Below are 72,089 nucleotides of genomic sequence, written 5' to 3'. Positions count from 1 at the left end.
ATGTGCATCATGGAAGGGAACCAGGCTATGAAATGTATGGAGCCAGAAGTCAAACTATGGAAGATGCTTTCAAATCTTACAGCTCACATGTGAAAGAAACTTAATAGAGGTTTCCCTGACATTGACAACAATCCTAAAATTTTACATTTCCAATAACATTTTGGAAGCTGAAAGAAACTTTTCTAAACTATACCTTAAGAACAATAACGGCTTTTGACTATGCCAGAAGACTAAATTATCTTTCAATTCTTCATATAAAAAATGATGTTACAAAATTGTCACATAAAAGACAATCAACAGGGAGGCTGAGGCAGGAGGATTGCTTGAGCCCAGGAGTTTGAGGTTGCTGTGAGCTAGGCTGATGCCACGGCACTCTAGCCCGGGCAACAGAGTGAGACTCTGTCTCAAAAAAATAAATAAATAAAATAAAAGACAATCAACAAATTTTACAGCCAAAAAATGTAGGAAATTTAGAAATATGTTACTCAGTTGAGTAACAAAAATATTATGTCATTTTATGGACTTTGTGGTTTTGGTATTTGTTTTTTAAAATGTCTAATTTGTTTTGAATTTTTTTCTCAGTTTAAATAATTATTTACTTTCTTTACAATTGATTCTTAAATTTGTGTTATTTTATTAAAAGGTGATCCCTCAGATTTTATCATTCTCAGGGGCCCAAAACTTGCCTCTGCCCCGCCTAGTACACAGTCACCTGCGTGCGAAGTTGCTGTAGATCTCTCTGTAGGTATTGAGGGAGGGATTAGGGGAAGGGTCACAGTTCACCTGTGGCTGCATTTCCTAAAGGGGCCTGGCCTGTCTGTTAGGCCAGAGGCCCTGGCGTCCATACTGGCTTAGGTCTGGGACCTGGGTAAGAGATTGTATATTCCTACTTGTCAGAGGAAAACAACACATTCAAAAGCGTTTTTTCCGTTTCTCTCACTCAACAACAACCACCAGCAGGGAAGGCTTATGTGACCAAATGTGTGAGGGTTTCTCCCCACGAGTAGCAAGCAAGCAACCCTGCAGGGGACATCAGCTGAGTATCCTTCCATTCAATTCTGACATGAATTCCCTCACCCCCTGCCTCTGGAACATCTGATCTACTGGCTGTAAATCTGGGATCCCATGACCTCCTCTTTGGGCTCGATGAATTAGCCGGAGTGGCTCACAGCACTCAGGGAAACACATTTGCCATTATAAAGGGTATTACAAAGGACACAGATGAAGAGATGCATAGAGCGAGGCATGTGGCAAGGGGCACGGAGCTTCCATGCCCTCCCTGGGGGGAACCTCCCTGGGTGCAGCCATCAGGAAGCCCTCCAAGCCCTGTCCCTCGGGGCTTTTATGGAGGCTTCATGACGTAGGCATGATTGACTAAACCACTGGCCACTGGCGATCAACTTAACCTTCAGCCCCTCTCCCCTCCCCAACCCTCTACTCCTGCCTTGGTCTCTCCTATGACCAGCTCACATTCTGAAGCTACCTAAGGGCTGCCAGCCTCAGTCAACCCGTTAGCATACAAGAAGACATCACTTTGGAGTTTCTTAGGATTTTAGGAATTATATGCCAGGAAACAAGGTCAAAGACCAAATATATGTTTCACAGTATCACACCACTGCAGTGGCTTGATTTAGGCTTTGTTCCACCAGACCCAGAGTGTTTCATCCTACCTATACCTGTGTCAAGCAGCACTTCAGAAGGTTACGGTATCTTAGCAGAGACCCAGTGATCAACGAGCCATGACCACAGATCCACATGGTTCAAAACACTCCTCATGATCATTGCGCTTTCCTTGTTTCTGATGGTCACGCACCTGGCCTTTGTCACTCAGTGTCTCCATTGTTCCCACTGAAATTAGGGAACCTAATTCCAACATCTCTATTGTCATCTCCAACCGCTATCAGGAAGCTCTTCTAGGATGCTGGCACAGTTTCTTATTGCCCCAGGGAAGGGGGATCTTACAGCCCTCCAGAGAAGAGGGTTAAGGGGAGGCTAGGCAGGTTGCAAGTAATGGGGCCATTCTAGCATCCCACTTCCTGGAGCCTTAGCAGTGAGAAATAAAAATAAAATGCTAAGCCTCTCGACCAACTGAATGTACCTCTCTCTGCCAAGGGGACCTCAAAGAAACCTTAAAACTGAGTTCTGGGCAGGCTGCGGTGTCTCACGCCTGTAATCCTAGCACTCTGGGAGGCCGACGCAGGCGGATCGTTTGAGCTCAGGAGTTTGAGACCAGCCTGAGCAAGAGCGAGACCCTGTCTCTACTATAAATAGAAAGAAATTAGCCAAACAACTAAAAATAAAAAAAATTAACTGGGCACAGTGGCGCATACCTGTAGTCTCAGCTACCTGGGAGGCGGAGGCAGAAGGATCACTTGAGCCCAGGAGTTTGAGGTTGCTGTGAGCTAGGCTGACGCCACGGCACTCTAGCCCGGGTAACAGAGTGAGACTCTGCCTCAAAAAAAAAAAAAAAAAAACCAAACAAAAAACGAACAGAGTTCTGGCCATGATGGGACAGGAGGTCAGGCATCCCCCTATACCCCCTCCCTCACTATCATGAGACTTTCTTTCCTAAGGCTTAAACAGAAACCAGACCTTCGGAAAGACTTGCTGGACTCCTCCCTTTTGCCATTTTGGTACAGCAACCCACCAGCATTCCTTCCTGATAAGACACCACCAACCATGGACTGACCGGTTCTGGCTGGTTCATAGAGGCTGTGCATAGGATGCCTCTGTGTCCTGTTTCACCTCTTGCTGCATAGAGCCTCATTTTAATGCATTTAAGTGTTAGCTCTCTACCCCAAAGTGAACATGGGGCATCTGTGACATGCATGTTTGCTTACTCTGCATGCATGCACCCCACCTTCATGAATATTCATAGCTCCCCCATAACTTGTTAAATACGTATATATAGATGTATACTCAGCCAACCTGTTTGGCATAAATTCCTGTTCTTTCTCTCCCTCCAAGCGCTTGCTTTTGGTTTCTGCCAAAGGCTATGCTTCCCAGTTTGCCAGACGGCCAGCCCACGGCTGCAACACTTTATAAGAAATAAAGCTCTCCTCTCCAAATTTATGAACCTTGTGACTCTTCAGTTGACAGGCGTCTTTCCTGACAACCTTATGCCAGAGAAGATCCAGCATTTCAGCCTCATCAGTCATAAGCCAGCGGTTCCCAAACTTCACTGGCTTATCACCTGGAGGGCTTGTTAAAACACACATTTCTAGGCTCCTCCCCTGTAGTTTCTGGTACAGCAGATCTTGGCTGGGTCTGATAATTTGCATTTCTGACTACGTCAAGGGTGCCCCTGATACTGCTAGTCCAGGGACACACTTCAAAGTTCCTAAGAACCACCCCTACAGGCTACCAATAAATCCGGGATTTAATTAGCCAATTTAGCATATTACAAATGCTATTTTCGAGTGCTTCAGCCAAAATATTAAATTCTGAATTCTAAGTGATGGCACCCATGTCATTGCTTGTGGCCTGATCAAGTCTTATCCCATCGCCTTTAGTCTAACAACTGAGGATTCACTCCTGTGTGTGTCCTCCCCCCTGATAACTCTTTGGTGTGTAAACCGTCTTCTACTAAAGCAGGCCTTGTGCCCCTCTGGATGAGTTATGTTGGGGTCTGACCCTCACCGTGGGCCTAGGGCCAGTGAGTGGGACCCCGAGAGGTGGAGCCTGAGGAGGAGCGGAGTCAGCTTATGAGCTTATTTATCTCCCACACGGTCATTTAAAAGCTTTTGCATAGAGAAACATTTATTCCTTGGCTAGTGGGATTGGGGGTGCATTTAGGGGGATTTAGAGGCTCCAAGGTTGTCTATTTATTTATGACAGACGTTAAGAGATTTTATTGGTCCTATAACATTAGAATCTGACAATGTCTCCACCCCAACGTAATTCCAAGAAAAAGGCATTTATGAGCTTTTTCCATTTTTTAAAAATAAAGTTTGGTTTGGGGCAGGCGAGGAGGGGAAAAAAGAAAGAAAAAATAGAAAAAAAAAAAAAATAAACTTTTTGTTTTAGAATAGTTTCAGGTTTACAAAAAAGTTGCAAAGACAGTACAGAGAGTTTCCATATACCCCAAATTCAGTGTACCCTATTCTTAATATATTAGTGTGGTACATTTTTCAAAATTAAGGAACCAATATTGATACATAATTAGTAACTAGGCCGGGCGCGGTGGCTCACGCCTGTAATCCTAGCACTCTGGGAGGCCGAGGTGGGCGGATCGTTTGAGCTCAGGAGTTCGAGACCAGCCTGAGCAAGCGCGAGACCCCATCTCTACTAAAAATAGAAAGAAATTATATGGACAGCTAAAAATATATATAGAAAAAATTAGCCGGGCATGGTGGTGCATGCCTGTAGTCCCAACTACTCGGGAGGCTGAGACAGGAGGATCCCTTGAGCTCAGGAGTTTGAGGTTGCTGTGAGCTAGGCTGACGCCACGGCACTCACTCTAGCCTGGGCAACAAAGTGAGACTCTGTCTCAAAAAAAAAAAAAAAAAAAAAAAAATTAGTAACTAAAATCCATACTTCACTCAGATTTCCACTAATGCGTTTTTCTGTTCCAGGGTCCCACTGGGCTACCACACTACATTTAGTCGCCATGTCTCCTTCGGCTCCTCTTGGCTGTGACAGTTTCTCAGACTTTCCTCGTCTTTGATGGCCTTGACAGTTTTGAGGACTACTGGTCAGGAATTTTGTAGACCGTCCCTCAGTTTGAGTTGTCTGGTGTTTTTCTCGTGGTTATAGTGGGGTTATGGATTTGGGGAAGGAAGACCCCAGAGGACAGGTGTCGTTCTCATCACATCACATCAAGGCTAGACACCATCAGTGTGACTTGTCACTGCTGACGTTAACTCTGACCACCTGGCTGAAGTAGCGTTTATCAGTTTTCTCTCTGTACTCTTTGGAAGGAAGTCACTACGTGGAGCCCACTCTTAGGGAGTGGAGAAAGCTCAAAGTTTTTAGCCTGGTTTTGTGTGTGTCCACATGCCCCATGCCATATCTCAGAGTCAGACTCCTTCCCCACCAGCGTCCTGTGACGGGAGAGCAGCGACAGGGTTGAGCATTGAGCATTGAGATCAGTGTTGGACTCTACAGCCCTTACAATCAGACCCAGGTCTTGGTCCTCAGCGATAGGTACCCTATGACTACCAAACACTCCTTCAAACCTTCCCCTAAGCCCTCTGGTTCTCCTTGCATGCTATTTTTTTTTAAAGACTGTTTTTCTAAGGCCAGTTTTAGGTTTGCAGCAAAACTTAGAGGAAGATAAACAAATTTCCCATTACCCTCTGCCTCTAAACATGCACGGCCTCCCTCCTTGCCAACGTCTCCCACTAGGATGGGACATTTCTTACAACTGATGAACCTACATTGACGCATCATCACCCGGAGTCCATAGTTTACATTAGGGTTTACTCCTGGTATGTATATTCTATGGTTTTGACTCACGTATAATGACATGGCTCCACCATTGTAGTATCATATGTAGTAGTTTCTCTGTCCTAAAAATCCCGTGCTCTGCCTGTTCATCTCTCCTCCACCTCTAATCCCTGGCACCACTGATCTTTTTACTGTCTCCATAGTTTTTGCCTCTTCCAGAATGTCATCTAGTTGGAATCATACAGTACATAGCTTTTTCACTTTGGCTCCTTGCACTTAGTAATATGCACTTAAGATTACTCCATGTTTGTTCATGGCATGATAGCTCATTTCTTTTTAGCATTGAATAATATTCCATTGCATGAATATACCACACTTTAGTTGTCCATTCACCTACTGAAGGATATGTTGGTTGCTTCTCTGTCTTGGCAATTATGAATAAAGCTGCTATAAACATCTGTGTACAGGTTTTTGTGTGGACATAAGTTTTCAGCTCCTTTGAGTAAATACCAAGGAGCACAATTGCTGGATCATGGTAAAAGTGTGTTCAATTTTGTAAGAAACTGCCAAACTGTCTTTCAAAGTGGCTGCACCACACTAGGATGACTATAGTTCACCATAATTTATTGTATATTTCAAAAAAGCTGGAAGAGAAGATTTGAAATGTTCCCAACACAAAGAAATGATGAATGTTTGAGGTGATGGGTATGCTAATTGCCCTGATTTGATCATTATCCATTGTAGGCATGTATCAAAATATCACATGCACCCCATAAATATGTACAGTTATTATGGATCAATAAAAATACAATAAAAATTTAAAAATGAAATGTCTATTCCCCTCTTTTTTTTCATTTTTTAAAATTTTCATCTTTACTACTATCAGGGCCAGAGTCTAAAAAATAAAATGTTTAAAAAAATAAAAACATACAAACAAAAAAATCCACAAAGTGGCTGTGCCATTTTTAACTCCCACCAGCAATGGATGAGAGTTCCTGTTGTGGCACATCGTCACAGCATTTGATATTGTCAGTATTCTGGATTTTGGTCATTCAAATAGGTGTGCAGTGATATTCGCTGCTGTTTTAATTTGCATTTTCCTGATGACATATGATGTGAAGCATGTTTCATATGCTTCTTTGTCATCTTCAGTGAGATGTCTATTAAGGTCTTTGGCTCATTTTAAATTGGGTTGTTTATTTTCTCATTGTTGAATTTTAAGGGTTCTTTTTATATTTTTGGATACCAGTCCTTTATCAGATGTGTCTTTTTTTTTTTTTTTGAGACAGAGTCTCACTCTGTTGCCCAGGCTAGAGTGAGTGCCGTGGCGTCAGCCTAGCTCACAGCAACCTCAGACTCCTGAGCTCAAGCGATCCTCCTGTCTCAGCCTCCCGAGTAGCTGGGACTACAGGCATGCACCACCATGCCCGGCTAATTTTTTCTGTATATATTTTTAGCTGTCCATATAATTTCTTTCTATTTTTTTTTTAGTAGAGATGGGGTCTCGCTCTTGCTCAGGCTGGTCTCGAACTCCTGAGCTCAAACGATCCGCCCACCTCGGCCTCCCAGAGAGCTAGGATTACAGGCGTGAGCCACCGCGCCCGGCCCATATAAACTTTAGATTCAGCTTCTAAATATCCACAAAACTTGTGGGGATTTTGATTGAGATTGCATTGAATTTATAGATCAAGTTGGGAAGAACTGAAATCTTGACAATATTGAGTCTTTCTATCCATGAACATTGAATATCTCTCCAATTATTTAGTTCTTCTTCAATTTCTTTCATTAGAGTTTTGTACTTTTCCTCATATAGATCTTTTTTTTTTTTTGTAGAGATGGGGTCTCACTCTTGCTCAGGCTGGTCTCGAACTCCTGAGCTCAAGTGATCCTCCCGCCTTGGCCTCCCAGAGTGCTAGGATTACAGGTGTGAGCCACCACACCCAGCCCTCATATAAATCTTATACATATTTCATTAGATGTATACCTAAGTATTTTATCTGGGGGGTGTAATGTAAATGGTATTGATTTTTAATTTCAAATGCCACTGAGTCATTGCTTATATATAGGAAATGATTGACTTTTATATATTAACCTTATAACCTGCAATCTTGTTATAGTTGCTTATTAGTTTCAGGAGGCTTTTTGTCAATTCTTTAGGATTTTCTACATAGATGATCATGTCATCTGTGAACAATGACAGCTTTATTTCTTCCTTTTCTTATCTTATTGCATTATTTAGGACTTCCAGAATGATGTTGAAAAGGAGTGGTAAGAGGGGACATTCTGGCCTTGTTCCTGATCTCAACAAGAAAGCTTCTATTTTCTCACCATTAAGTCTGATGTTAGCTGTAGGGTTTTTGTAGATGTTCTTTACCAAGTTGAGGAAGTTCCCATCTATTCCTGATTTGTTGAGAGTTTTTTTTAATTTTTTTTAATTTCAGCATATTACAGGGGTACAAATGTTTAGGTTATGTATATTGCCCTTGCCCCACCTGAGTCAGAGCTTCAAGCATGTCCATCCCTCAGATGGTGTGCACTGTATGTTGAGAGTTTTAATTTAAATGGGTGTTGAGTTTTGTCAAATGCTTTTTCTACATCTATTGACATAGTCATGTGATTTTTCTTTAGCTTATTATTAATAATATGATGAATTACATTAATTGTTTTTCATATGTTGAGCCAGCATTGCATACCTGGGATAAATCCCATTTGTCACAGTATATAATTATTTTTACGTGTTGTTGGATTCAGTTGCTAACATTTTGTTGAGGACTTCTTGCATCTAGATTGATGAGAGAATTAATTTTCTTTTCTTGAAGTATCTTTCTTCTGTTTTGGTATTAGTGTAACGCTGGCTTCAGATGAGTTATGAAGTAGTTCCTCTGCTTCTATCCTCTGAAAGAGTTTGTAGAAAATTAGTGTAATTTTTTCCTTAAATATTTGGTTGAATTTACCAGTGAACCCACTTGTAAGGCTTGGTGCTTTCTGTTTTGGAAGGTTTATAAATTATTAATTCAATTTCTTTGATAGGTATAGACCTATTCAGATTGTCTATTTCTTCTGATATAGATTGTCTGTTTCTTCTTTTTCTCTTTCTTCCTTTAGGTATTCCCATTAATGAATATAGTACACCTTTTGTAGTTGTTTCACAGTTCTTGTATATTCTGTCCTGGTTTATTCAGTATTTATTCTCTTTGCTTTTCAATTTTAGAGGTTGCTATTGATGTATCCTGAAGTTTAGCAATACTGTCCTCAGCTGTGGCTACTCTACTGCGACCATCAAAGGCATTCTTTATTTCTGTTACAGTGTTTTTGATCTCTAGAATTTCTTTTATGTTCTTTCTTAGGATTTTCATCTCTCTGCTTACATTGTCCATCTGTTCTTGCATGCTGTTTACTTTGTCCATTAGAACCCTTGGTATATTAATTATAATTGTTCTGAATTCCTGGTCTGATCATTTTAACATCCTTACTATGTCTGGTTCTGATGCTGCTCTGTCTCTTCAAATTGTGTTTTTTGCCTTTTAGTATGACTTGTAATTTTTTATTGATAGCCAGACATGATATAGCAGGTAAAAAGATTGCTGCTGTAAATAGGCCATTAGTAACGTGGTGGTAAAGTATGGGGGAGGCATAGAGCTCTCTATTTCTATGATTGGGTCTCAATATTTTAGGGAGCCTAAGCTTTTGGACTATGAACCTAACAAATGCGTCTCAGTTTTGTTCTCCTCCCTTAGATGGGACGGGATGACTAGAGTGGGCTAGAGTTGGGTACAGTATGTTTCCCTTCTCCCACGTGGAATGCTAGAGTGGGCTGCAGCTGGGGATTTCCCTCCTGTTGATCTGTCTAATATTTTCCATCTCTTTACTTATTTTTTGACCATCTGGGGTACAGTTAAAACTATTTTTATGCCTTTGCTAATTCTAGTATCTCGATCGGCCTTGACCAATTGCTTATTTTCCTTATTATGGGTCATGTTTTCCTGTGTCTTTGTAAGCCTGCTAGTTTTTAGTTGGCTGCCGGACATTATGTAAATTGGACCTTGTTGGGTGCTGGATTTTTTTTTTTTTTTTTTTTTGAAACAGAGTCTTGCTCTGTTGCCCGGGCTAGAGTGAGTACCGTGGCTTCAGCCTAGCTCACAGCAATCTCAAACTCCTGGGCTTAAACGATCCTACTGCCTCAGCCTCCCGAGTAGCTGGGACTACAGGCATGCGCCACCATGCCCGGCTAATTTTTTTTTCTATATATATTTTAGTTGGCCAGATAATTTCTTTCTATTTTTAGTAGAGATGGGGGTCTCGCTCTTGCTCAGGCTGGTCTTGAACTCCTGACGTCGAGCTATCCACCCGCCTCGGCCTCCCAGAGTGCTAGGATTACAAGTGTGAGCCACCGCGCCCGGCCCTGGATTTTTTATATTGCTATAAATATTCTTGAATTTTGTTCTGGGATGCAGTTAGGTAACTTGGAAAGAGTTTGATCCTTGTAAGTATTTCTTTTTATGATTTATTAGGCTGGACCCTATCAGTGTCCATTCGAGGTCCAATTATTCCTCACTACTGAGGCAAGACCCTTCCGAGTAATCTGCTCTATTCCCTATAGATCGTGTGGTTTTCTAGTCTGGCTGGTGTAAGTAGGTACTCTCCCAGATGTGTGGTAGTGCTGGGCGTTGTTCCCCATAATCCTTTTGGGTGTTTTTTTCCCTGGCCTCAAATAGTTTCCACACATGCGTGGGCTGATCAATGCTTAGCCAAATACTCAAGGGCCCTCTTCACATCTCTGGAGCTCTTTTGCTGTGCAGCTGTCTTCTCTCGGGCACACTGCCCTGTAAACTCTCACCATTTGAATCTCCTCCTTAGAATCTCAACTCTGTTTCCTCAATTCAGGTAGTTTAGGCTGCACCTGTGTTCTCCCTCCCTGCATCATGGCTTAAGAACTCTCAAAGCGGTAAGCTGAGTAATCATAATCAGACAGTTTATCTCGTTTGTTTCCCATCCTCAGGGTTTACTGCCTTTCATTGCCTGGCGTCCAGTGTCCTGAAAACAGGACATATGTTTGGTTGTTTCAGGAAAGTGTTATGATGGGGGAGCTTCCTAGAAGTGCAAATATCCAGGCCCCAGCACAGTCTCTGGGGATGAGACTCAGCAAACTGGTTTTAATAAGCCCTCGGATGATTCAGATGCATGCTGAAGTTCGGGAACCACTGTGAAGCATTTCTAGCAAGCTTGATGGTATTGGTCCAGAGGTCATGCTTTGCGAACCATTCTTTCTAGACTAAACTTCTTATTCCATAGTATCCATCATGGTTCTGCTTCTTTGATTTAACTCTGCCTTAGAGCACATAGAGGAATAAAAGAAATTAAAAACTAAATATGCAATTAAGAACATGCCACTGGGGGTGGGGAGGTGAGGAGGAAGACTTCTCTGCCTTCCATTTCCTGCCAAGATAGAATAACACATGGCGGACATACCGGGGAACTAGTGGTCCGGTGGGGTGCTGGAAGCCAGGGAAATAGCACTGTGGCTCTTGGGAAACGGTAGCTTGGGTAAACAATGTAGTGCTTTCAGGGAAATCTGCAAGGGAGACACACCCAGAGACCGTCATGGGATGGGGTGGGAGGAGGAGACAACTGGGAAAGGCTGTTTTCTCTGCATATCTTCAGTCTCTGAATTCGTAGCCAAGTGGCCTGGCAGGAGGTCTAGGGTTGCTGCTGGTCACCAGAGCTAGCAATCAAAAAGAAGAGCTGAACGTGGGGCAAGAATGAGGACATGGAAGAGTGCAAAAGAGCAAGGAGGAACTGGAAACTTCTGCCACTTCTGTGTCTGTTGCTCGCTTGTCACCGCCAGCCATGATGGTCTTCAAACTGCAGTGCCTGCTGCTTCAATTTGTAGGGGAGGAAAAAAGTTTTCTTGCTCCCATCTTAGGTTCATTGGTTGAAGCCCTGTAAACTAGATTGACAAAAGACAGACGAACAAGAGAAAAACAGTTTGTCGATACATGCAGCCTCCAACACATACATCATGAGGCTGAGAACTCAGTGATGAGCAACTCAGGGATGGTTAGAACTTGGACTTATATGGCACCTTGGCAAAGAACAGTAAACTTGCAGACAAGGGACAAGACAAAAGAAAGGTTTTAGGCTTCCATGGGTGGTGCACTATGGGAAGATAAATACATGGGGGTAACTAACAGAGGATGAGGATAATTTACGCAGCTCCGTCTCCACACCAACTTCCTCCTGGCCATGAAACTTCCCTAGAACAGGGAATTTATGAAAGTTCTCATTTCTCAGAAGTTTTTGCTTTTAGTCAGTTAGGGAAGCTCTGGGAAGGCCTCTTTCTGCATCTCTTGATCCCATTTGCCTCCAGCTCAAAATAATCTTTATACCAAAGTGGCATATTTTGATTTCCTATAAGTTTTACCTCCTATCTTGTGCACATTTTCTTTTGGCCAACTCTGATCCAGAACCAAACCAGGAAGAGAATTCTAGGAAATGTATTTCCAGATTAGCTAAGTGGACAAATTACAAAACCACCACATCCCACACGTTTTTTTGTTTGTTTGTTTGTTTGTTTGTTTTGTTTTTGAGACAGAGTCTCGTTCTGTTGCCTGGGCTAGAGTGCCGTGGCATCAGCCTAGCTCACAGCAACCTCAAACTGCTGGGCTCAAGCAATCCTTCTGCCTCAGCCTCCCGAATAGCTTAGACTACAGGCATGTGCCACCATGGCTGGCTAATTATGTGTGTGTGTGTGTGTGTGTGTGTGTGTGTGTGTATTTAGTTGTCCATATAATTTCTTTCTATTTTTAGTAGAGACGGGGTCTTGGTCTTGCTCAGGCTGGTCTTGAACTCCTGAGCTCAAACAATCCAGAGTGCTAGGATTACAGGCATGAGCCACCGCGCCCCGGCTGGACTCATTGTTAACCAGCATTCCATCACACCTTTTTTTCCCCTTCTTGAGACAATGTCTTGCTCTGACTTCCCGGCTAGAGTGCAGCGGAGTCATCATAGCTCACTGCAACCTCACACTCCTGCTCAAATGATCTTCCAGCCTCAGCCACTCCAGTAGCTGGGACTACAATTACACACAACCATGCTTGGCTAATTTTTTTATTTTTTGTAAAGATGGGGTCTCATTATGTTGCCCAGGTTGGTCTTGTACTCCTATCTTGGCCTCCCAAAGTGCTGGAATTACAGGCATGAGCCACCAGGTCCAGCCTCTTTTAAACCATATTAAAATTTAATCTAATTTAAATTAAACCATATTTAATTTCTAAATAAAGTCAGTAGCAAAATCTTGTTTCTGATTAACATACTCCACTGTTCATCAAAAAATCAAAAACATGCTAACCCTCTCCCCAGAAAAGGATACATATTCCATATGTCACTTTACCTTCAGGTGATGTTCAAGCCTATTTGAGCTGGGTCAAAACCCCCTTTGACTAAGAAATGAAGTTAATCTCTGTTAGTACATCTTATCTTAGATGGCAGGAGAATGGGAGGGGAGAAAAAGAGAAGAATTGGTTAACGTATACTTAATAGAGGCCTGGCATGGTGGCTCACGCCTATAATCCTAGCACTCTGGGAGCCTGAGGCAGGAGTATCGCTTGAGCTCAGGAGTTCGAGACCAGCCTCAGCAATAGCGAGACCCTATCTCTACTAAAAAATAGAAAGGAATTAGCTGGGCAACTAAAAATAGAAAAAGTTAACTGGGCATGGTGGCTCGTGCTTGTAGTCCCAGGTACTCAGGAGGCTGAGGCAGGAGGATCACTTAAGCTCAGAAGTTTGAGGTTGCTGTGAGCTAGGCTGATGCCATGGCACTCTAGCCCGGGCAACAGAGTGGGACTCTGTTTCAAAAAAAAAAAAAAATATATATATATATACACACACACATATATACATAACACACTCTTAATAGATTTATAATTAAATAAGGAAAAATGCTCATCACTGTAATAGTCCTCATTTCTGCAACTGGTCATGTAGTCATAAATAGTATCTATAACTTCCTCCATCCACTACCCATTCCACATTTCCTTTGCTTTTTGCAAATACCTTGACTAGTTCTGATTCCTTGCCTCGGGGAATGACCCTAAACTTCATTTCTGAAGGGTCTAGGCTGTTAGTAGTCCAGCTTATCCTAAATTGTTGACATTTTCCACTAACTTTTATCATATTTATGGTAGCCCCAGGAAATCTACTGCATTTCAGATATATTCTTCCTTATTCTGTGTCATCACAATCCAATTTAACCTTTCAAATCAGGATCAATCACCACAACAGTGTTTTGCCTGTTGGTTTATTAGCACGAGCAGCTCAAAATAGACACATGGCAATCTCAATTTCCAGTTTATTGAGGGCACTGCTGAGTTCCCTGATGAAGGCATTCCTCCCTTGGAAACTAATGACCTCTGGATGAGCAGAACCCAAAGTTACCTTATGGCTTGATGAGCCAGGCAACTCCCAGGTCATGATGGGCAGCTCAAGTCATATGGTAACTTGGTAACTCTTGCTGGTCAAGCGTTCAGGCTCTACTAAGGCCAGATAACAAGCCAGAAGTTGCTTCTCAAAAGGGAAATAGTTACCTGCAGAAGATGGCATTGCTTTTCTTCAAAATCCTAAAGGTTTGTGCTGCCGTTCACCTAAAGGAGCCTTTCAAAGGCATTCCTATCTGCCACAGACACTTCAAGATCATTTCATCTGCTGGATCAATAAAGACCCAAGCGGCAGAGAAACCTGTAATGCAGCCTGGACCTGTTGCAGAGCCTTCTCTTGTTTTGGGCCATGCTAAAAAATGGCGGTGATTCAGATTTCTCAGCAAATGGGTTGAAGTACCACACCCAAATAAAGTATATATTATTCACTAGGCATTGTGCCTCTTTCTTAGTGGCAAGAGGGGCCAGATGCAGCAATTTGTCCTTCACCTTGAAGGGGATATTGCAACATGCCCCAGTCCATTTGATCCCTGGAAATTTCACTGAGGAGGCAGGTCCATGATTTTTTGTGGGATTTCCTACCCTTTGGCATGCTTCAGTTTTACTAAAGTATCCAGAGTAACTACTACATCCTGCTCACCACATCCGTGATATATTGGACAGCATGATATATATCCATGGGATTCAGAGGTAATTGAAGTCTCTGCAGACTAGAGGGGTTACAGAGCCCAGAGACAGGACAATGAAGTTGTATTTCTGGTCCTGCTAGCTAAAAAAAAAAAAAAAAAAAACCTGCTTTGGGCAGTCTTTACTATCAGATCTGAAGATAAAATCCTTCACTACATCAACAGCTACATACCAGGAGGCAGGAGATGTTGATTTGCTTTGTAAAAAGACAAACACAACATACTATCTGCAATTGCAACTGCAACTGGAGTCACCACTTGATTAAGTTTATGATAATCCACTGTCCTTCTCCCCATTCCCTTTATATTCTAGACAAACCAAATGTGTGTGCTGAATGGAGATACAGTAGGAGCCACCAATCCTGCATCTTTCACATCTTTGTTGATGGCACTAATCTCTTCAATCTTTTTGGGAATGTGATATTGTTTTGGGTTTACTATTTTGATAGTTAGAGGCAGTTCCAGTGGCCTTTTCTATCATAATAGTCCTTATTCCATGGGCCAGGGAGGTAATGTGGGGATTCCAGCAGTTGCCAAGGCTGTCAATTCCTACTATGTTGTCTGGACCTGGGTTCAGGGACCCACTAGGCCAACTGTGAGATGGACTCAAGCCAAAACTCCATGGATCATCACTTGACCTGCACAGTCTTTACTCTGACCTATAGTTTGGGTCTACCCTACTCCTCAAACATCTGGATATTTCCTCTTCCCTGGTCACCCTGGTAAATGGTAACAAGCCCCTTTTAGGAAGGATAGAAGGAGAACCCAGATTCCCTTTTACTCCAGGGACTCTGTGTTGGTGAATTGGCTCAAGCCTTGTTGAGGGGAGTTCAACTGGCTCAAGTCAGAATTCTGTTCATCAGATCTGAAGCTTTTCTGTTTATACAATTCAAGTTAAACTTTCAAAGGCTGCCATCTGTTATATTTCAGTCCGAGGGACACTAATCAATTAGCTAACGCCAAAGACATCTACAGATGACTGCCCTTCTTCGAACATCCCAAGGCCTTCTTGTTCCCTTTGAATGTTAATTGTGTGTTTATAATTTTTCTCTTATTCTTCTGTATGCACTTGAGGGCCTATTGATGCTATAGTAATTGTCACAGCCTAGTTTCCCCATGCCTTGCCCTATACCTGCACTTCATCCCATGGTGTGACCAAAATTTGAATTGTGACACCACTGTATGCCGTGGATTACTCATGTCTCATCCCCTGCCTGCCCTCTGCCACCCTCCATAGAGATTATCACTGAGTTCATTGAATACGACTAACCCAATCCCAGAATCTCATTTTGAGAGTCTGTTTCCCGGGGCCACTTCTGGTACCAATTACTCTATCAGTCTGGATCCCAACAAGAAACAGACGGCACACTTGTAATAGGGTGATGTGAAGAGGGCTTATTATATAGGGCCTATTTACATCTATGTACAAAGGTATGGTACAGGGGAACCTTACATAGGGAGGAGACAGTTACCAGAAAATGAGGGAGAGTCACGTAGACTCAGCTTTGGTAAGAACAGAGACCTTCAGTTGAAGGACAAAGCAGCTAGAGGCAATCTTGAAGGGAGGAATTAGAGGAATACAAACTCTAATAGGGCATTAGAGGACCTTACTCTCTTCTCTCTCTCTGATTTCCTGTGGGGAAATCCCTGCTGAGCAAACCCAAATGGAAGCCTGAGAATAGAGGAAATATTAGTGTGGTTCATACAGGTCAATCTCTGGAGACCGTGAGCTTAGAAAGCAGACCTGAGGAGGCAAACAGTTACCTGGTATACTCTGTATTCCACAATTAGATTAATGGAATAATAGAAATGCAACTGAAGATCTAGGAACCAGTACATGTCCACACAGCATCTACAAGGAAATTTGACCTTAGATCAGACTATTCTGAAGTATTGAGTGATTTTCTCATTTGTTCTTTGCACCTTAGACAGGATGGCATGGCCCCCCTAAATGTCTTCAGAGTGTAGTTCAGTCAAAGAACTAAATTTGGAGACAGGTTACTTTAGATTTGATTTTGCCATGTACAATCTTTAAAGAGACAGGATCTTACTATGTTGCCAACCTAGATTTGAATTTCTGGGCTCAAGCAATCCTCCATCTTAAGTTTGTGTTCCTCCTAAGTAAGCAATCCTCCAGCCTCAGCCTCTGAGTAGCTGGGACTACAGGAGTGCCATCATGCCCAGCTTTCTCCTTAACTTCTGAATTTGCTTGAACTAAATTCTAATTTCTATTATTCTAAGACACTACTTATGTTATATCCTCCACGTCTCACTCAGTTAATAAGAATGCTTAACAACTGGTCATCAATCTTCTCCATAACATGTTCAGTTTTCTGCCAAACCCAATCAAGGTTATGTATTACAGATTCCTTCCTGTTTTCTTCTAGAAATTTCAGTATCATGTTTCACATTTATGTCTATGACCCATTTTGAGTTAATTTTTGTATAAGGCACAGGGAATGATTTCTGGTTTTGAAATACGGAAATTCAATTGTTCAACATCATTTGTTGAAAACACTATCCTCCATTGAATTGCTTTTGCATTGTCAGAAATCAATTGTAACTGTATCTGTGTGTCTATTTTGGGGCTATTCTGTTCCATCAATGTATGTGTCTCTTTTTGCCAATAACATCACATTCTTGATTACTGTAGCTTTATAGTTTTCAAATCAGGTAGTGAGTCTTCCAACTTTGCTCTATTACAAAATTGTCAAGTCATAATTTGCCTTCCCACATAAAATTTTTAGAGACCGGGGTCTCCCTATGTTGCCCAGGGTGCCCTTGAACTTCTGGGCTCAAGCAATCCTCCTACCTCACCCTTCCAAGTAGTTAGGATTACAGGTGAGCACCCCCATGCCTGATATTCCACATAAATTTTACAGAATCAGCTTGTGGATATCTACAAAAAAGCCTGAGATTGATTAGGAAGTGCATTGAACTTCTACATCAAATTGGCGAAACTCACAGAGCAAGTCTTCCAATCCATCTCATTTAGGTCAGACTTCTTTCATTTTGTACCTTTCAGCATATAGGCATCACACAGTCATCCCTAGGTATCTGTAGGGGATTGGTTCCAATCGCCACCACCCTGCAACTACCAAAATCCTTGGATGCTCAAGTCCCTTACATACAAGGGACTTGAGTAGTATTTGCACGTAACCTATGCACATCCTCTCATATGCTTTAAATCATCTCTAGATTACACATCTAAAGCAATGTAAATATTACGTAGTTATACTGTATTGTTTAGGGAATGACAAAAAGTCTGTACATGTTCAGTATAGATGCAACCATTGTAGGCCCAAATACATTTTCCATCCAAGGTTGGTTTAATCTGTGGATATGGAACTTATGGACAGAGGGCCGACTGTATCTTATTATGTGGAAGTATTCCTTTGGGGGCAGAGGCAATGAGGGTGCTGTATTCAGCTTAAGTGTCTGAATTTTTCCATTTAAATCTTTTGATTTCTTTCATCAGTGTTCTGTAGTTCTCAGCATAGGAATTCCGTATGTTGTAGTATAGTTTTTGTGGGTGTGTTCCGCTTTACATGTGAGATCAATTCTTATGGGAGGTGATCTCTTATGGGAGGTGATCATTACTGAGAATAGATCATGGATCAACATCTCTCCTTCCCAACTGATTATCTTCAGTTCTCTAGACTTTGAAAACTGACAGTGTATGGTGGGACATCTAGGGTAGATGGACTCATATTTTTATGTAACCTCGCTCACAGGAATTATGTTGAGAATGCTACACCATTGAACTACTTTAATAAAATGCTTTCAAACTCAGATTCCTATACACATAGGCTGCTGCTAAAGACATACCACACATACACATTTGGAGTTCCAGTGGGCTTTTATTGAGATAAATTAACAAAAACCAAGATTTTACCAACCATCTTTTCTGAACCTTATAAACTCAGCAAAAGACTCTGGTCCATATACGTGTACATACAACATAACACATCCCAACAAAAACAGAGCCCTACTGGAACATTTGCCAATTGACAGAAAGCCAATTTTCCCTTTCCCCAAATGTTTTCAAAATTTTGAGTTCCCACTGTTCACTTCTCAGTGGAACTAGTCCCTTGTGGCTAGGGACATCGGAATTCTCTCCCATTTTTACTGAACAAAAAATAAATTTTTTCCATTGTTTTGTTTCAAAAAAGGGAACAGTGACTTTGTTTTCTCCAGGCACCCCTCCCCCGAAACCAATGGTTAAAATACAGCAGCCTGTATCTTAATAACCCAGCCCTACCCCCTCCCTTTCCCTGCCCAGCATTGTCTACTGGAGAATTTAAATACACTTCTGCTGGAATCTGTCAGTTGTGGAGGGGCAGAGTCCACGTGCCAGGCTAGCTCCCTCTGACCTCATGAACTATGACAACCTTTGGACACTTAACTCTTTACCCCAAAGATGAGTTTTTAGATCAGAAAACTGAGATTTTCTTTGGGAGTTTTTAAAAAACTACCTTTAAGGATATAAAGTAGAACTGCAAAGCTCACCAAAGTCCACTAAAGTTCACCAAAAAGCTGACTTATTTTAGCTCCCATGTGGCCAATAATTTTGCTTGACAAAGGTATTTGGCAAAAAAATGATTCCACAACAAATTTAAAGATACAAAGAACGCTGAAAAAAGTAGCAAATTAAAACAACATGGCTTAATTCCCAAGAACTTATTTCATCTTTTTGTTACTCATCTAGAAGGTCAGAAGTGTGGCTAAAGGCAGTTTCTTATGAGGTTATGAGCTTCCAAAGTGTTTCTAAATCCTTAGTGCAGACACCCTCCCTTTTGGGGCAAAGTACCCTCCCTCCCACCCCTATTAAAAAAAAAAAAAAAATTAAACCAAATGATCAGAATGAGATGCTTTGATTCCAACAGTTTACACTCAAGCTTTGTGTTGTCTTGTTCTAACCAAACATGATGGTATCAAACACAAAGCACATGACATAGGAAAGATGCTCTCATCTCATTCTGAAAACAAATACTGATAACCACCCCACCCCCCTTTGGGCCAACCCATGTTATGATGCTGGGACCAACTTGAAAATAATTTAGAGGTATATTCAGGTTTCCCTCTACTTCTTTCCATGAAAGGTTATTCTGGAATTAATTTATTCCACTCCTCAGAGAAAAAGGCAAAAAAGCTTCTATCCCCATCAGAACATATGGGAAGAGAAAAAATATAGGTCTAGAGTGGCAAGGTGTGTAACAGTCCATAACCCATTACACAACTAGACAACCACAGCTAAACCACGAGTTGGATGCCGTTATAAAATAGGGACTAGTTCTCATCCAAATGAACCACTGGAAAGACATTATCATTACTTTAAAAAAACCAAAAATACCACTTGATACTGGAAAGAATCTGAAAATGATTTCCAATAGTAACAATGCTCCTTATAATGGTATTAGGAGGGATAAAAAAAAAAAAAAAAAAAAGACCAGGCTTTGACCTAGTCCTTAGAGCATCTTTCCATTTTAACAATTCCTATTCAAGAGTCAAGCACCAACACTGGACAGCTGCCTCTACAAGACTGTGTCCAACAGTGGTGTCCCAGATAGTTTAAGTGCCACTCCTCATCAGAGGCTGTACTTCAGTAATACTTTCAATTTTAAGTCTGTGCTTTAAGAGGGACCCACAGGCATGTGGCACTAGGCAGAGCAGTCTAAGGTTGGCAAAGACTGCGCTTCTTCTTTAGTCACCCACACGCTCTCTAGCGAGATACAAAATTGCATTTATGCTCCTTTTCTGCTATATGAATGATCCCTCTTATCTCACAAAGGGTGGGGGAGAAAGAGAGCTGCATCAGTACAAGGGCAAGATTTCTTTTTTGGTCAAAAGTTGATGCCTTTTAAATTCCCTCCCACCCTCCCTGGAAAAAGTTACTTCCTTAATTAGGGTTTGATTTAGTAACCAATATGGACTGGTCAGAACATATGTGACTTGAATTCCAAATAAATGAGCTTGTTTTTTGGGGAGGGGTTGTACTGTGCAGCCCTTGCTACAGTTGTTAAAGGAGTTAGGGCTATGTCTAATCAGGAGGCATCTGCAGGATTTTGATTCCCATGGAATTATGCATGAGTCACAAATAGTTTTGCTTAGAACTAGGCAGAGTCAAAAAAGCAACTTCAAGTAACTGATTTTTGTCCAGATGAGTTAAAGCATGAAAGCATATGTAGGACTTATTGTGTAGTATCTTAGGGTTTTGAAAAACAATGGAATATGGAAATCAATTTTTTAAAAATTTTGCTTTTTGCTCCCCCCATGCCTCCTGATTGACCTAGTATACTGGGTTAAAAGGGAATTAAAAACATTTAAAAAAAAAAAAGTTCACTGGTTTTGATTCGTCTCACTTCCTTTTGCCTGGAGATCAGGCCAAACATCAAGCATGTTGGGAGGGGCACAATTTAAAGCAACACTATCAACTGTAAAGCATTTGCCAGCAATTTACAGTGCAAAATGACAGATAATTCTTTTCACAACGCAAGAGGATGGCAAGCAGCTTTCTGTAGCATGAAAGTTAACAGCTCTCAGGGGTTGCCCATTTCTGCATAAGTTTACGTATCCAGGTAGGCAGAGGGCAACACATTTACACACTGAAGGAGATGATCCACAGAAAATCGAGTTCCAGAACTGCTAACATTACCAAAGCTGGTACTGGCTAAATATTCTGAAATGCAAATCCATGCTTTATACATATACTGTTCAAAGACACTGCCACTCAATAGAATCCCATACTGTAAGGTAGATTAATCTTTGCCCCCTTTTGCAGAGCTTGAAAAATTCCTCAAACTTTTAGTTAAGGGGGAAGAAGCAAAATCAGAGAGCTTCTCAAAAAAACATCTTGAATTATAGATTTTTTTTGAAGTTTCCTTGTTTTCTCTGGTAAGCCTCTTCCAAAGGTACTAAATAAGACAGTGTGGCAGCAAACAGTACATCCCAGACTTCTGAGTCCCTTTTCTAACACAGGGTCCCATAGAATCTGCTCTCTACAGCAAGAGGCCAAAGTACTTTTTAGAATTTAGTGTTGCGGAAAACTGAGCCCCTCTCATCTTTAGCTGCTCCCATAATCACTCTAATCCCCTTAATCCCAGCAACCTTCATCCAAAAAAAAATATATATATGTATATATATATATATGAACCCAGAAAAAAACTTATTTACAAAGTTTATACAAGTATACACACCCAATTTTCTATGGGACACACTTTGCCACAGAGGAAAGAGGGTCAAGGCTCTGACATGTCTACACATCAAGTGCCATACTGCTAAAGGAGGCGTATGTAAACCAGTCTTTAGTGTTCTGCTATAGAGCACAAAGGCTTGTCATATGGCTCCTGCAATGATAGACTGCTCTTTCCTTTGGGAGTGATGGTGTTTTATCTACTCAGCCCAGAAGAAATTTTACTTGGGATTTTTTTTTTTTAAATACATGTATTTACAGTGCGGATGAACTGCAATTGCATATCAACTCCTCCACATAAAGAAAAAGAAAATGGTGTTTAACATTAATAAGTTTCATCTTCCAGCCCTGGGCTTGAGTACTGGGTAGAAAGGGAATAGAGAGACTTCAACTTGAAACCAAAATGAAAAGACAAAATTTCTAAAAGAAAAAAAAAGTAAAAAGGAAAGAATTACTATTGTTGATTCCTTGGGCTGTGTCTAAAAGATGATATTCTGAATGGTCTCATAGCATAAGGCACTTCGCACAAATAAGTAATAAGCTCTTCAGGCTTAAAAAACGGATGAGTAATCAGGGAGAAGTTGAAATGCACTCGAGAGTCAGCTGTTGGAGATTTTGAAATCGCAGACAAGCTTGTGTGTTCATCAAGATTCTTCTCTTTTTAGGGTTTCTCCCCTTCTCTTCTTTTTCCTCCTTCCTTGTCCCCTTTCCCCAGAAAACATTTTTTAAAAAACCAGCAGTTAGTGCAACTAATGTTCAGTCAGCACACAGTGCAAACAAGTGGAACAAAAAAGGTATATTCCTTCTTTTCAGCTTTTTTTCTCTTCACCAGTTAAAAAAAGAAAAAAATGTCTGAGCTCTTTTAAGTTTTCATAGTTCCAAAATAAAAGAAGATGAAAAACCCACAAAGAGAAGAGCATCCCCCCCCCAAACGATGTGTCACAGATCCAACGATCCTCCTGTAGTTTGTCAAAGCCTAAAGAAAGAGGGAAGAAATCTAAGATTAACATGTGTGAAAGCAATACAAACTAGGATAAATGGATTTTTCACAATCCTTATCTCAAATGCTTTTTCTACTAATAGTAGTGTCTACTGAACCTTTTTGCCTACTGTAGAATCCAATGGTTAGGATTAAGCAATTTCTGCTAGGCATCCCTGAGATAGAATAAGAGCCTGAATGTTCTGGTAGTAGGCAGCCCTCATTCGTAAGAACTAAATCAAGGGGAAAAAAAATTACCTTACACAAACCGAACACTCTGCCAAAATACTAGTAAACACTGGCTAGGTTTTGTGTTTGTTCATGGGTTTTGTGTATGACACTTCACTTAGGAAAAAAAAGTTAAAGTGAAATGAATAATTTAAAAATTCTTTAAGCAACAATAATAGGTAAGATGTTCACTGTAATTTGGAAACTATCATTTGTCAGATCAGATTTTCCTTAGGAAAAACTTTGAAATAGCCTACCTTACTTAATGTTGAGGCTTGTTTTGCACATTTCTAACCAGAGCCCAACAGTCATCAAAAGATCAAAGGCAAGGGTGTGCAGAAAATCAGAGTATGCATTTTAAAAATGCAGCCACCCTCATAACCTGATTACACATTTGGTAATAGGATATTATAGGTAATCTTACCTGATTTAACCTACCCATTAGAAATTAAAAGGAAATGTTAAATATAGAGGGATGACTGAGTGAAAAAGGAAAAGGCAAGAGCAGAAAATATTTTTATATTCAAAACTGCTTAAGATTCTTTTTCGCTTTCATTATTTTAGGGGCTGAATTTATCTTAAGTATCACTCGCTTATCACATTACTCAGGAAGCTGCATTCAAGAACAGCATTTAGATTCTTTAATGAGACTATAACCTCACCCAAGAGATATCTGCTATTTACACCAATGGGTGTTTTTACCCTATACTACCATCATATATGGTCAACACTGTATTTCCCCCCAGGGAACAGGACCTTGATTTCCTTCCTATATTTACAGGTTACACTTAGCTATTCTGTCAGGTACGCACATGCTTGTTAAGGTTTCTCATCTTCTACAGGCTCGCTGTGGTATTCTGCCACATATAGGCTCTTGTCAATGTTGCTTGGGATAGGTTTAATTTCTGTTCCCAGCTGCTCCTCAATACTTTTCAGGTTGAAGCGATCATCGTATGTGATCAAGTTGATGGCTAAGCCAAGATGACCAAAGCGACCTAACAAAAAAATTTTTTAGAAATTAATTTAAAAAATGAGTTAAATATGAAAATCAATGTGCATGTGCAAGTCTATTAGTGGCAAAACCACACAGGATTGATATTTCTGTTCAGTACCATTCTGAGTATACAAAACCACTTCTTAGGGTCTCTCTTCATGCACAAATTACCCTACAACTTCCAGTTTCACAGCCCAAAGTAGTGCTTTATTTTACCTTTTCAAATGACAAAATGGATGCTCATCTGCATCAACAGCTGCCTAGATACATAAGATACATACACTAAATAATATAGTCACAGACTGTACTACCTAATGAGTAGACGGACGTTCTCCTGTGTTAATTTCATCTCAAATTAAGCACAAAGTTATTTTTAACTTTTCTTAATAAATGTTCTAGAAGAATTAGAAATTAGTCTTAAACACCAAACTGAAGTAGTGTTAAATCACTTTTCTCATAGCTATCAAACTGTATTTCACAAAGGAACAAAATTTAGTGATTACACATCTCAAAAAACAACTTCTACCAAGAACATCTCCCTCCTTTTTCCTCACCTGATCTTCCAATACGATGGAGATAGGTCTCTGCCAGCTTTGGGAAGTCAAAGTTTATTACCACATTCACAGCTTGAATATCAATACCTCGGGTAAACAGATCTTTAAAAAAAAGAAAAGAAAATTTTCACTGTACTTTTGAATGTGGACATGCTTCTTGATACCACAATACTCTAATGTGTATTTCTAGTGTAGCCTAAATTTACTAATTTCATTCAGTTATTCAAATGCATATATATACTTTTAAAAACTATGGTATGATATACATAAATTGGAGAGTATAGATATTTTTGTAGCATCTAAGTATCTAGCAAAGAGTAAATATTTGTTGCATATTAACAAATATCTCCTGAATGAATTGACTGTAACAGACATTTAAAATTTAATTTATAAAGCACGCCACTTTACAGACTACAGAAACAGCATAAAATAGAAAATATGACTTGCCAAAAGTCACATGATTAGAGGTTAAAAAAAAAAAAAAAAAATGAGGACTTGGATGCTAACCTTAAAACCCTAAGAGTCTAGTATCCTTTCCACTAAATCAGACATTTTGAGTACCTCAACATATTTAAAGGTCAGGTCTGCTGATAAAGTAAATGTAAATATATAAATTCATATCTATATTAATTATCCCTTCAGATATAAGACAGAAAGGCAAGATAAACTAGAATTATGTAAGATTTTTGTAGCTCTTGATTCTTATAAATTAGCCAATTTAATATTCTGCTAGAAAATTTTGGAGTATATTCCTAGAACAGATTTTTTTTTTTTTTTTTTGAGAAAGAGTCTCACTCTGTTGCCCAGGCTAGAGTGCCATGGCGTCAGGCTAGCTCACAGGAACCTCAAATTCCTGGGCTCAAGCGATTCTCCTGCCTCAGCCTCCCGAGTAGCTGGGTCTACAGGCATGCACCACCATGCCCAGCTAATTTTTTCTGTATGTTTTTAGTGTCCAGCTAATTTCTTTCTATTTTTAGTAGAGATAGGTTCTCGCTCTTGCTCAGGCTGATCTTAAACTCCTGAGCTCAAACAATCCGCCCGCCTCAGCCTCCCAGAGTGCTAGAATTACAGGCATGAGCCATCGTGCCCTGGCTAGAACAGCATGTTTATAAAAATCTGTTTTATAAAAATAGATTCTGAAATAGAATTCTAAATCTTGATCTGGGTGGTACTCGATGGGTACATACGTGCAAAAATTCATCAAATAATACACAAAAGGTTAGTATATTTATCTACATTGTACCTCCATTAAGCCACAATTCTTCTCTTTACTCAGAAGCCTAATTAATGAGATTAATAAGATTATTGATCTCATACTATTAACAAGATTATAAGTGCAGTGAGACTCTGTCTCACCAAAAAAAAAAAAAAAAAAGATTATAAGTGCAGCAATGGGAAGGTACTGAATCCATTTGGTTTGTCTGATCTGTCTATTCGACCCATTTGTTGTTCTTTATGTGATAAAATAAACCAAAATATAGATTAGTCATCTTCTAAGAAAAAAATTAAAAGGCCACCATAAACAACTTCCAAAACATAGGCAGAGTCTTACTACAATTCATTTTGTGTTAGCTCATTCCTGTATACTAAAACTGTTCAGAAAACAAATCCCAAAACTACTTTAATTTTTTTTTTTTTTTTAAAGGCCAAGTGAAGCAGTGGGAGCAGAGAAGAAACAAAGGAATCTGTAACTGGTTGTGATCAATTACTTGTAAATATCACTGCACTGAGACCAGCCCCAAAACTACTTTAAAGGACAGAGTTGAGGCATGAGTGTGAGAAAAAGTCTTCTGCAGTTTCAGATATGGAACCCAATTTCAGGAGTTTAACTAGAGTTCATTCTCAACTTCAGGAATTCTAATAGTGGTGGTAGGGTATGCTGGACTGTGTCATAGGCTGCACTATGTGATAGGGACAGAGAAAGCAAAGCAGAACTAGGGAGAAAATCAATGGGTAAAGGAAATACAAAAATACTTACCAGTGCAAACAAGATTGCGGCATAAGCCATTTCGGAAATCATGAAATACACGATTTCGATGTTCCTAGGAAAAAAAGCAATGCATTCCATTTGGTTAATACTTACACATAGCCCCAAATTTTCCCCATTAGTTTCTCCTATCCAATCAGTTCTCTATGCCCCAAATCTGTTTATATAAATGATCCATGACATAAGATTCTTTCAAAACCAAGTATGAATTGGTTAAATTCTTAATCTATTAGTCTAGAAACTGTTTTCTTATAAAATTTCACAATGTTGTAGTTGGAAAAAAAAAGTTGTCATGTTATAGTTTTGAATTATTTTCTATTAAATAAAATTCTGAAATTTAGAGATTGCATCCTTTTCTAAAGGCGAATAGTAAAAAAGATTGTCAGCTGAGGGGCCATGTAGGTGAGTTAAAAATCCAGCAGTGCTGTCCAACACAAACTTCTGTAATAAAGGAAATGTTCAGTATCTGTACTTTCAACACAGTAGCAAGTCACTACAGGTGGCTAATGGAGCACTTGAAATGTGGCTGTGACTGAGGAACTAAATTTTTCACTTTATTTCACTTTAACTAATTTAAATTACTACAATGTGGTAATTGTATTAAATAGTACACAAACTGAGAGGTTACCTGAAGAAGGAAGGGAAGAATAAAATTTCACTTCTATACCATGTTTGACAGCTTACAAAGTACTCATTCATACATTATCTCAATCTTCCTAACAACCTTATGAGGTATGAATATGTATGATTATCTCTATTTTATTGTTAGAAAATTAAACCTCAGAGGAGTCTAAACTGAAGGGTCCTTTGGCTACTAAGGAATAGTTTATTCTTAAACATAGGACATTTAGAGGATCATTAAAACAAAACAAAATCCAAGAAATACTTGGAAAAAGATTTTTTGTTACATCTGTGCAAGTTTTAGTTTTACACTTACCTGCCTCATTTTAGCATGAATATAGAAGCAAGAATAACCCAGTTGAGAGATCTTCTTGGCTAGCAATTCAACTCGCTGAGAGGAGTTACAGAAAATGATTGACTGGTTTATCTGAAGCTGAGCACAGAAAAAATAGGAATGGGAAGGAAAAACAAAAACCTTCATTTAGTTTGCCTAATCTTAAAAATACTGACTAGCGAACAAAAAATGTTAATGTGGCCTAAAACTCAGAATCTCATAATACAAGAGAGACAGAAAGTTGTAGATGTTGTAAATATTTTTCTTAATAGTTGCAGATAATAATTTATAAGTTTTACTGTAGAAAAGTACATTTCATAAGGGCCACATAACTCCGATGAGCAAAATACAGTTGATTCTAATTATTCAAAGTAGTTATGGTCTACAAAGTCACTGTAAATACCAAACTAGCAAATACAGAACAATTGCTGCTAGGGGAAATACAGGGATAGGCTCCTATTGGCCTCTGATCACAACTTTTTTTGTCAACGGATCAATACACAACTCTGTTTTACATGTTTCAGCACAAGAACATCTTATTTAATATACTCAGAGCCAATACCACTATAACACATGCCTGCATGAAGCCTATGTAACACATATTCTCTCTGCAAGGCACATCAGCATTCCTGAGCATAGGAACACCAAGCAGCATGTCAATCAGCACCATGTGTAGGGGCCAATTTACAGCGAGATCATCAACAAAAAGCACACAAACTTGAAAAACATGGCACACACTGTGAAAAGGACATTTGTTCACAGTATGAGAGCTAAAACAATAAGGCACAGTGCTGTGTTCTTTGACCTCAACTGGGAAATGTGCATGTCCGGTGACTCAAATTCTTTAACACAAGTCAAATGTCCACATATGGCTGTGAAACTACTTAGAGTATTCATTTCTGGATTATAAATAAATTCTAGTGACTAGGCAAATTCACAAATACAGAATCTGTGAATAATGAGGATCAACTGTAATTAAGGTCAAAGTATTTCAGAAAAAAGTTAAAAGTGCCTGTTACTTGTCAACTATATGATATTAACTCCAGATCAACAACTAAAACTGCCTTTTAGGAAACACTAAGAATTGCTTTCTTTCTTTCTTTTTTTTTGAGACAGAGTCTCGCTCTGTTGCCTGGGTTAGAGTACCGTGGCATCAGCCTAGCTCACAGCAACCTCAAACTCCTGGGCTTAAGTAATCCTTCTGCCTCAGCCTCCCAAGTAGCTGGGACTACAGGCATGTGCCACCATGCCTGGCTAATTTTTTTCTATATATATTTTTAGCTGTCCAGATCATTTCTTTTTATTTTTAGTAGAGACGGGGTCTCGCTCTTGCTCAGGCTGGTCACGAACTCCTGACCTTGAGCGATCCTCCTGCCTCGGCCTCCCAGAGTGCTAGGATTACAGGAGTGAGCCATCATGCCTGGCCAAGAACTTTCTTTCTTTTTTTTTTTTTTTTTACAGTGAAAATGGTATGGAAACTGATGAAAATTGTCTGTTTTACTGGGATTAAGTAATGGACGATACTTAGCAGTGGAAGCCTCCTACTACTTACCCTGGAGAAAAGCGTGTTGAGGCAGTGTACTTTTTGGCGCTCAGTTACATATGCGTAGTACTGGGTTACTCCCTTCAGAGTTAGTTCCTCCATCAGGTTAATCTCATAGGGTTTCTGCAAATGGGAATTCTGAGAAAAAAGAACAGAATCGCATACTTGTATGAAAGCAGTATTTTATCTCTTGAACTCAAAATATATCCTATACATTTCTGTCTGACAAAACACTTGCTTATAAGAGAAGTATCTCTCTTCAAAACAAAACATATGATCTGTCATGGTAGAAATCAATTACCCTAATGTTTCACATTCAGAAAAGCAGCTATTAATAATTTACTATTATAGGCTGAGTATCCCTTATCCGAAATCCTTGGGACCAGAAGAAGTCTTCCAGGTTTTGGAATATTTGCATTCATTATATTTGCTCCCATGAACATTTCTTTTGAGCATCACATTGGTTCACTAAAGTTTTGAATGTTGGAGAATGTCTGATTTCACATTAGGGATATTCAACCTGCATTCTGCATACAGAATGATGCTATAATTTACCTAAGCATCAATGGCTATGTCATCCTGACACCAAAAACTAAGTGAAAAATGAGGAACTTAATCATATTACTATTACAGTTAAAAAAAAAAAAAACCAGTTAATTTACTGACAACAAATCTTGGTCAGCTGAAGAAAAAGCCAAAAACTTTAAATAATTAGAATAAAACAGATTCACTAAGATGTAATTGCAGATAAAAGCATACTCATAGGCAAATGGATACTATTGATTCCAAGTACAGATTTATACTCACCATGAACTTCTGTACACTAAGAGGGAAAGTAGCAGAATATAGTAAAATCTGCCTGTTTTTAGGTAGCGTGAGAATAATATCCTCCATTATCTGCACAAAATCCTGTGATAGCAACTTATCTGCCTGTAGTACAAAGAGAAGACAACTTTAAAAACGATGCTTAAGGTCTTTGGGTTAACATATGGTCAAAGAATAGGTATAATCTAACAAGAGCATCCATGGAATTCTCCTGGCTGTAAACAGTAAATTCTCTCCAACACTGCATAGAGTCCAATGGTACCAAGATAAATTCCCAGTGATTCAGAAGAGGAAAAAAAATCTATAATCTTCTAGGGAAAAAAAATTCTAGACAGATAAAACCCCTGCTCCCATAACAGAATTTTAATGTGATTCCCATTAAACAGGTAAGTATGGTATAGAAGTTAAAAGTTCTGGAGTTAAACTAAATGGGTTGAAATCTTGTCTCCTTCATTTATCAGCTGTATTCAGCTATTACTTACATACTGTAGCAACTACTTTATTAGATAACTACCTTAAAGGGTTACTGTAAAACTTAATGAAAAAACACATAAGCCACTTAGTGCTGGCACACAGCGATTGACTGATTGATTCATTCATTTTTAGAGACAGGGTCTCACTCTGCCACCCAGGCTGGAATGCAGTGACCTAATCATAGCTCACTGCAATCTCGAACTCCTGGGCTCAAGCGATCCTGTCCACTTAATCTCCCAATGAGCTAGCACTACAGGCATGTACTAGCATGTCCAACTCTTTTTAAAAATTTTTTGTACAGCTGGAATCTCATTTTGTTGCCCAGGCTGGTCTCTTTACCATCAAGCAATCCTCCCACCTTGGCTTCCTAAAATGCTGGGATTACAGGCGTGAGCGACCACGCCCGGCCTCACATCATGATTAATAAATGTTATCTCTCATTACTCAAAGATAAAAACTTGATTTGAATTAGACCAGGATCAACAAACTAGTTATCTAAAAACACAAACCAAATAGGAAAGGAACTTTTATATGTCAAAATATTAATAATACTGATGTTCCTTAACTTATGAGATTCTGTCCTGATAAAATACATCAAGAGTTAATATAAAAAAGTGCATTTAGGCCGGGCGCGGTGGCTCACGCCTGTAATCCTAGCACTCTGGGAGGCCGAGGTGGGCGGATCGTTTGAGCTCAGCAGTTCGAGACCAGCCTGAGCAAGAGCGAGACCCCATCTCTACTAAAAATAGAAAGAAATTATATGGACAGCTAAAAAAATATATATATATATAGAAAAAATTAGCCGGGCATGGTGGTGCATGCCTGTAGTCCCAGCTACTCGGGAGGCTGAGACAGGAGGATCGCTTGAGCCCAGGAGTTTGAGGTTGCTGTGAGCTAGGCTGACGCCACGGCACTCACTCTAGCCTGGGCAACAGAGTGAGACTCTGTCTCAAAAAAAAAAAAAAAAAAAAGTGCATTTAATACAACTAACCTACCAAACATCGTAGCTTAGCTTAGCCTACCTTGAACATGCTCACAAACTTATACTAGCTTATGGTTTGGCAAAATCATCTAACATAGTACACTGTAAGGTATCAGTTTTTTACTCTCATGATCCTGTGGCTGACTGAGAGCTGTGGTTTGCTGCCACTGCCTAGCATCATGAGAGAGCCTACTGCTAGCCAGGGAAAATATCAAAATTAAAAATCTGAAGTAGTTTCTGCTGAATGCATATTACTTTCACATGATCGATTTTGTCAAAAAATCATTAATTGAACTATCTGAAGTCAGGAACCATCTGTACAAAACATTGATAGATCCCATACAGAGTTAGTAAGTTCTTAAAAGGCATCTATAACCAAACTGGTAAGATAACACATGTAAGGGAGACCAAAAAACAAACAATACAAAGCAGTATACACAAAATGATATCCTCCATTATCTGCACAAAATCCTGTGATAGCAACTTATCTGCCTGCAGTACAAAGAGAAGACAACTTTAAAAACAATGCTTAAGGCCTTTGGGTTAATACGTGGTTAAAGAATAGGTATAATCTAACAAGAGCATCCATGGAATCTATCCATATATCCATGTATCTATCCACATAGAGACATTATATGTTTTGTAAAATGTATCACTGAAAAGAGACTTAGAATGAACTTAGCTTTGAATTTATTCAGCAACTCTTCTCCTTGAAAAAATAAAAATAAAACCTAAACTATCTAGCATCCCCAAGAAAAAAACACAAGGCTGAACTCTTACGAGTATCTATCATCTACTGCCTCTGAGGGGTAAAACATGTTTTACAAGCAAATTAATTTAAACTGACTCGTTATATGTTTATTACAAGGTCATAAATACAAACAGCTTTTGTTTTGTTCACTGGCAATTATAAGCAAAGCACGGTAGAGTACAGAACAGTATCTTTCCAAATGAAGACACATTACCTCATCCAGTACTATCATCTGGACATGATCAACTTTTGCTACTCCTTTCTTAATAAGATCCAGGATTCTCCCAGGGGTAGCGATCACCACGTGAACTATGTAAGATTTAGAAAACATATTCTCATTAATTTTAACTTGGGCAAAAAGGATATTGTAAAGGTTTATCATATACAGTCAGGCACCAATTAATGACAGGAGTCCACTCTGAGAAATGCATCGTTAGGAAACACCATAAAGTATACTTATACAAACCTAGACTGTCAGCCTACTCCATCATATAGCTTCATTATAATCTATACATGGTCCATTATTCACCCAAAAGTCATTACGCAGTACATGACCGTTTATCTTTTATCAGAAACACAGTTGTAGAGGTACAAATAATACAAAAAGATACAAAATGTGTTTTAGGATAGAGACTTCCATTTTGCCGCAGGATGGCAAGAGAATACTCATTTGTTTCACTTCTACATTGGGTGGGCTACAGCTTCCCAAATCACCTGCTCCAAACAGGAGGCATACTTTCTTGTCTTAGGACAATGTCCAATGAATAACAGAAGGCCTACCCGGCTTCTGACACAGCAGGTCTAATCTAGAGCCACGGTCTTCAAAAAATTGTTATAAGGATCAAACAAGATAATCACTGTCAAAAACTATGCAGTACAAAGAATGTATCACTTAATCACATGATAATTATATATAAAATTCTGACTAAAATCTATACATAATTTTATATAAGTGATCTCATTCTTCCTGTTATCTTTTTTCACTCAGTGATGTATTATGGAAATCTCTTCATAAAAATGAATATAGATCAGCTTCACTCTTTAACAGCTATATGGAATTCCATTCAGACTATACCCCAGGGTATTTAGCCAACCTCCTCTATTTAGTTGGTCCAATTTTTCAGTACTACAAACCACCCCATAGTACATAACCTTACACATACATCCTTGCATTTTTCCAATTATTTCTTCAGGAAAGATTCTTGAAAACATACATTTGTAATTTTAAAATATACTACCAAATTTTCCACAATACCGACTGTATCAATTTGCGCCCCCATAATGCAAGACAGCCTATTTCTCACATTGACTACTAATATTTAGCATTACCAATTAGATAGGTACAATTAATATTAACTTGCTATTTTCATTTATGTATTTAAAAATTACTAATAAAGTTGAATATCTTTTTCAATTACTATAAATTTGTCTTTTTAAAAATGGTCATTTCCTTAATCCGTTTTTTTACTGCAGTGTTTCTATTCCTTAACTCTTAAAAAAAAGAATTTTTAATAATTTACTGGAATAAACTGTGACTATAACTACAGAGAGCTATTACCTTATATTAATCATTACCTGTGTCATCAAGCCTCATTATGTCATCTCGTAAATTGGTTCCTCCTGTGGTTGCCATCACTTTGGCCCCTCCCATGTGTTTGCTGACCTGGATGCAAATTTGACTGACCTGTAGAGCAAGTTCTCTAGTGGGAACAATCACCATTGCTGGAAAACATCAAGGAACAGAGAAAATAGCAAGGTGGGCAGGGAGAAAGAAAAGAATATTTATATTTAAAGAATTTAAGAAACTACAGATATACTGCCTTTGTAATCTAGATACTAAGATGTACTAAAAAGTTGCATCATTACAGGCCTAACAGATACTATAAAAAGTCAAATGAATAAAACTTTTAAAAGAGAACCTAGTAGTGTTCCAGAATTAGACTTTTGCCTAGCAATACTACTATATAAATATTGAATCTTTCTTAATTACAAACCTTTAAAGGGCTGAGTTGGCAACCATTACCTCAAAGTTTATTAACTTAATATTTCTTTTCTTTTTTTCCTTTTTTTTTTTTGTTGAGACAGAGTCTCACTTTGTTGCCCAGGCTAGAGTGAGTGCCGTGGCGTCAGCTTAGCTCACAGCAACCTCAGACTCCTCGGCTTAAGCGATCCTACTGCCTCAGCCTCCCGAGTAGCTGGGACTACAGGCATGCGCCACTACGCCTGGCTAATTTTTTCTATATAGATTTTTAGTTGTTCATATAATGTCTTTCTATTTTTAGTAGAGATGGGGTCTCGCTCTTGCTCAGGCTGGTCTCGAACTCCTGACCTCGAGCGATCCACCCGCCTCGGCCTCCCAGAGTGCTAGGATTACAGGAGTGAGCCACCTCGCCCGGCCTCTTTCCTTTTTTTTAAAATTTTTGAGGCAGGGTCTTGCTCTGTCATCTGGGCTACAGAGCAGTGGCATGATCATATCTCACTGCAACCTCAAACTTTTGGGCTCAAAGGATCCTCCTGCCTCAGCTTCCCAAGTAGCTGAGACTAACAGGTGTGTGCCACCACACCCAGCTAACTTTATCTATTTTTGGTAGAGATCAGGGTCTTATTCTTGCTTAGGCTGGTCTCAAATTCCTGGCCTCAAGGGATCCTCCTGCCACGGCCCCCCAGAATGCTAGGATTACAGGTGTAAGCCACTGTGCCTGACCTTAACTTAACATTTCTGAGAGTCCTAACTACATCTGACAGATTCACTAGTCTAAACACCCTGGTATGAAACTCCTGTTACTCAGGTTCATTATGCAGAAGTAGAGAGAAACAATAATTATAGATCAAGGAAAACTAAAAAGTTATAAATTCTTTAGAGGTAAAATATTAATTCTATCATCTTATCCTGTGTAGAAACTGTGGAAATGTTTCTTCCCTACCACCTAAGCTCTTAAAATCCCAAAACCATAAGCCTTTAAACAGAAGTTTATGTTTCTACAAGGAATTCTGCTGACCCACATCTGCCAAAAGAAACAATTCAGTTCTATAGTTTATAAGAAGCAATGTCAACTAATTTATCCTCTCATGGATTTAGTTTTCCTATCATTAGAGCGATAATACTTACTTTGCCTGTCTCACTGGAATGTTTCCAAAACAGTATCATGTAAAAGTACTTTGAAAACTAGAAATTGCTTTAGAAAGTTGGGAATCATTTTTACAAGACAATTAGACCAAAAACTACATAAGGAACAGGATTGGGGGTGGGTGGAAGAAATCCAAAGGAAAGAATTAGGCCAAAAACTATGAAAAGACAGAGAATAAAGAATTCCAGATTATGTAAATTATGATTAAACAAACTTTTCTCCAACTAACCTTGTATATTGTCCTTCTTCAGGTCTAGCCGTTCAAGTAAGGGAATGAGGTAGGCACCGCTCTTGCCTGTTCCATTTTTTGCTCTAGCTAAGATATCCCTACCAGATAAAGCAATGGGAATGCTTTCCTCCTAAAAGAGACAAGACAATGCAAAATACTTGTGAATAAAAACAGTATGCAAGAAATTCTGCTCTAAAATACACCTAAGGATACCTCTTTTGGCATTGCTTTGAAGTGTCCTACATTTGCATTTTACATGAATAACAGAGACCCAGGTAAATTAAATTAGCAGAACCAGTCAACATCATCATCATTACAAACCAGTACTTATCAGAACTGTATAAAATCAGAAAAAACAGTACAAACAATTCTCAGGAAAGACTATATATGGTATTTTCCTACCAGGAGCTGGGTGTAATAAGGTAGGGATCCATCCCTCAATAATTCATAATCACAACTTAAAAACTGCACTCTTTGGAATATTATGCAACCATCAGAAAGGAGGCTATGGAGACAATGGGAGATTTAAATGTGTGTGGCATATTAAACTTAAAAAGCTCAATACAAACATATTCACCACAAAATCTGGGGGGGAAAAGCATATGAAAAACCCACAATAAAGCAAAATGGTAACAATGGGGGAAAAAAAGACTATATATGGTGTTTTGAATCTAATAAACCATTTGGTAAAAAACTGTAGCTTAGACACCTTATCTTTGCACAAAACGGGAATAGGCTGGGAACTTTTAACTTCAGGTCCTATACAGCATTTATTTATATATTACATAAACTTCCAATATCTGTGTCTCATAGCCAACTTCTCTGTCTTGAGGTATGCTCTAGTGGAGGGTTAATTCTATTTCAGTTATCTCAATCTATGCTCACATCACTGAGGGTGACTTCTTACTTTCCTATTTCCTTACTTTATGTGTATTTTGCAAATGATAACCATTTTTTTTTCTTTGAGACAGAGTCTTGCTCTGTTGCCCGGGTCAGAGTGTTGTGGCATCAGCCTACCTCACAGCAACCTCAAACTCCTGGGCTCAAGTGATCCTCCTGCCTCAGCCTCCTGGGTAGCTGGGACTGTAGGCATGCGCCACCATGCCCGGCTAACTTTGTCTATATATTTTTAGTTGTCCAGCTAATTTCTATTTTTTTTAGTAGAGACGGGGTCTCACTCTTGCTCAGGCTGGTCTCAAACTCCTGAGCTAAAGCAATCCTCCCGCCTCAGCCTCCCAGAGTGCTAAGATTACAGGCGTGAGCCACCGCGCCTGGCCAATAACATTTCTTATTAACTTAAATTTCCCAGACGATGGCAAAGGATTTCCAAAAGTTACTTAAAATTAAACATACATATACAGAGAAAAATTAAAATAACAGGTACAAACAAGGAGAAAGCAAAACACATAGACAATGCTTAGCTAAAAAATCTCTATAGACAAATAACAGTAAAATGTGGTCCCACAGACACTCTGGTCACTCAATGGGCTCTTAGCTTGACAAAGGTATCAGAATACAATGTACGTCTAGAGAATATTTCATATGAAAAGAACTGAGGTTCCAAACCTCTGAAAATTGTTTTTTAAAAAAGTCTCTATAAATCTCTACTTGAAGGCAAATATTAAGAAAAAAAAAAAAAAACATTCTGCCTAAATTTAACTTTACAGGACAGCTAGCTAGGCAGTATTTGCCTCTCACTTCTAACTCTAAAATCTAATATACTGATCCAATGACATCATTACATTTCAGATACAAAAAGTAACTATCAGGCTCTAAGTGGTTCAAGTTTTACAAATTAGCTCCAAATAGAAAACAGCAGTTCAAATTCAGACTTCTATCAAAGGACAAACAGATCTGCCGGTGTTTGGTGTTAGGATAAATTATTAGGCACTAACCCAAACAAGTAATTTTGAAAGCACATGCTCCAGTTATAAAAGACTAGAAAAGACAATGTCAACAGCTTAGTATAAGCAGCAATGGCAGCAACTTACATCAGATGTATTTAGGCCTGGAAACTACTCTTCACAGATTTTGGAAAAAGAAACCCTTTTTTCCACATAAGGCCTTCCCCTTCTTGTCTTAAAAACTAGAAGCATTTAAGATTTTCTTTTTTAGATGAAAATGCTTTGGAATGTTATAGAAATGTTCATATATTGTTTCAAGGCCTTTACCAAATAAATTCTCGTAAGTAATAAGGTTTTTGTAGTATAAAAGTTTATGTTCTTAATTTGTGATTCCCATGCAATGAGAACAAAGTTAACTATAATTACATGAAAGAACTAAGCACACTTCTGCTCCCAGAGAAGTATTATCATTCCCTGTCACAAAACAAGAGAAAAACGGATTTAGGGCCTTATTTCCCATGGTTTTACTTATGGTGGGTAAATTCTAAAGAAAGACTAAAAGGACGAGGAGTGTGATGGGGACATGAAACTAGCAGTCAAATACCTAGCAAAGAGTTTATTTCACTAATTACTTAAAAGACTCAGAAAAGAAATCAAAGAATTTAGAACCTAGTTCTTGGTTCTAGAGCTTTGAATTTGAAATGGAAATCAACATATCATTTCTTTAATAAAAGGCCAAATATAATTCTATAATATACACCCAATACATTTTACATATCTAAATTCAAAAGGTGACTGTCCACCTGTAAAGGTTATTTTAAAAATGTTAGAGATACTTTTAAAATGCTAATTTTTCTTTAAAAATCTTCCATATAATTTATACTAAAAGGAAAGACTTCCTTTTAACTTCAAAACTATAGAATGCTTCATTAATCGTTATGCAAATTAAAGCATATGCCCTAGAGATGTTAGATTGGTACTGTATTTGTGAAAAGAACTTACTGAATGATTCAGTTTGCTACTTAAAAACATTACATCCTCTTATCATGTGGCAAAATATTACCAGGCCACTGTAAAACAGAATTCCCATACTAATATTTGTTGAGAAAAGAAAGAACTAGAATCTTTAGTCTTAAAAATAAGAGCCATTTTAACAAGCTTTCTTAAAAGCTAAAATTGCTATTCACTGAATAGCACTACACGTGTCCTGTTGACACCGACAAAATAGTGAGGAAAGTCCATTCATCTGTGTGATCTGGATGTTAAAACATAATTATACAATAAATGGCTGAAAATGTTCAACTAGTTTTTCAACTGTTAAAAACAGATGATATGCAATTTTTAATTTCTAAAACTGAAAAATTAGAAAAATAAATGAGGAAACATTCACAATCACCGACATAATTTGCTCCTTCTATACCTGGGCTAATGACCAAAAGTAGTATTTCTAGCACTTTAACACTCTTACTGTATCAACAAGTAATAGGCAGCATTGACTTCCATTTCCCACCATGACACACTTTCTACCTAGAACCCCAATCACAGGGGTAAACAGGTTCCATATGATCATAACATAGCTGCCAGAATAACTGTGAAAATGGTTCAGTGACAATATCATTATCTTGTTCTTACAGCTAGCATTAAACGGTCTGCTTATTATGATGAAACAGCCAAAGAAGAAAACCTTGGCTTTAATCCTTTGATGTAAATCTCTCCCTTCCTACTTTAAGTCAACTCTGTTAATCTTCAGTTGTTCTGGAAGCTCCCATTACTCTCTCATACCTCAGGTTTTCTCTTCTGTGGTGCCAGTAGCCTGTATTTTAACAGACTACTTGCTAATTACTTAGTTCTGTAGCAATTAAAAAAGGTAAGATAGGTGGTATTATCTATCTAACTGCATCAGGTACTTTAAAGTATAAAATTTGTGAATGAAGTGAGGCAAGGCGGAATTAAATTGAGGGTATCTGAATTCCCATTTTTAGTTCGACTTTTGACTGATTTGGATTAAGGCCACTGACTTCTACTCCTTTGCCCTCTTTGACAGGGATTATACCCTACAAAAACTGCTTAAAGATAAAACTTAAAGTACATATGGATAGTCTATAAGTTAAGATACATTTATATTTTGTCACATATTATGGCTATGATGATTAGCAATCAGAGAATTCAACATATCCACTCTACTGGGCACAGTATCCAGACATAGAACTAGTCACAGATCTACACCAATGGAAGATGTGTGGGAGCAATCTGTAATGAGTATATCTGGTTCTAGCCTCTCAATGTAAAACCTCTTTTGAGAGCATAAAATTTTAAGTGCCTAATTCTCCAACAATGTTACAGCCAAACTGTGACTAAATTCCATCTCTCTCTCTCTTTTTTTAAGAGACAGGGTCTCACTCTGTCGCCCAGGGTTGAGTACAGTGGCACAATCATAGCTCACTGCAGCCTCGAATTCCTGGCTCACGCAAGCTTCCTGCCTCAGCCTCCTGCCTCCTGCCTCACCATACTTGGCTAATTTTTTTATGTTTTGTAGAGATGGGGTCTCGCTATGTTCAGGCTGGTCCTGAACTCCTGGCCTCAAGTGATCCTCCTACCTCAGCTCCTAAAGTGCTGGGATTACAGTCATGAGCCACCACGCCTAACTATAAATTCTGTCTCTTAAAAAAAGATTCAAATGCAGAAGACTCACTCATCAAGAAGGCTTTAATATTTGGAAAAAATTGCCAGGATACAACTATAAAACCAAGGCACTACAGAAGACAACAGATACATTTTGGAAAGGAGAAAAGGCAGATAAGAATGGAATGAAGAGTAGAGGGCAGTGCACGAGAGGTTAAATTTTAGTTGGGAATTTGTAAATTTCTTTTTAGTAAAATACTATTTATGGTCTGTTACTCTGAATTATTCTAAGTAAAATATCATCTTGTGATTTCCGTGGATCCTCAAAACAATAGGGAAGAAAAAGGCAAAACAAATGGCAGTCTTAGGTATCTAAAACAGTAATTTATACTTATACAATACATTTATGTTGCTATTTCAAAATACTTTGGTTATACACTACATTTGATCTTCACAATAAAAATCCTGTGAGGGAGATTACTTTAGCTAGATGTCAGACTGGTTAAGTGATTGAGAGTTAACTGCCTATATGCTACATCAACCCTGGCAGTGCAAGTAACAAAGTCAACTTTAAATTTTAATACAAAGTGAGAAATAGGAGTTAGCAAATGTTCATTAATAATTAGTTCTGCCAAATTAACTAATTTCCTTTTTAAATAAAACTACTATATGAAATAACCTGTAACATTTACTGAGTATTTATCATGTACTAGGCACTGTACTACATGTATGCATGATCTCACTTAATCTTCACAACCCTATTGTATACACTATTATTAGGTTGGTGCAAAAGTAACCATGGTTTTAGCATTGTTGAAATTTGCTGTTTGATATTGGAATACATCCTTAAATAAATGTGGTTATGTTACACATCATTTTAATGCACACTTCTTGCTTTATGTTTTTTTGCTAACGACTTACTACTTGCTGTTTATTTTATATTTATTGTAGACTATGGAAATGATGTTAGACAAAAAGCAAATTCAAGTGATTTTCTTATTCGAGTTCAAAATGGGTCCACATTTGGCCCAGGAACTGCTAACGAACATACAGTGCAGTGGTGGTTCAAGAAGTTTTGCAAAGGAGACGAGAACTTTGAAGATGAGGAGTATAGTGGCAGGCCATCAGAAGTTGACAATAACCAATTAAGACCAATCGTCAAAGCTGATCCTCTTACAACTACATAAGAAGCTGCCGAAGAACTCAACATCGACCATTCTATGGTCCTTCAGCATTTGAAGCAAATTGGAAAAGTGAACAAAATTGTTAAATAGGTGCCTCGTGAGCTGACCAAAAATAAAAAAAAAAATCATCATTTTGAAGTGTCATCTTCTCTTCTTGTACACAACAAGGAACCATATCTCAATCAGATTGTGACGTTCGACAAAAAGTGGATTTCATCTGACAACCGGCGATGACCAGCTCAGTGGCTGGACCGAGAAGATGCTCCAAAGCACTTCCCAAAGAAATATTTGCACCAAAAAAAGGTCATGGTCACTGTTTGGTGGTCTGCTGCCGGTCTGATCCACTACAGCTTTCTGAATCCCTGCGAAACTATTCCATCTGAGAAGTATGCTCAGCAAATTGATGAGATGCACCAAAAACTGCAACACCTGCAGCCAGCATTGGTCAACAGAAAGGGCCCAATTCTCCATGACAATGCCCAACCACACGTTGCAAAACTAACACTTCAAAAGTTGAATGCATTGGGCTACAAAGTTTTGCCTTATCTGCCATATTCACCTGACCTCTCGCCAACTGACTACCACTTCTTCAAGCATCTCCACAACTTTTTGCAGGGAAAACGTTTCCAAAACCAGCAGGACGCAGAAAATGCTTTCCAAGAGTTCATGGAATCCCAAAGCAGATTTTTATGCTACAAGAATAAACAAACTTATTTCTGTTGGCAAAAATGTGTTGATTGTAATGGTTCCTATTTTGATTAATAAAGCCGTGTTTGAGCCTAGTTATAATAATTTAAAATTCATGGTCCAGGCCGGGCGCAGTGGCTCACACCTGTAATCCTCACACTCTGGGAGGCCGAGGTGGGAGGATCACTCGAGGTCAGGAGTTCAAGACCAGACTGAGCAAGAGCAAGACCCCATCTTTACAAAAAAAAAAAAAAAAAAAAGGAATAAATTAACCGGACAACTAAAAATATATAGAAAAAGTCAGCCAGGCATGGTGGTGCATGCCTGTAGTCCCAGCTACTCGGGAGGCTGAGGCAGTAGGATTGCTGGAGCCCAGGAGTTTCAGGTTGCTGTGAGCTAGGCTGATGCCACAGCACTCTAGCTTGGGCAACAGAGTGAGACTCTGTCTTAAAAAAAAAAAAAAAAAAAATTCATGGTCCAAAACCACAATTACTTTTACATTAACTTAATACCTCAATTGTGTAGGTCAGGAATCCAAGGCTTACAGAGATCCCAAATAACCAACTTATGAAGGAGTAGAGCTGGGATTCAACCTGAGCAGTTCCCTAGACCAAGTTTACCTATAAAGTAGGTTATCTTAATTTCATCAGACCATTCTAAATAAGCAGACACTGTGCTAGTCACTGGAGATAAAAGTTGAACGACAAAGTCCATACGGTAAAAGAGCTTTTGTTAATACTTCTTTACTCATGTAGATAAAATGGATTAACATGAACTACATCAAAGTAGATTCCCAGATATTTCTCATATTTATACCCAATATGCCTATCTGATAATGCAAACCCTTGTCTTGATGCTTTCTCCAGCCAAAAGTATACTCTCACTTCTGGGCAATCACTATCCCAGTTTTCTCTTCTTACAACACGGATCACTTCTTCCAGACTGTCCCATCTTCCCCAATGGCTACATACAAATGCCTTCTCCACTACAAAGGCATCCATCATAATGTATAGAAATTATTTGTACAATTACTGTCCTTTCCAACAAACTGTAGGACAGGACCCTTATCTGTCTTGTTCATTACAGAATCTCAATGTCTATACTAGGTCACTCAATACATGTTTGCTCTATGAAAAAGTACTCGGTGATATCAGAATGTTTGTTTATACCATGGCTGGGATTCAACAGTTTCATCAACTTAAACAATTATCAAACTGGCATATGTATAACATGTGTTTATATATACATGTATATGTATGTATGCATGTGTGTGTGTATCTATACATATGCATTTATTTCTTGCTCTTTCCACTGAAAGGGCCAGGGAGAGAAATAGCAAACTCAGTATCTAATGCCTGGGTTTTGGTCCCTAACACTACTCCCCACTAAAAGGAATCAGGGGCTCATTAAATTCCAAGGCTGGGGCAGGGTAGGTATAAGATAAGCCTGGTGAGTGCGATTTGCACCGTCTAGGGGATGAACACGCTTGAAGCTCTGATTGGGGGTGGTGGCAGGGGGGCAAGGGCAATATACATAACCAAAACTTTTGTGCCCCCATAATATGCTGAAATAAGTAAATAAATAAATAAAAGTTTTCCAATCTGGGGGGGAAAAAAAAAAAGATAAGCCTAGCATCATGTTATGCCAAAAAGTAAGAAAGTGCTCAAGAAAAACGAAGAGGACACATCACAAAAACACAGGAACCAGCTTGAAGGAGTTTACACTGGCCAAATCTTGTATAATTTTACCACAATAAACACCATTTAAAAAAAAAAAAAAAAGAAATTCATAAATCCACACTCAGATGAGAATAAGGAGGCTATAAGGTTCTTCTTTATAAGGGCCAAATGAGGAGGGAGTGCTACAGCTGGAAACTCATCATAATCCATCAGAGTAAAGATGAGAGCAAGCAAAAATCATCAATGGATACTAACACTAGGGGACAATTTTGATGAAGAGCAGGATATTTACATGGTCTTAAAATGCTCCCGAGACTGCTTATCAGTTTCAAGAGGACGGAAAAAGCAGTTAATTATACAGTAGAAAAATCAGACAATACCTTGACAGGGTAATCAAAATTAACAGCACCACTGAGGAATAGAGGACATTATATATGCCTTCAAATGTGATACCCTGAGAAGGCCGTAACATGACTTCAGCAGTATCCTGGCTGAGAAGCATAACTTGAAACTAAGTACTTGGGAAAGTCAGACAAACCCAAAATGAGAAATGTTCTATCAAAAAGAGGAGGAGCTATATTTTTAATATGTCAATGTCATAAAAGAAAAAAAAAAGATTAGGGAAATGCTCATGATTGAAAGAGGTTCAAAAGACGTAATAACTACATGTCAATACCTGACCCTAGACTGGATCCTGCATAGAAGGGGGAAAAAACTGGCTCAAAGGCCATTTTTGGGTCAATTAATAATTAGAACACAAATTATACATGAGACAGAAGTATTAACAATGTTAAATTGATTGAAAATGACTACTGTGGTTAAAGAAGAGAATATCCCTATTCTTAGGAAATGCACATTGAAATATTTAGAGGTAAAAAGCCATGCTTTTGTAATTTACCCATAAGAAGTTCAGAAAAATAGTATGTATACATGAAAGAGAAATGCTGGTTCACTGTACCACCCCCACAGAGCAAAAAGGAAAGTATGTAATGTTTGACACATAAACTTATATATCTGATAAAAAGAGTGGGAACATACCTGAATAGGAGATGGCTTTTCCCAGCCCATTTCAAAAATTCCCATCAGTAACTCCCGTTTCAAACAGTAATCTTCAAACTCATTTCCTTTTGTGGAGGTCACATCCTACTCAAACAAACCAAAGAATAAAAAAAAAAAAGCATGGTAGTTAGCATGCTCAATAAAATTTGTCTGGGAGACTTTAATTCTTTACCTACCCAATCTTAATATAAATGTATGCAGATTGTTTTAATCTATATTTCAGCTTTCCCTGGAGAATAACCACTCTCCCTTCAACATACTATTCTCCACTAAAAGGAATCAGGGCTCATTAGATTTCAAGGCTGGGGCAGGGTAGGTGTAAGATAAGCCGGACATCATGTTATGCCAAAAATTAAGAAAGTGCTCAAGAAAAATGAAGAGGACACATCACAAAAACACAGGAACCAGCTTGAAGGAGTTTACACTGGCCAAATATGGTACAATTTGAGCACAAGCCATTTTAAAAACTATGTTTTGGAGAAAGGCTACCCTGCTCACAGTCTTCTAAGGTCTGGTGAAATACTGTTATTTCTACAAAAGTATCATGCCACAAATTGCAAATCATAAGATATAGAGTCAAACCCTAGCTCCACCATTCATTAGCTACAAATATCCTTGGCTAAATCATTATTTCTCAGGCTTAGCACTATTGCCATTTTGGGCCAGAAAATTAACCAAAATGTCTCTAGCTATTGCTAAATGTCCCTGGAGGACAAAATCATCCCTGGTTGAGAACACTGGGCTGAGGAAACTTACTTCTCTGAACTTTCATTGTCTCATCCACAAAATGGGGATAATATCTAGCTTGAATATCTACCTTACTGGCTTGCTGGGAGCAAAAGAAATTGAGAAAATGCCTTGAAAATTATTAAAGTATTCCATTTACACATTACTTAATATAGGCACACTTATGATATATACCTCCACCAAAGAATGGAGGAAAATTCTGGCAATCTAAGATACCTGACCTACATAATTTCAATGATTTTAACTTACTTAAGAGTAAACAGCCAGCCTGAGCAAGAGCGAGACCCCATCTCTACTAAAAATAGAAATAAATTATCTGGACAACTAAAAATACACAGAAAAAAATTAGCTCAAAAAAAAAAAAAAAAGTAAAATAAGTAACTACAGTTGACCCCTGAACAACTATGTAGATCCACTTATACACAGAGTTTTTGTTTTTGTTTTTTTTTTCCCAATAAATACAATGCACCCTCTAAGTCTGTGGGTTCCACACCTGAATCAAAACCAAATGAGGCCCGGGCATGATGGCTCACACCTGTAATCCTGGCATTCTAGGAGGCCAAGGCGGCCAAGGTGAGAGGATCACTTGAGCTCAGGAGTTTGAGACCAGCCTGAGCAAGAGTGAGATGCCGTCTCTACTAAAAATAAAAAAATTAGCCCAGTGTTGTGGTGCATGCCTGTAGTCCCAGCTACTTGGGAGGCTGAGGCAGGAGGATCACTTGAGCCTGGGAGTTGGAGGTTGCTGTGAGCTAAGCTGACACCAAGGCACTCTACTCAGGACAACAGAGTGAGACTCTTGTTTCAAAAAAAAAAAAAAAAACCCACCAAATGAGGATAGAAAATACAGTACTGGCAGGATGTAAACCGACAAGGATACAGAAGGCCAACTTTTCCTATAAATGGGTTCAGCAGGAGGGACTTTAGGACTTGAGGATACAATGATACTTCTGGTTTCTGCAGGGAGGGGAAGTGGAAGCGAGTCCTCGAACCAATCCCCTGCAGATACTGAGAGATTATTGCTTCACTTTGAGAGCTTCCCCATTATACAATTATACAACCAACTCACCGAAGTTTTGATTCTTAGATCCTTTGGAGGGAGTTTTAAAGTCTTTTTCCAGTCATCACCAGGTCTAGAAAGAATATAGTAAATTTGAAGTATTCATTGCATCCTACTTAATAAAAAGATGACTCATCTCAATTATAATTCATTTCTAAATATCACAGTAAGTTTAATATATTGCCATTTACATAAGAATATAGTTAACAAGACAGTTAAACAACTTTAGACATAAAGAGTAACAATCTAAGGAGGATCAAAAACCACGAACAGGAAGGATTAAGGAATCTATACCCTTAAGAGAAGCAGTGTAGTAAACAGTGCAACTGTTGTAAAAACATGTCTTGTTTGACTAACAAAGTGTGTGCTTTAATTTAAATTAGTTGCCAACATTTAAAAATCACGACATTTCACATAAACATTCAGATTCTGGCTTTTCTTGAAATACTGGGAGCTTTAGCAACACTGTTCCAGATTTCTGCATGACAACAGCTTGGTAGCGACTTAGTAATTAAGAGTTTAAAATTAAGCAGCTGCCCCCTTTAGGCAGGACAAGTACCCTCTAATTTGACACAGTCCCCTGCAGGCATCTGAATTTGTGACTTGTAGTGGTAGTTAAAACCATCGCCTCTGAAATTTCAGACCTGAGTTAAAGTCCCAACTCTACTTACTAATTTTGTGACTTGCTCCAGTTACTTCTCTAAACCTCTATTCCTTCATATATAAAATGGGTTAACAATTCTATCAAATATTTACGTAAAGCACTCAGCACAGCACCTGGCAAAATTAACTCAACATTAGCGCTTAATGAACATCTCTCTTAATCTTTCTTACTGGAGACGCTTGAAACCATGAAAGAATAAAAACAAGGAAAATATAAATAAATAAAAAATAAATTTCTCTTTTTTCATCAGGTAAAAACCTCAAACAATAAAATAAATACTCAAAAGCAACTAATAAAAAAAGATCATCAGGAAACATTTGTAGACAATGCTTTCAACTGTGTCATCTTTAAAATAACATCTTCACTGATTTCACTGTAGCTCTTCTTACATAACCAGAGTCTCCAAAACCGCTCAAAGGCTTGATTTCAAAATGTTCATAGCACTTATTTTACTTAAAGCTAGGTTCCACATAATGCAAATATTCTAACAGTTAACTCTTTGCTACCAATTCCAAGGCCACTTTCATCTCAGCCTGAAGCATCAAGTTTCTGACTACAAATGTCATTTTAACATCCTAGGTCAGCTTGCCAGACTGTCAAATTCAACAAATCATGAATAATAACGCACAAGACACAATACAACCTGCCCACAAGGAATTTATAATGAGGTAAAAAAACTACTTAAAATGATAAAGTAAGTGATAGAGATAAATATTAAAAGAGTTCTGAGACAGTTTGATAGGATCTAGACAGCTTCATGGAAGAATGGCATATAAACAGATCTGAAGAACTGACAGAACTTAAAAGAAACCATTAATCTTAGGAAAAGCAAAAAAGAAAAAGCAAAACCCACCGTTACCTCAAATCAGAATTTTTCAAACAGAAAATACTCCCATAATGAAGTAACACAAGTTTGTATATTTCAATCCTTAAGAATTAAAAATATACTGCCAACTTGTTTGAGTGACAAAAAAAGAATTAAAATAGCCCAATTTTGCTACTCTATTTATTTTTGTCAAGACAAACTACAATTTAGAAAATATCCTTAATTTCTATACCAACTAAACCATTTGCCTTAAAAATAATAGAATTTGCACTAATGCCAGTTCTCCCAGTGACCAAACTAATTCTGTTGGGAATTAATTCTCACAGGTCACTCCTGAACCTAATAGCAGTAATCATCTATCATATTCTGGTAGCTTGTAAGGGCTATTTTTCTCTAGGAAGTGAAAAGATCTAAGTTGTAATAAAACATACACTTCAGTAAACCACAGTATTATCACCTTACAAAGATTTCTAGAGGTTAAATCATTTTCTATGGCTAGTTCTTAACAAAAGCCAAACCTAAATTGGGGTCAAGAGTCTTAAATGTCAATTTCCTATAAATGAACTAATAAGTTACCATTCAAATACTGTAATTTAAAGTCTGCACTTATAGATGACAAATAGCCTACACACTTTCAGCTTCAAAAAAAAAATACTCTGGAGTAGGAAGAGCCTCTTAAATTTTGGAATTAACAAAGGGTTTTGGGACTACGCAGAAATGTGTCTAAGAGTTCAAGATCCTGAGTTCCTTATGATTTACTTCCGTGTGTAAAATGAGGAAAAAGCTTTTTTAAAAAAGTAAAAAAGCAATTTTCCATAAACTGAACAAAGTTATGGGTAAACTTCTGATGAGTGAATATCCTCAAACTATTCTGGGTAAGTCTTTAAAGACTCTGAAGATTCGACTGAGTCTTTAAATTTAAAATTTGAGATTGAGGCTGGGTGAGGTGGCTCACGCCTGTATTCCTAGCACTCTGGGAGGCTGAGGCAGGAGTATCGCTTGAAGTCAGGAAACCCAGTCTCCACTAAAAATAGAAAAAAATAGCCGGGTGTGGTGGCATGTGCCTCTATAGTCCCAGCAACTCGAAAGGCTGAGGCAGAAGGGTCACTTGAGCCCAGAGTCTGAGGCTGCAGTGAGCTATTATGATGCCACTGCACTCTAGCCAGGGCTACAGAGCAGGACTCTGACTCAAAAAAAAAAAAAAAAGGCTTTAACTGCCATTTTAACTAGGGTAAGGTATAGTTACAGTACTAGGGAAAACTTTATTGCCAAAAACAAAATGAATCTGATCATTTCATTAATGTATACACTCAGGTAGTAACTTCTACAGTGAGCTAATTACAAATGGAAGAAATGTTTCAAAAAATAATCTACATAAAACTGATATATACCATCTGTGCCTATGTTCATTACTTGTTGAATGAATTATGGCATAAATACATTAGTTTATTGCAAATACCTACTGACCATAAAACAAAGTCATCTGTCCTCTATTTGCAATCAAAATGGTTAAACTAAGGTATACATAAAGCAGTCAACAATAAAGTAACAAAAATTTCCTTGGTTCCCCAAATGTGTTGTTTATTCTAACACTTACTTAATAGTGGTGGTCATACTCTGTGCTTGCTGCTGAGTGCCATTATTGATTGTGTTGGTGTTTTTCAGCTGGTTCATCTGTTGCTGTGTCTGCGTGCCCCCTCCTCCGGGGCCACCACTGGGTTTCACAGGGCCCCTCAGCTGACCATTTTGACTGGACAGACCCATTATAACAGGGTTCTCTGTTCTGGCCGTGCTCATGCTGTGTTAACTGCAAAGGTGTCTCTTTCAAACTTCAAAACTTTTGAAAGTCAGTAGAGAAACTGTAATAACAGTTTATTAGGCTCTCCAAAACGAAGAGATAAATATAAGTCTTGCTCAATATATGAGTCCTTTATTGCAATGCAGGCAAGCACCTGTAAGTCTCTGAACGGTAAGCAGCAGTAGTAACTTGCTCTCATGCACCGAATCAACTTTTTATTTTTAAAAAGCCCTCTATCAAACTTGAATTATATCTGAATTCACTCACTTCAATCTGAAACAAACAAACAAAAAAAAACAAATTAGCAAATACAAGAAAGTTAGAGAAAAACTTTTTTGTTTACCCTATAAAAGAATACTTTTAGAACTGTCATCTTATAAATTAAAGAATTTGGTGGGAAAAAAGAGTTAAGAATACAGCTACACTTAGACCAAATCACTAGTGAAGCTAGGAAAGACATGATGAACTGCTTCAAAAAGAAACCTACAGTGAAAACAATCTCAAACATTTAAAACTGTGAGTTCAAAGTAGCCCAGAGATTGGGCAGAAAAACACTGATTAAATTAGCATTAGTTGTCAAATGACAATCTCTTCCCTTCAGTTTCCTCCCTGATGAATTCTCTGAAAGTCTCTGACATCTCTAAAAGTCAATGATTCATTATACTTAATTGCATTACAACCCAGTGAAGTATCACATAATTTACTTAAAGTAAACGCAGATTTGAACAAGACAATTCATTAATTTTGTTTTCCATTTCTGGGTGCAACTGAGAGTCCTTGAAGAGTTAAGTGAGCTTTTGACTTGAACTTTACACTTCCAGAAAAAAAACTTTTGTGCTCTTATGAATTTCAACTACAAAAGTTAAACTTTATGAAGAAAAATGTATTTTTCCCCCTTGCTTTTTCCTTTAAACAATAAACGAAGCAGTCAAGGGATATGGACACATCCACATGTTAAAATCTTTTGCTTCAAAAACAGCCAAACAGCCACACAAATATTTAGCTACCTTAAAATGTGAATACCAAAAACTATTAGATACCTTTCAATATAAAAATTTCTCAAAAATGTATCCTAGTTTAAAAGAGCATTATTTAAACACACACACACACACACAAAATTTCCTGTGTTAGAAAATCTGTGAAAGACCAACACACTAGTAATTTTAGTAAAACTTTCCAAGAAACCCAAAGTATCAAATCTAATAAAAACTGGTCAACCTCCATTTTTAAATTGTTCCCTAAATGGAAATCTTATTAAAAATTTTTCAAATTTAGTAAATACAAACTTAAAATACAAACATGAGAAAACAAAGCACTGTTGGCTTTTTATTTTTTAAACATCTTAATTTCTTACCAAAAAAACAATAGCTTATCAGTGCTTATTATTTTTGCCACACAAGTCAGCATCTCAGACTCAAAATTTTAAAGTCAATTAGAAAATGCTCATGTCTTCCTTTAACAAAAAAAAAAAACTGAACAAGTTGCTCACAAGCAAATCCTAATTATCACATACACAAAGCTGTTTATTTTGAAGTCTTCCTGACTCTGACCGACCTCTTAAGCAGATATGGTCAACAGCTACTTCCCTGTATTGACAGGTTTATATTATGATCAACAATATCATGGAGTTCACACAGGGAGAATTATGTTTGCAAACCACTAGAGGATGAAAAGTGCAACCTCTAAAGACTGAACGACATCATCATGTCTGTCCATCACGCACAGTTAAGACCTCCTATCTCCGTAAACCCAAAATGAGACGGACGATGTGGTAACTGCACCCTTCTTAAACTGAAACCTGCACTGCAGCGTTCTGTCTCAGAGAAGGAAATATTCCTCCTACCCCTTCCCAATTTAGATTTGCAAGTTATATTTCTACATTAAAAAAAAAAAAACCCGAAGAAACGTAGTTGGGAGGAGCCCCTGGCTGAGTTAATTACAGCACTTCCCAGATCGTAGTTAGCAATTGACAGTTTCACACCCAAAACACTATCGTCATCGCCAACAAGAGCTTTTGTTTGCAGATGCAGCGCAGTTTCCCTAAGCTTTGGCTGCAAGTTGGAGTGCCCCGGTTTTATTGTGAAGGGAAAAGGGGACCGTGGAAGAGAAAAGAGAGTGAGAGATAAGGGAAAGAGACAAGCCAATGATTGGAGCCCACTGACTGTGGGGGCCCCCCCCAACCACACACAAGCCAGCTCCCCCTGACCATAAACACAAAAGGGCTGGGGCCCTGCAATCCTATCTGCGCAACAAGAGCCCGGGGCCAGGTCTTCCGGTAGGAAACAATAGGAACTGCCTCCCCCCCCCCCCATAAGGCCCCGAAGGTACTACCCCAACCCAGAAATCCCCTCTTTTCCTCCACAAGTCTAGGACTCTATACCCTCGTTATCGACCTACAAGGCCTACTGCAATCAAGCAACTGCCGGCCCTCTCCTAAACCGAGCCCTCCAATACAGCATATCCCTGCCGCCCCCTATAGGGCCGCCTCGTACCCTATAACCTCCACCACCATCTCCCTCAGTCCTTGCCGCCTGCCTTGGCCCCATATTCCCTCATCTTCTATAAAACTCCTCCGAGCACTTGGCCCACTCCTCCTCCCGACCCCGCCGCGCACCACATTCCTGTATTCGACTCCTCTCCGACGCTCGTACCCCACACAGCTGCCGCCCGCCTTCCTCCTCAGGCCGGGGCCAGGCCTTAGGCCTCCGCCCCAGAGCGCCCTCCACGCCGGCCCGAGGGGCTCCCCTCAACCCCCACGGCACCGCCGACCTCGACCCCACCACCTCACCCCACGCCCCGCAGCTTCGGCCCGACTCCTACCACCGAGGCCACTCCGCTCGGCACCCTCGGTCCTTTATTGTTGACTCGAAGCTCCCAAAATGGCGGCGGCTCCTTCCTCCTCAGAAACCTCCGCCCGCCCCCACCCGGCCCAGTCGCTGCGGCCGCCTCCAGCCCCCGCCCCCGCCCCGCTCCGGGGGCCACGCTGCCTAGTCGCTCGCGCCGCCGGCTCCCGGAGCTGTCCGGCCCTACCTCCTCCGCTGCCCGCTCGCATGGCGCCGCCGAAGTCGCCGCCGGGCTGAGCTTACTCGGCTCCTCTGCCCCCTCCCTCGCTTGCCCGCCCGCTGCCTCCTCCCTCTTTCACTGCCTCTCCGCATGGCGGCGGCCGCGGCTCCTCCTCCACTCAAGATGGCGAGAGCTCGGCCGCTGCGTCCGCCTCGGCATCACGGCAGGGGAAAGCAGGGCCGCGGAAGCCCGCGGAGGAGAAAATGGGGGGCCGTTCTCTCACTAACGAGAGAAAAATTCAAGGGGGAAATTCGGGTTCCTTTCTGAAGGGACAGGAGGGCTGCATTTTCCTCAACGGAGGAGAAATGATGGGGAAATGGTGGCTGGCAAGAGTCGCCCTGCCTTCGCCCCTCCACAGTGAAAACCGGGGGTTGAGACCAGAGGAGGATCTACTTATTTCTGTTCGAGGGCACGTTCTGAGAACTGCCCGGTTGGGCAGCTGCTCGGGGACAGGAAGCTGACCTGACTTCTCCCGTGGCCCAGGGAGGATGCTGCCGGGCCGAGGGGGCCGCGTCCGAGGCCCCCAGGGCGCGCCTCCATCCAGGAACGCGCGGAACTAGTGGTCCCGGGACGCCGGCGCGCGACGGAGTGCGGGGGCCGGAAGGGGGCCTGGCCGGGACCGACGGCGCACCCAGAGGGAGGGGAGGACTCCGCAGAGCTCGCGGGGGGCGCTGCGGGGGGGCCGTGAGGGCGCGCCGGGGGAAACCTGAGGGGAAAGGGACCGGGCCGTGAGGGTGGCCTGAGGGGAACTGCTCCGGAGCCCTCGGGGCTGGGGGTGCTGCGCAGGGGCAGGGGGAGGCTGCGGGGTCCCAAGTCGAGGGGGTGGGCCAGTGGGAGGGGGTTGGGAGGCGAGACCAGGCTGTGAGGGCGGGGGCCGGGCCTCCCCCTAAGCGGGTAAGCTGCCGAGGACTCAGTTGTAACTGAAATAAATAGTTCTGTAAGGAAGTGGGGAACCGAAGGCAGAGGGTGATTCTTTCTGCTGCCTGACCCTCAGTATAAAGATATTTATGCATGTGTTCCCATAATTACCTTTCAGATCCTAATGTCTCTGTTTATCCTTAACAGAAATAGAACTGCTGTCTCTTTCCAAGTAAAACAAAAATTAGGAACTAAAACATAACTAGGTCAAGGGAAAATGAAAACCTGGGTCTCACCCAGCTGAGACTGAATGTACAACAGGCAATGGTCAAACCTATGTGATAGTGGAACTCTCCTACCCATGACCTCTGGAGCAGTCAGCCCATCATGGTGAGGACTTGGTTATTAACTGGCAACTTCCTTACTTTTTGCCGCTGCTTCCAGCTCAGGACCAATCAGAGAAAGCCAAATATGCTCCCCAAACCAATCACACAAGATGCCTGGCTTCTAGTTAGCCCTTCTCCAGCTTCCCGGTGCCAACAACCTCCAATCAGGGCAGACCTGAAGTTTCCCCCCTTTTTTGCTATGAAGCTTCTTGAAGTTTCCTCTGCCTGCCTATGAGTCTCTACCAAACTGATAGATGGTGGCTGACTCCCTTGCTATAGCAAGCTCTGAATAAGTAACCTGTTCTCATTTGGTGATCTGTTTGTTTCTACACAGCCAATGGGCAGGTGGTGAATAGTCAAAAGACTCTTCTTGAGATTAAAAAGAAAGTTCTTAAATTTTTTTAAATTAATAACATGGCATCTCCCACCCAGATTTTATTTTATATTTATATATTTTTTTAATTGGTAAGGGTACATAATAGTTGTATATCCCGCCCAGATTTTAAAATGCCTGCTTATGGGAGGAATAGCCTTGTACCTTGTGGCCACCCCAGAGAAAAGATGACTAAGTGATTTCTTAATAAAATGATCATGTATGAAGCCTTGTTTGCCCCATTATCTTTCCAAGCAGCAGGAATCTGAAGTGGGGGGCAAGAAGTGAGTGGGAGGAAAAGGAGTCTAAGGATTTGAAACAGGCTACTGCCTGGTGAGGTCTCTTTCCTAGACCACTCAAGAAATGGGACCAAGCAAAGGAAAGGGGTTCACATCCAGAAATAAACTGTAACATTCAAATGGAGCCTGCCTGATTGAGGAGATGACAAAAAAAAAAAAAAGCAAGAAGGCAACCAAAAGTGGACTATGAAAGAGATGCCCCTTCTCACCTAGGAATCTTTCCGGGGCTAAAACCTTTAAAGATTCTGCATGATGTTCTTTTAAGAGAGTCACGACTCACTTATGTCAGCCCTTTTCAGTTTCTAGTGAGAAGTCTAAAGGGTTTTGAATTAAGCTATGAACCCTTGGATCTTCTGAGTTCAATTTTATGGGTTGATAGTTCCAGTCAAGCTACCTCAATACATTTTTTTTCTCCCTAGTTCAAACAGATTAGCAGGAATCATACAAAATATGACACTTTAGGAATACAGAGGAATTATTTGCTACTGTAAATGGTATCGTTACATTTATAAAATTATGTATTTAAATATTATATAAATCCAATCCTTTGGCCTTTTAGTTAATATTGAATGTAATAGTTGTGGGTGATCTGTAGTAAATATGGTTTCTAGAAGGTGTGTTATCCCCAGTGAAGTCACCTATTACTTGCAGTAAACAGTTTCCCAAGATGTATTGGCCATTTTCATGTTGTTTTAATCACCCTTGCTTCACCTCCTCCATAATTCCCCACCGTCCTTTTTTGGACTTTGAAATATGAAGTTGTTAGCTAAAGTGTTAGGACTTGATTGTCAGCTCCTAGAGAATCTGTCTATAGGAGGGACATTTTAAAAAAAGAAAAAGATTCACAAATGGATTGGAGGTTTTTAATATCTCTGTTTAAAACACAACAGAATTTTATTTATTCATTTTTTGTAAGAATGAGATGGGACTAAAAATGCTACCTGGAATTAAGTTACAATAATGGGTCCTCTCAGTAATTATTCATGCCAGTCTCACATCTTGACCATTTATTTATCTAAAAATAACTAGAAGGAAAAAAAATCATAGGTTAATTTACACTTGATTTCATTTTTAACTTCAATTTAAAATATTTAGAATCTAGAATTTCAAGTAATTTGAACCTGGAATATGTAGATCTGTGATAATATCTTAAATATCCAAATGTTTTCAACATGCTAAAATGGATTTCACACTTTTAACATTCTGGGGTTTTTTTTTTTTTTGAAGAAAACAATAGTTTCAAATTATAAGCAAATGTGTTCATTACCTAGAAGAAAAAAGTTTTACCCATATCATATCCTCAATAAAATTGTTATGTCACACCTGGCTAAGCTTTATAGTATGGTATTTTCCCCTCTTTCAAATGATTTGCAGTATAATCTTTTGATTTTCCAAAGGAAGGTTCAACATACAAAGTTCTTTTCCAAATATGCTTGAGCAACATCTGGTAGTCACTAACAAGACTAAAGGCTAACGAGCCCAAGGAGCCAAGTCCTGTTTTCTTTGGACTTCAGAGCAAGTAAAAATTGCCTTTTCAATTTATACACCTGAAAAAAGTGAAGCAGCATCAGTCACTGAGGGCTTAGCAGAGAGATCCTCAGAGGTATGCATACTGCGCTGAAGTTAATGCATACTAAGCAGGTGTCTTTAATCACTGAGAGATCACATCAGGCACATTTTGTTGGATTAAATGTTCCACCCCCAGAGTAAACTCAAGTTGAAAAGTGGGAAAGCAATAGTACAAACGAGGAGGGAAGTGGGTGGGTTAAACACATTTTCCCCAAACTGCCAGGTTTAGCTTGCAGAATTTACATTCTCTTTGACAGATAACATCCCCCCATTCCCAGGGCACCACAACCAGCTAGCTAGCTCAGCTCACTAGGTGTCTTTCAGCCTCATCAGGACTCAGCATTGCATATGTTCCGGTCATCACCCCAAGAACTTTAGCTATTCATTTTGCCTCTTCAGTTTTCTAAGATTACTGTGCACCAGCAATTTCAATTTATTTATTAATTTGAACATAATATGTGGCTGGGAAGACACTGAAATATGGAAACTACCTCTTTAGGCGTAAATTTACTTTGGTCTACTCAGATCAAGAAAGAACTGATGCTGTCCCCATCTAAGATGCCTTGTTCTCTGGGGTACTTTGTGAGTTAGTTCAGGGGCAGTTGCTGATGAATAACGTTGATGGAGGTCCACAGTCTGGTCATCTTGACTTGCCGTGGTGTTGGAATGTGTAACACGCCCCCTTTGTACCCAAAACCCTGTAACAAGATTTTTTTTTTTTTTTTTTGAGACAGGGTCTCGCTCTGTTGCCCAGACTACAGTGCAGTGGCCTCATCATAGCTCACTGCAGCCTCAAACTCCTGGGCTCAGGCGATCCTCCTTGTGGCAGCCTCCCAAGTAACTGCGACTATAGGAGGGTGCTACCGCACCCAGCTAATTTTTCTATTTTTTGTGTGTAGAGGTGTCTCGCTATGTTGCTCAGGCTGGTCTTGAACTCCTGGCCTCAAACAATCCTCCCGTCTCAGCCTCCCTAAATGCTGGGACTATAAGCATGAGCCACCATGCGTGCCAAGATTCTATTTCTGAATAACCTTCTCCACAGGGGTAGCAATACGAGCCTTAACGATCATGAAAAGTGCCTAGCCCTGGATTTCCACTGCTAGTCCATCTGCAGAGCCTTTTATTGGTCCTTGAAAATAGAACTGTGGTCATAGGTTTGAGCCCTGGGAAGGTAATTTATAGCTAAGGTGTGGACAATCTCTTCTATGCAAAGTGCCATGGTTGGATTAAGTAACATCTGTGGCTACCAGGACAAGAAACAAAAGGAGAGAAAAGTATTTCAGTGCAAATATCTCCTCAATGACCCTCTTAGCTCTTCATCTGCCTGATAAATTATAAAGACTACTTTTTGTTATGTCCTTCACACCCTAAACAATCCCCTCATTGGCTCCCAGTTTCTTTTTGCCACTTCAAGTCTACACTCCATGGACACACTGAGACTGCTAATATGCCTTCCCAATCCGATTTTCTGCTCTTCCCCAACTCCCATACATTTGCTGCTCTGGTCTCCTGGTAGGACACATTCCCTTGAGTCTCATTGTAACCTGTAGTTAGAAACCCTCTCACTTCCTTTCTTCTGGGTCTATCTAAATTCCATTCAAAACCCCAGATATATTACCATAAACCCCTATCCTCTCACCTTCCCACTCCTTTGCTTCTGCCCTACCAGAGCTCAGGCCCTGGAATCAGATCTGGCTTCATAATCCCAGTTCTGCCACTTATCCACTCCATGAATTTGGATGTTTCTTACCTTCTGAGCCTCAACTTCCCCATTTACAAAATGGGGATAATAGGACCTACAGTTCTTGTGAGGGTAAATGAGAATTTGTATAAATCACTTGTTTTGGTAGTTGGCAGATCACACTCAAAAAATTAGTTGGTGTTGCTATTGCTATTTTATTGACTTTTGTCTTAACCTCTTCTTATTCTATCAGATTACAGCCTGTGGTTGGCCAATTCAATTCTATGTATACTAGCCTCTGTAGTCTCCTGCTTCTTCAGCTTTGTGTCCTACCAACCTTAATAAATAAGTGCTGAGCTCTAATTTCACAGCCTCTGCTCCAGGAATGTCGATGCTGGAGAAGCCCTGTGAACAGGATGATTGGTTCAACAACAAATTCTCGCTCCTGCACCTCAGCTGAGCTCTTTCTGATCCTGCGCAAGCCTCTTACTTGGTGGTTCTCAATCATGGATGCTCATTAGAGTCAATAAAGGCACCCTTTTTTTTTTTTTTTTTTTTTTGAGACAGAGTCTCACTCTGTTGCCTGGGCTAGAGTGCCATGGTGTCAGCCTAGCTCACAGCAACCTCAAACTCCTGGGCTCAAGCAATCCTACTGCCTCAGCCTCCCGAGTAGCTGGGACTACAGGCATGCGCCACCATGCCCGGCTAATTTTTTCTATATATTAGTTGTCCAGCTAATTTCTTTCTATTTTTTTTTTAGTAGAGATGGGGTCTCGCTCTTGCTCAAGCTGGTCTCAAACGCCTGAGCTCAAATGATCCACCCGCCTCGCCTCCCAGAGTGCTAGGATTACAAGCATGAGCCACCACGACTGGCCACTAAAGGTGCTTTTAACAACGCTGGTGCCTGGGCTCCATCCCAGAAAAATGAAACTACAATCCTTGGGACTGGGGTCCAGCGTCATTTTTTGTTCTAAGGCTACCTAGATGATCTTAATGTGCAGCCAAGAATGAGGACCACTTAACTGTTCTTAAAGGACGATGATTTCCTACAGCAGCATTCCAGATCTTTTCTTCATAAGCCCACCTTCAAATCAAATAGAAGTTTCATACACTTTCCCCCTTCATTAATCCATAGAAGCTTCATAAACTTTCCACCTCCCTCCCACAGACTTCAGTTTGTTCCTGTCTTGGAGGATAGAACATCACACCTCCTATCTAAGGCTAACCTATCCCTTTTTAAAATAAAATTTCCATAGGTTACTTCCTTTCCTTTATATTTTTAGTATTTTGAAAGTCTCCCTCTCTGTTGATTCTTCTCCTCAACATGGATTTGTGCCTGAGTTTTTCTCTATTCTAAACAACAATCAAAAACAATCTGCCCTTACTCTCATTGCCAGCTGAGGAGGAGAAGAGGGAGGAACCAGCATTCACTGCTGGGCGCCTAAGGACAGGCACAATGCTATATGGCATCTCACTGCAAAATCCTGTCCGTTCTTATCCTAGAGTGTCACTTCCATCTCTGCCTCTCCATGATTACTGCCACACTGTTCCAAGCTAGTTTTTTCTCTTGCTTGAACTATTTCAGTAGCTTCTTAGACGTCCTGCTTCAACCTGTTTCCCTCTCTAACCCACCTGTACACTAATGTCAGAGTAATTTTCCCAGTCAGATCACTAGCCTGCTCAAGAGCCTTTAATGATTTTCAATTATCTACCCAATAACATTTAAATCCCCCATGTGTCTTCAGAATATATAGGAGGCCCTTGGAACCTCCTCTCATTAAACCCTGGGAGCCGGAGATTGGGTCTACTGACCTTTTTAGATCACTACGGAGATAAGACTATTCTTGTGATTTCTTTTTTGTCTTTGAATTTCTTGATCTTCCATAATTTGTCTCCGCTTAAATATTACCTTCTCCTAGATCACTGGTCCCCAACCTTTTTGGCACCAGGAACTGTTTTCATAGAAACAATTTTTCCATGGACCAGGGAGGGCGGGGATGCTTTGGGGATGATTCAAGCACATTACATTTATTGTGCACTTTGTTTCTATTATTATTGCATTGTAATACATAAGGAAATAATTATACAACCATAGGTTGGGGACCCCTGTCCTAGATGACTTGCCTGACGATACTATTAAAAGTAGCACCTTTCCCCCTCACTCTGTACCCCATTAAATTATCTTATTTATATGTTTATTGCTTGTGCCTTCCAAAGCAGCAAGTCCAATGCAAATCTGCTAGAAGCAGATTCATCCCAAATGATTCATCCCAAATGCCCCTTTGTGCTCCCACCACTTTGAGATCTCTCATTGCTAAGGTGTTACACATAGGTTTGTTCAGAACAGTCTGAGTTTTGCCAGGGTGATGATTAATACTGCTCTTGTTTATGCTCAAAAGTATCCCAATTTGGACAATAAATTAGATAATCACTGTATTTATAGCTATTTGTAAACGTCTTATTTCTAAGCTCATTGAGGACAGGAACAAAGTCATGTTCATCTTTCTTTCACCAATAACATCTAATATTTTGTATACATATAGTAGAAGCTCAGGAAGTGTTTGTTGAATGGGATTTGATAATAGATTAAAATAGAGAATATATGTAAAGAAACTAACACAATATATAACACATAGTAAATGTGTTAAATTTTTTTTTAAGTTCAATTAATGTTACTTTCCCTTCACTCAGATGACTTTTCTCAGTATGTATTAGGTTGGTTGCCTATATTGAGTTTTTTGTGGTCTTGTCTTTTATATTCAACTGGAAGCTATTTTTTTTTTTTTTAAGAGACAGGCTGTCACTCTGTCACCCAGGCTGGAGTACAGAGGTGCAATCATAGCTCACTGCAGCCTCAAACTCTTGGGCTTAAGCGATCCTCCTACCTTAGCCTCCCAAGTAACTGGGACTACAGGCATGGGCCACCATGCCCTGCTAATTCTTTTTTTTAATGTTCTGTAGAGCCGGGGTCTCACTATCTTGCCCAGGCTGGTCTTGAACTCCTGGCCTCAAGCGATCCTCCTGCCTTGGCTTCCCAAAATGCTGGGATTACAGGCATGAGCCACTGTGCCCACCCTGGAAGCTCTTTTTTTTTTTTTTTTTTTTTTTGAGACAGAGTCTCACTCTATTGCCCAGGCTAGAGTGAGTGCCGTGGCGTCAGCCTAGCTCACAGCAACCTCAAACTCCTGAGCTCAAGCGATCCTCCTGTCTCAGCCTCCCGAGTAGCTGGGACTACAGGCATGCACCACCATGCCCGGCTAATTTTTTCTATATATATATTTTAGCTGTCCATATAATTTCTTTCTATTTTTAGTAGAGATGGGGTCTCGCTCTTGCTCAGGCTGGTCTCGAACTCCTGAGCTCAAACGATCCGCCCACCTCGGCCTCCCAGAGTGCTAGGATTACAGGCGTGAGCCACCGCGCCCGGCCTCCTGGAAGCTCTTTTAAGGCAGGTATCATGTCTTGTAATTCTCCATTCCACATAGTAGAACTAGTTCTTTTTTGTAAATTGATTGATACTGAGATGTTCAATTCTTATTGGCTGGTTAATTTATAGGACAAATTGAAATAACAGAAATTGACATCAGGTGAGGCGCCCACAGTCAGTGGCACAAGTATAAAAGATCACCTTCCCTATTCAAAGATCCAAGTCCAGCAAAAGTAGGAGATTCAGATATACCCACTCCTTCCACTTCTAACACTTTTTTTTTTTCTGAGGCAGTCTCACTCTGTTGCCTGGCTAGAGTGCCACGGCATCAGCCTAGCCCACAGCAACCTCAAACTCCTGGGCTCAAGTGATCCTCCTTCCTTAGCTTCCTCAGTAGCTGGGACTACAGGCGTGCACTGCCACACCTGGCTAGTTTTTCTATTTTTAGTAGAGACAAGGTCTCACTGTTGCTCAGGCTGGTCTTGAACTCCTGACCTCAAGTGATCTTCCTGCCTCGGCTTCCTAGAGTGTTAGGATTACAGGCATGAACCACCGTGTCCGGCCTACTCCTAACATTTTTAGTAACTGAAGATAAAATTTGTATCTTTTATTACTCTTTATGTGAGATTAAGCAATCTTAGGTGAGAACACAATGTCTTTTGGCAATAAGGGAAGAATGAAAAATATGCCTAGTGTTGAGATATGACTATGGAATAATTAAGACCTGGGTATGAATTCCTAAGTTATTTAACTTCCCTATACCTGTTTTCTCATTTCTAAAATAATTATGGTACGTCTGCCTCTGGGGAGGTTGTAAGAGGAATAAGTGAGAAATAGTATATGTAAAATGCTTAGCATATGGCCTGACTCATTACAAGCCTCAATAGGCAATAGCTATTTTTATAGTAGGCAATCTAGGCAGCTTCAAAGCCTATTTTGATGCTAAAGGTACAGCTAGCTAGTGTAATTAAGTTCTCAAATTTTAAATTAAATCTTGTTTCTAGTGTCAATGACAAACTATTATTCTTGTTCATTCATTTATTCTATACCAGGCATATAATAAATGCTTATTAAATGCTATTGAATGAATAATAGAGCAATGATAAGTAATTTGGAGGAAATTAAGACTTAAGATTGCCCTCAGTGATATTTCTGTATGAGCACAAAATGCCCTGTGACCAGGACATCATGTTGGATGCTGAAGGTGCAAATCCAGTTGCGTCACCTGTCTGGAAGCCAGCCAGGGATATATAGCATTCTTTCAAGCCTTTTAACCTATTACCTACTCGCAGCGCATGACTGCCTCATACTCAACGGAAAAAATCAAGGTCATAGAGCTCACTGTCCCTCAATTTCCCTTCTCCACCTGTAGACTTTTCTTCCACAGAATCTAGCCTTACCTCCTTCCCTGTTATCTCTTCCCTCCAGTACCCCAAGCAGAGTTAATCACTGCCACCTCTGTGCCACCATTGTACAAGTCTCTCTTACTGTGCAAAGTAGCAGAGTTAATTTGGTTGTAGGTTTGCCTTCCACAAAGATTGGATCTATGTTCCTATTCTTCTTTGTATGTCGAACACCTCGCCTAGCATATGGTAGGTGCTCAATACATCTTTACTGAGGGGCTCTTGAATCAACTACTTCTTCCCTTCAGTATCTTTCAAAAATAACCCTTCCAAAAGACCTATCCATTATCTCAGTCTCCACTTCCTTAGATCTTTCCCTCATCTGCCACATCCAATCCATCACCAAGTCCTATGGGTTGAATCTCTAAATTTCTTTCTGAATCTGTCCCCTCCTGATCACCCCATTGCCTCCACCCACATCCAGACAGAATTGTCTTTCATTGGCCTATTTACTGCTGTAGTGTCCTAGTTTAGGCTCCCTATTTACCCTCTTGCCTTATGCCAATCTATTCTGCACACAGCCTTAGTGATATTTTTAAAATGCAAATGACCTGGACCAGGTGGCTCTTGCTTGTAATCCTAGCACTCTGGGAGGCCAAGGTGGGAGGACTGCCTGCAGCCAGGAGTTCAAGACCAGCCTGAGCAAGAGCGAGACCCCCTAGAAAAAATTAGCCGTACGTGGTGGTGGATGCCTGTAGTCCCAGCTACTCGGGAGGCTGAGGCAGGAGGATTGCTTGAGCCCAGGAATTTGAGGTTGCTGTGAGCTAGGCTGACCCCATGGCACTCTAGCCCGGGCAACAGAGTGAGACTCTGTCTCAAAAAAAAAAAAAAGTTTATGTGTGACTTACCTGAGAAAATGTAAGTTCTCAAGGGCAGGAACCCTGTTTTGTTACCATACTACCCCTATAGTTCTAGGCACCTAAAAGATGTTTGATATTTGTTAGAATGAATGAATGAGTGAATGGGTGTGTTTCTCTCTGGGGAATTCACAATGTGAATTACTATATTAAATGTAAATTCCTGGTCGAGCACGGTGGCTCACGCCTGTAATCTTAGCACTCTGGGAGGCCGAGGCGGGCGGATTGTTTGAGCTCAGGAGTTCGAGACCAGCCTGAGCAAGAGCAAGACCCCGTCTCTACTAAAAATAGAAAGAAATCATATGGACAGCTAAAAATATATATAGAAAAATTAGCAAGGCATGGTGGCACATACCTGTAGTTCCAGCTACTCGGGAGGCTGAGGCAGGAGGATTGCTTGAGCCCAGGAGTTTGAGGTTGCTGTGAGCTAGGCTGATGCCACGGCACTCTAGCCTGGGCAACAGAGCAAGACTCTGTCTCAAAAAAAAATTGTTTTTAATTAAAAAAAAAATCCTAGCACTCTGGGAGGCCAAGGCAGGAGGATCGCTTGAGGTCAGGAGTTCAAGACCAGCCTGAGCAAGAGCGAGACCCTGTTTCTACTAAAAAATAGAAAGAAATTAACTGGACAACTAAAAATATATAGAAAAAGTTAGCCGGGCATGGTGGTGCATGCCTGTGGTCCCAGGTACTTGGGAGGCTGAGGCAGTAGGATTGCTTGAGCCCAGGTGTTTGAGGTTGCTGTGAGCTAGGCTGATGCCACAGCACTCTAGCCTGGGCAACAGAGTGAGACTGTGTCTCAAAAAAAAAAAAAAAAAAAGTAAATTCCTACATGAAAGAAATTTGTTTGCCACAGGGTTTCCCAAATTTAATTGCCCATAGCTCTCTTTGCTCTTCTGTACCTCCCAGTAGAATACTACTAGGCATCCTGAGGAATTTTATAAAATACACATCAAACATATTGCTCTCTTCCATATTCAACTGCTAATCACACAAAAAAAGAAAAAATACAACAAAATAAACCAGATCACTCTCCAGCATTTGGCATTGTCAAGTGCCCACTATTTCTCCATATTTTCCTCCCTTGGCTCCCAGGACTCCACCTTCCTGGTTCTTTCTTCCTGTGAAGGTCATCTCACCCCTCCTCACCAGGCATTAGTGTGTGGGCAACCACCAAGTTGCTTATCCTCAGGTGTGGGTTCCCATCTTGTGACTTCATATACTGTATCTATTCTAACTATCTGACTAGCCCTCCATTCTGGCAGTGTCCAACCCCCCAACACCACCACCCCCCGCTGCCTTTCTTGTATTATGAATCCTGGTTAATGGTATCACCAGCCACCAAGCCAGAGACCTGGAGGTCTTATCCTTGATTCTTTATCTTACTGCTCTGAATTAAATTGATCAACTTTATTTCAGAAATATTGTTTACAACTTAGCACTTTTGTCTAGACCCACTGCCATTACCTTTTAGTTTTCCACAAAGCCCTCTTAAATTCAGATCCATTACCTTATTGTACACATTTGTTATCTATTGCCTACATCATATGTCTCACCATTATGTATTAATATATCACTTGCATTGTCATATATTGTCAATATCTGTTATATATTGCCTGCAACAGCCCTCAGAATGCTCTCTCATCCACTAATCCTTTCCCCATTCCAATCTACCCTTCACATTGCTATTAGAACTGGCTTCTTCAAACAAATTTATCTGTATCACTCCCCAGCTTGAAGACTCTTCTCGTTCGTTTTCCATAGGGTGAAATCCAAACTTCATAGATTAGCAAACAAGGTGTCTTCTCCCAACCTTAGTTCCCGCCTACCCCCTTCATGCTCGCCTGTACATTAACTGGACACCCACTGTGTGCCAGCCACTGTACTTGACTCCAGGGGAGCAAATATGAATGAAAACAGCTGATCTCAGGAAGTTTATATTCTAGTAGTAGCAGAGATAGACATATAAACATATATATCACAATGAGGCATTCCATAATGAAAATATGTACTAAGCCTGGAAGGAGTACTGAGGAAAGAGTAATTCTGCAAAGAGGCAAGGGTGTCATGTTTCAGGGAGGGTTTCAAGATGAGATTCCGAGCAGGATTTGGAAGGTTGAGTAGGAGTTGATAAGGTGGAACAAGGATGAAAGAACGTTAGTGGTAGAGTCAACAGCAGGCTGACTAGGATCAGCTGTGGGGTCCCACAGTAGCTTAGGTGTGTGTGTATGTGCTGGGGGAAGAAGTGGCAATAGGCTGAGACTGGAGAGCCAGTCAGGAGTCACACTAGTAACAGCCTGTGCTAAGAAGTTTGGACAATATCCTATAGGTGAAGGGGAACCATTGAAGATTTTGAAGATGAGGATGACTTAATGGGACTCTAGGAATATTACTCTGACAACTCAGTAGAGATAGATTCAAGGTGCCAAGAAGATCAGTTAGGAGGTTCCCCACCATGTCTCACTTGGACTGTTGAAAGTGGCTCCTAACTGATCTCCTTGGGCCCTCTAATCCATCCTCTACCTAGCAAGAGGAGAGAGAAGATGAGAGGGCAGAACTTACTAACTGACAATATAGTAAGTTAAATGACAGGACATGGGGATAGGCTGGATTCAGGGAGGAGGAAGGTGAAGAAGGTGGAAAGAATGATGTCTAGGTTTCTAGGCCTGTGGACTTGGTGAGGCTGGAGGCAACAGCAGCTGTCAGAGAGAATCTAAGAGAAAGAACAGGTTTCATGGTGGGGATGGTAAATAATGCTTTCAGAGATGGATAAGTTGAGTACTGAGTTAGAGGTGCCTCTAGGGGATCTACCTGGGGATATGGGACTGGGGGTCAGGGGAGAAGTCAGAAGTGGAGCTAGGGAAGGTGACCTCTGCATAAAGATGACAGTTAGGACCACAGGAGTGGACGTGATTTTCCAGGAAATGTGGGTGGAACAGGGGCATGGGGAGAAAGAGTGAACTCAGGTAAGAGCAACATCAGGCAGAGTCAGACAGAGAAAGAGGATCTGGCCAAGGAGGCTGAGAAGGGAGAGACAGGCAGAGGACAAGGAGTTTGCTCTGGCAGCCAGAGGGAAAGGGGACATCAGAAAGAAGGAGCGGTCAGGAATGTCAAGAAAGTAAGATAAGGGCCAAAAACTACCCTTGGATGTGGCAACTGGAAGGTCACTGACACCTGGGAAAGAGCATTTTCAGTAGCGTACTGAGGCAGAAGACAGATTTTGGTAGGATTATCGATACTGGTGATAATACCTAATGTTTATTGGCTGCTTATTATATGCCAGGCATGTGCTAAGTGTTTTATATGAATGATCTCATTTAATCCTCACAACAACCCTCTGAAGTGAGGCAGGTGCAGTTATTATCTCTTTTTATAGGTAAGGAAACTGAGGCTTAATAGTAATCAGTAGGGATATAAACACAGGTATATCTGACAACAAAATCCATACTCTTTTTTTTTTTTTTTTTTTTACATATACACCATGGAATACTAAAAATCCACACCCTTAATCACTATTCTTTATCCTGTCTTTCAAGTGAATGGAAGGCGAGGAAGCAGAGACATACTCTTTTAAGAATCTTGCTAAGTAGAGAGGGAGAAACAAGGTGATTGTGAGAAGGGAGAATAGGGTTGACAATTATTTTAAGGTGTGAAAGGTTAGAGCATGTTTATGTGCTCAAAACAGTATTACTTAAAAAAAATAGTAATAAGACTAAATATTAAATACTTATAAGGGAGTGATGTCTCTTTATCCCTGTAGGGCACGCGCTGTTGCATCACTTAGTGCCCGGCTTTTCAGTGAGTGTGTGTTGAACGAATGATCAACAGATGACAGTGAGCAGGACAGGTCGAAAGTGGGAGGGCTTTCAGAGAAGGTAGAAGGGCAGTGGTGCAGGGTTGCCAGATAACATGCAGGACTCCCAGTTAAAGTAGAAGTTCGTAAATGATAAAGAATAATTTTTAGTATAAATATGTCTCAAATATTGCATTTGGAACATACTTATACTTAAAAATTATTGTTTATTTAAAATTCTAATTTAACTGGGCTTCCTGTATTTTTATTTCCTACATCTGACAACCCTATCCGGGAGAAGCTGTGGCATGCCACCAGAATGCTGCCCAGCCTCTGGGCCTTGTGCACCATGGGGCATGGAAGAATGAATAGTCTTCTTGTTAGGAGACTGAGAGAGCAAGTTCCTGGGGGAGGCCAGGTCCCCGTCCAGGCAGGAGGGCATGGTTGTTTCCTGAACTAGATTAAAGTGGTGATGGCCAGGTGTAGTGGCTCATAATCCCAGCACTTTGAGAGGCCAAGGTGGGAGGATTGCTTGAAGCCTGGAGCTTGAGGCCAGCCTAGGCAACATAGCAAGACCCTACCTCTACAAAATATAAATAAATGAAATAAAATAAAATAAATAAAGTGGTGAGGGAATCAGTAGTTACCTAAACAGCTGGGAGCACAGAGGTCAAGAGCAGACAGACTTGTATTTGAATCCTGCATCTGTCGTTTAATAGCTATCTGATTTGGGGCAAGTGGCCTTATATTTCTGACACTAAATTTTCTCACATAGAAAATAGGTATTGCAATAATAGTACCTATGTCCAGAGTTATTGTGAGGATAAAAGGAGATAATATATAAATAAAAAGCTTATCCCAGGGCCTGACCCAAGCTATCTAATAAACACAGTTGTTAATTAAAAATATCTATTGAGGCTATCCTGTATGTCAAATACTGAGGTAAGTTATGGGGATACAAAAATAAAACAATGAACAGTAATATAGTACTTATAATACGGTGCGATAAGTGCTATTATAGAGGAAGTAGCATGCCCCACGAAAGCCTGTAGGAGGGGCACATAACTGGCATGGCTTCCCAAAGGAAATTGCATCTAAATTGAGACCTGAAGCGTCAGCCAGAGTTAGCCCAGATGAATGGCAGAATGAGAATAGCGTATAAAAAAGCCCTGAGGCAAGAGGGAATTTGGCAGATTTGAAATAAAGGTGGTTCAGGTTGGCTGGAGGCTGGACTTATGGGGAAAGATGAGGCTGGAGGGAGGTGCGCAGAGGCCAGATCATTAAGAGCCTCATGGGTCAGTTAAAGGTTTGCATTTTGCCCCGTGACAATAGAGTCACTAAAGCTGGTGGTCAGAAGCTCCGATGCCCTTGGGGGCAAGGCAGGTGACATAAAGGATGTAAAACAAGAAGGAGTGGTGGGGATTGAAAAGATTTCAAGAGCTCACTCCCACCTGGAAGCAATCAAATTAAAATGTTAAAACCAAGACTCTGGGAAAGGGTTTTAGGCAGTGGAGTGCCCAGATCACACTATATTTTAGAAAAGGAAATTAGAGCACACAGGAAGGGAGCTAAACCAGAGGCAAGAAAGTAGAAGGTGCTGCAGGTGAGAAATGAAGATCTGAGCTAAGATCAAGTGTGGCTGAAGAGTTGGCAGATTCTAGATTTCTTTAGGAGGAAGAATCAACAGGCCTTGGAGATAAATTTTATGTGAGGCTAAGGGAGAAGTCAAGATTGCCTTGTTATTGTTGCTATTGTTATTCCAATGGGGATTCTTTAGGACACAGTGAAGGAGATGGCCAAGAGGTTGCTAAGGTTTGGAGATGGTTTGTTTGCTGCCCCCTTTTACCCCCCCCCCCCAAGTCTCATGTTGAAATTTGATACCCAATGATGGAGATGGGGCCTAGTGGGTGTTTAGGTTGTCGAGGCAGATCCCTTTTGAATGGCTGGCTGGTGCCATTCTCTCCAGAGTGAGTGAGTTCTCACTCTCAGTTCCGGGGAGAACTGGTTGTTGAAAAGAGCCTGGCACCACTTCTGCTCTTGCCATGTGAGCCCTGCACACTCTGGCTCCCCTTCACCTTCCAGCCTGAGGCCCTCACCGAAAGCTAAGCAGATGGCAGCACCATGCTTCTTGTGCAGCCTGCAGACCAGATAAACCTTTTTATTTATAAATTACCCAGCTTCGGTATTCCTTTATAAAATCACAGAAATAGATTAAGACAGAGGTCAATGCAATGGTAAGAGGAGCTACATGGAAGGAAATACAAGGAAGTAAAAGGATGAGGAATTAAAAGAATATGTGGCTGAAAACAATTGCGTTTTGGGGCTTTGACCCTGGATGCTGGGGAAAGGGCATGGAGACAATTAAAAGCCCGAAGAAAGAAAAAGCCTGAAAGTTCAAATTGGAGTTCCAATTAAACATACATTTGACCTTCCTTCCACAATCCCACTAAAATGGTAGAAAAGGGACTTTTCAAAAACACTTAAGGTCAAAGAGGTCAGGAGAGGAGAGGAATGGTAAGGGAGTTAGCAGAACCAGGAAACCTACATCCTCAGCTGACAGAGAGAAATCCAAGAAGCAGCAGGCGTGGTGGCTCACACCTATAATCCTGGCACTTTGGGAGGCCAAGCAGGGAGGATTGCTTGAGGCCAGAAGTTGGAGATCAGCCTGAGAAGGGCAAGATCCCAAGATCCCGTCTCGACTAAAAATAGAAAAAATTAGCTGGGCATGGTGGCTCCTGTAGTCCCAGTTATTGGGGGCGCTGAGGCAGGAGGATTGCTTGAGCCCAGGAGTTTGAGATCTGAGGTCGCAGTGAGCTATGATGAGGCCACTGCATTCCAGCCTGGGGGACAGAATGAGACCCTGTCTCAAAAAAAAAAAAAAAAAAGAAATCCAAGAAGCAATCTGATTTTCACCACAGAACTAAGGCACAGGTACCTCTAGAAGTTGAGGTAAGATGGAACAACAAACAGGAGATTGGTTGAAAGTCTGTTTAATATGCAGTTGGGCCCCCAGACCCCCTCACTGGCTCCAAGCAGATCCTCCCTCATCCCTCATCCCAGCAGAAAGAAGGAGGTCTAAGTTTCCGGAGCAGGTAAAACAGACAAGACCTAAAGATACTGCCCTTGGATGTTCCTCAGTCAAACAGCACAGCCAGGTCAGTAAAGTGCCCAAATGATAAGCAGCCCCTCCCTCCCCCTCCCCCACTTCAGACAGCCAAGAATCACTAGATATCCCAGGAAATCCTTTTATATGAAGAAGATACCAAAACAAACAGATAAAACGTACTTAAAGAGAATGAATTAGGGCCCAGGCGAGATGACTTACGCCTATAATCCTAGCACTTTGGCAGAAGCAGGAGGATTGCTTGAGGCCAGGAGTTTGAGACCAGCCTTAGCAAGAGTGAGACCCCATCTCTAGTAAAAATAGTAAAATTAGCCGGGTGTGGGTGCACACCTGTAGCCCCAGCTACTTGGGAGGCTGATGCAGGAGGATTGTTAGAGCCCAGGAGTTTGAGGCTGCAGTAAGCTATGATAACACCACCACACTCTGACCCAAGTGACAGAATGAGACCCTGTCTCAAAAAAAAAAAACAAGACAAGAAAATGAACTAGGCAAAAACCTACTTCCTGTCTTCCTTCTTCCCTTCCCTTCCTCTTTACTAATTTGGTCTGAACGCCATTAGGTGGCTATGAGCAAGGTAGACATCTATGTGGGGTTGGTGGGGGGTATCAGAGCCTGAGCAGGGTGAGAAGGACTTCTGTGGGGTGGGGGGATGGTGGTGACAGTGACAGCCAGGAGTAGGATGTTGGAACCCAAGTGAGTCAAAAGAGGGCATCCAGGCATGGGGGATGGGTAGCAATAGCCAGAGCTTGAGCAGAGGAAGGAGGTATCTGTCCAGGGACAGTGGCAGCCACCCAGCTTGGAAGATCAGAGTCTGAGCAGACCAAGGAGTCATCTGCATAGCCCATGTGGAATATTGGAACCCACATGGAGGGAAAATGGCATCCTTGGGAGGAGAGGGGACTGTATGTGACAGTGGCCCAGAACAGGTCACAAGTGCCCAAGCAGAATGATGAGAGTACCTGGGAAGGTGGGGAGCAAGTGTTGGCAAATGGGGTTTTAGAGCCCAATAAGGTGAGGCAATCATCGATGTGGGGCCAGTTTGAAACAATCAAAACAGGAGATTGGTTATATACAGGAGAGTTGAGCAAATAAATACATATATTGAGGACAATTCAGTGAGGTTACTTGCTGAATAAGAAAAAAATTACAGATGTGGAAGGGGAAAAAAACTGTGGTATTTGTTAGGTAGAGAAATACAGATGTGAGTGTACGCCTGTACACATGTATACATATACACATACTCCCTAGCTTTAGCCACTGAGAGAGCTTGGAAACGGTTACACTCTAATAGCAGTTAACACCCCTTGTGTCCAGATCTTGGTCTCTAAATATCATTCTCCACTAAAAGAAACCAGGGTCCTTGGAGAAGTGATTGATTTCAGGGCTGAGATAGGAAGGCACAGGATGAACTTGGATCATCTTGCTATGGCAGAAAGTAAAGAAATGCTTCAAGAATGATGAGGACCTGTCAACAGGATGTAGAAGGGGATTGAAGGGGGCTTCCCGTAACCAAATCTGAGCATCAAAATAAATAAAAGGTTTCATGGCAAAAGGTTATGATGCATAAAATGAAATAGGAATCCACATGTCCATACTGATATAAATAAATGAATAAATAAATGAGAAGAGAAAATTTTTTTGGTTGAATGAATTATTATTATGATGGTTGCCTAATAGTGATTTTACAATTTCATTATTCTTTCAAAATGTATTAGTTGTCATTCTACTGTAAAGAAAAATTTTCTCAACCAAAAACAACTAAAAA

The 72,089-nt window shown here is 40.2% G+C and overlaps 1 protein-coding gene across 12 annotated transcripts; it reads right to left on the bottom strand.

Annotated features, from left to right (window-relative positions):
• Positions 1-18,346: 18,346 nt before the first annotated feature.
• DDX6 (DEAD-box helicase 6) lies at positions 18,347-53,140 on the bottom strand. Of its 12 annotated transcripts, none has more exons than XM_069470816.1 (14): positions 53,020-53,140; positions 49,294-49,767; positions 46,216-46,279; positions 44,382-44,486; positions 35,328-35,457; positions 33,546-33,692; positions 32,185-32,279; positions 29,746-29,868; positions 28,948-29,076; positions 27,378-27,494; positions 26,432-26,495; positions 24,454-24,555; positions 23,718-23,900; positions 18,347-22,674 (listed from the first exon to the last, which is right to left on the bottom strand). In XM_069470816.1, exons 2-13 carry the CDS (start codon positions 49,491-49,493, stop codon positions 23,725-23,727), a joined length of 1,452 nt encoding a protein of 483 aa, XP_069326917.1. In that variant the 5' UTR covers positions 49,494-49,767; positions 53,020-53,140; the 3' UTR covers positions 18,347-22,674; positions 23,718-23,724. The 12 variants fall into 12 exon arrangements, with proteins under 12 accessions (XP_069326917.1, XP_069326913.1, XP_069326918.1 ...); XM_069470812.1 differs by lacking the exon at positions 53,020-53,140 and adding an exon at positions 52,525-52,591; XM_069470817.1 differs by lacking the exon at positions 53,020-53,140 and adding an exon at positions 52,525-52,591 and having other exon boundaries at positions 35,328-35,454.
• Positions 53,141-72,089: the final 18,949 nt, after the last annotated feature.

Source organism: Eulemur rufifrons, chromosome 6, assembly GCF_041146395.1.
Source record: "Eulemur rufifrons isolate Redbay chromosome 6, OSU_ERuf_1, whole genome shotgun sequence".
NCBI classification, from domain to species: domain Eukaryota; kingdom Metazoa; phylum Chordata; class Mammalia; order Primates; family Lemuridae; genus Eulemur; species Eulemur rufifrons.
This window is presented reverse-complemented; position numbering and strand designations above follow the sequence as displayed.

What these genes read in the sequence shown, in the direction of transcription:
- DDX6 (XM_069470816.1), bottom strand. Translation starts at nt 49,493, where the DNA reads ATGAGCACGGCCAGAACAGAGAACCCTGTTATAATGGGTCTGTCCAGT. An exon ending in AGTATGACCACCACTATTAA is followed by an intron (nt 46,280 to 49,293) that starts GTAAGTGTTAGA and finishes TATTCTTTCTAG; the next exon opens with ACCTGGTGATGACTGGAAAA. An exon ending in ATCTAAGAATCAAAACTTCG is followed by an intron (nt 44,487 to 46,215) that starts GTGAGTTGGTTG and finishes TTGTTTGAGTAG; the next exon opens with GATGTGACCTCCACAAAAGG.